Source organism: Pelmatolapia mariae, linkage group LG16_19, assembly GCF_036321145.2.
Source record: "Pelmatolapia mariae isolate MD_Pm_ZW linkage group LG16_19, Pm_UMD_F_2, whole genome shotgun sequence".
Lineage (NCBI taxonomy): Eukaryota > Metazoa > Chordata > Actinopteri > Cichliformes > Cichlidae > Pelmatolapia > Pelmatolapia mariae.
Window position 1 is genome coordinate 11,960,967 of NC_086241.1, and position 72,089 is coordinate 12,033,055.

At 39.0% G+C, this 72,089-nt stretch overlaps 4 protein-coding genes across 5 annotated transcripts; 1 reads left to right on the forward strand and 3 right to left on the reverse strand.

Moving 5' to 3' along the window:
* Nucleotides 1–13,253: 13,253 nt before the first annotated feature.
* Nucleotides 13,254–18,764, reverse strand: lg16_19h3orf38 (linkage group 16_19 C3orf38 homolog). The gene is made up of 4 exons (XM_063498284.1): nt 18,586–18,764; nt 18,187–18,362; nt 16,862–17,070; nt 13,254–16,674 (listed from the first exon to the last, which is right to left on the reverse strand). The coding sequence occupies exons 1-4, from the start codon at nt 18,710–18,712 to the stop codon at nt 16,311–16,313; spliced, it is 876 nt and encodes a 291-aa protein (XP_063354354.1). The 5' UTR covers nt 18,713–18,764; the 3' UTR covers nt 13,254–16,310.
* Nucleotides 18,765–19,274: 510 nt separating this feature from the next.
* Nucleotides 19,275–27,846, forward strand: zgc:152951 (uncharacterized protein LOC569013 homolog). Of its 2 annotated transcripts, XM_063499436.1 has the most exons (11): nt 19,275–19,429; nt 20,770–21,017; nt 21,141–21,258; nt 22,556–22,708; nt 22,830–23,024; nt 23,825–23,898; nt 24,210–24,407; nt 24,505–24,642; nt 24,729–24,818; nt 25,045–25,188; nt 25,340–27,846. In XM_063499436.1, exons 2-11 carry the CDS (start codon nt 20,778–20,780, stop codon nt 25,466–25,468), a joined length of 1,479 nt encoding a protein of 492 aa, XP_063355506.1. In that variant the 5' UTR covers nt 19,275–19,429; nt 20,770–20,777; the 3' UTR covers nt 25,469–27,846. The 2 variants fall into 2 exon arrangements, with proteins under 2 accessions (XP_063355506.1, XP_063355508.1); XM_063499438.1 differs by lacking the exons at nt 22,556–22,708; nt 22,830–23,024.
* Nucleotides 27,847–27,941: 95 nt separating this feature from the next.
* LOC134645676 (zinc finger protein 654-like) lies at nt 27,942–40,109 on the reverse strand. The gene is made up of 12 exons (XM_063499208.1): nt 39,971–40,109; nt 37,798–37,943; nt 37,198–37,279; nt 36,851–36,986; nt 35,741–35,943; nt 35,271–35,407; nt 34,260–34,401; nt 33,714–33,998; nt 32,230–33,582; nt 30,644–31,422; nt 29,412–30,484; nt 27,942–29,303 (listed from the first exon to the last, which is right to left on the reverse strand). Exons 1-12 carry the CDS (start codon nt 40,094–40,096, stop codon nt 29,299–29,301), a joined length of 4,467 nt encoding a protein of 1,488 aa, XP_063355278.1. The 5' UTR covers nt 40,097–40,109; the 3' UTR covers nt 27,942–29,298.
* A 3,720-nt stretch (nt 40,110–43,829) lies between these two features.
* On the reverse strand, nt 43,830–67,821 carry htr1fa (5-hydroxytryptamine (serotonin) receptor 1Fa). Its single transcript, XM_063499086.1, has 3 exons — nt 67,724–67,821; nt 45,445–45,567; nt 43,830–45,030 (listed from the first exon to the last, which is right to left on the reverse strand). Exon 3 carries the CDS (start codon nt 45,027–45,029, stop codon nt 43,830–43,832), a length of 1,200 nt encoding a protein of 399 aa, XP_063355156.1. The 5' UTR covers nt 45,030; nt 45,445–45,567; nt 67,724–67,821.
* Nucleotides 67,822–72,089: the final 4,268 nt, after the last annotated feature.

Here is a 72,089-nt window from a genome sequence, read left to right on the forward strand (position 1 = left end):
AGCAGGCACAGCTAGTCCACCGTCAAATATCACTGAATTATCTGCAATGTGCATGCCAGCAGAGCCAAGAAAAAACAGTTTCCCTCTCTGCTTGACAAGTTCCAGCATTTCTCATTGGAACTGGGATACTCATAAGAGAGCCATGAGAGAGCAATCAGCTGCAGGATCGAGACAAAAGGCAACATAAGGATAGAGATCATTTGCATTGGTATTGTTTTAATTCATGTCTGTTATTAGTTTTTTCACTAAGCACTAAGCAGTGTTTGCCATCATTGTTTGACTCTGTTAACTGTTGCAATTTTAACAAAACCATATGGGAAAGACCCAAAGTCTTTTCTTTTTCTTTGGGCTGTTCCCTTATAGGGTTCGTCACAACATCTTCCTCCATCTCACCCAATCTCTGGCATCTTCTTCTGTCACAACATTTTTCTGCATGTCCTCCTTCACTACATCCATGAATCATGGGAAAGAACTAAAGTAGATCTCTAAGGTGAAGCATGATGTGAACTTTCTAGAAGCATTATTATTATTAAAGATCGTGTGTCTGTGAATGACAGGCATCCTTTAAAGTACTGGGACCCACTGACCTGCTTTGAAATCCAGAAGTTTGCCTTATTGAACCTCATTCTGCTTTGCTTGATAAAAATGCCACTGCTGTGGTACATAAAATTGATTATTGCCACATAGCCCTCCACCTCTCTCATCCCCTTCAAAAGAAAGATGCAAAATGATAACAGATAGGCAGTTAATGAAGCATGAATGATTAAAGAGCCCCACAGGGAGAGGTTGTCAAACACTGCAGACAGTAAACCTTTTTTTTTTTGAGTCATCCTCTGTTCACTTTCACTTTCAGCTGGGGGGCATCAGATACACAGAAAATACTAATACAAAAACAGAAAAGCAGGGTGCCACAGGGTGAACTTCAAGGATAGCAATCAAATTTGCAAAACAAGATGAATTAAAAGAATAAGAGGCAACATAAAAAAAAACTTTTCTCACTAGCAAGTGCCAAGTAGGAGGTTTAGACCAACTAAGTCCTTATTTATAGTGGTATACTCAAAAGGCCTTGGCAAATGACCTTTAATATGAGTTCAGAATGGCATGAAAAACCAAACCATTATAAGCTTTTCAGCTTAATGCGAGCCATTAGACCCCCACAATAAACTCCCCCACATGCGCTTACACTATTAACCCTGCGGATCCTTAAACAGACACCTACAGTGACTCAGCTTTTCTAGTCTACTACTTCCCCTTTATTTCACGTTTCTCCATGAGACCCTCGAACTCTCCCTCCTTCCTTTGATCAGGAAACCTTAGTAAACAGGGGCAGGATTTACATCAGTGGAGGCAAGCTGCTTTCATCACTTTGCACTTTGCTGCCAAAGCTTTTTCTATCAGCAAAGCATTTGAGGCACCCAACAAGGAGGAGAATTACATCAGCTCTTAGGGTGCAGCTTTTCTGTCAGCTAGACTATGACTGTTTCTCAGCGCTAGTAAATAAGCCCTAACTGCTCCTTATTTGACCTCAGATTGATTTATAATAAATAAATCACATTGCTGTCCACATGAGAATTGAAACATTATAATGCACAAAAGCAGTCTGTTGTAGCTTAGTAGGTGTGTTTATGCCAAGAAATCAAAACATATGATCAATGAAACATAAATATAAATCAAACATGGAAACAATAAACAATAAAACTGGCTTTGTGATTTTTTTATTTATGTTTGCAGTCCCCAGTTATTAAACTAGGAGTTGTATTTCCCTTTTACACAGCATGTTATGTGGCCGTAATTTAAAGCCACTTTAATTTTCTTACCGTTCACTTAGGAAACTGTTTAACTATCAAGTTTTACAGGTCTGTTTTTTCTTTTTTGGAAAAAAAGCACTCCACAGGACCTCTGGAAGTGTCTTGTCTTATCAGACAACAAAGATACTAGTGCAAGTCTGCATTTTCACTTCCAACTTGTCACATAATGACACATGAACAGTACCCCTTCTTGTCATGTTGCAACATTATGGATACTCATTTAGCTTCATTTCTGATGCACAGGTAGAGTTCTAGAATGGCATGTTGCTGAATGAAAAAGTGAATTAAGAGTCAGGGTTTGATTTAGGCACCAGAATTGTTTGGTTTAAGGAAAAGATTTGGAATTAAACGAAATTACACGCTTTCATAGCATTTGGTACATATTAAGGAAAACTTAATATGCCCTTAAAATGTACCATATCTTAATATCTGCAACACTGCCTTCTCTATGTTCTTTGTTAGTATGAAGAACCGTGACGGGGATAACATCAGCAAAGAACATTTCGCTACGGTTTCATGTAGACAGTTTCAGACATTGAGAGATTTCGATTTGAGGTCTATCAGATGATCAGTCCTGTTAAAAAAAAATTATATTGAAGGAGTTTGCTCTGCATTCCAAGAAATGCTAAGTCATCCTAGCCACACTACAGGATGAGCTAAATGAAAGGTGATGCTCTACACCATCCCTGCTGGATGCCAGCTTGTTCCCACACTCACCCAGCTATCGACATAATGGAGAAGAAAATGCGATTCATGGGACAAGCCCTTTTCTATTGCTTCCTCTCCAGTTCTGGCACTGGCATGTCCATTGTAGGCACATTCAGCAGCAAACAGGGGTCAGCATGGGCACCCTGACCAGTAAGCTGCTTCACAGCTCAATACAAGCTATGATGCATTATGTGGTACTCTTTTTTTGTCAAGATTAAAGTTTTTAACAGTTTGTGCTACGGTAACTCTTCTGTGGCACCACATGGGCAACCTTTTCCGTTCACATGCACCATAAATCACTCTGTTTACTGATTATCCTGTGTTTGTTTCCTGCTTAAAATACACAACTTCAAGAACCTAATAAATTGCTGCAAAATTATCCAACCGTATGAAAGGTGTCTTTACTATAGTATAATCTTTTTTTCTATATATTTTACCTCTAAGGAGTTTTAAATCTCTGATCAGTGTATATGCACAGTATATGGGGAAATGCTGTAATTAAGTTTATTAATTATTTCCAAAAGAGGACCTTTTGTTTATTTATCTATTTTTGGTTATTTAACATATTGGATGTCTCTTAATATAAGTACTGTATGTGCACTACATCTGTTCTATATTTTTAGCAGAGCAGATGGTTGCAATTCTGCTAGGGCTAACTAGCGCGGAGCGATTATGTGTGATGATAACTTGCTTCTCAGTTGAAAACCTATCATTAGGGCTTTAATTAAAGCAGTAGCCAGGGTGGGTGACACGTCTGCCGCAGATTCCTTGTACCCATGGGGGGAGAGGGGCGTCTCACAGTCACTCGTTTTCTGTCAGAGCCACGTGGTGCACATGTGTGCCACATGAATCTCTTTTTCCTTTTGTGCGAGTAGCTTGATATACACAGACTCAGTAGCACACAGACACACATACACAGATGGCAGTGTCTAGGACTAGGGGGCAGCCAGTGTCGCCTTGTGTGGTCGAATGTCTAGACGTAGTGCATGCCCTGTGGCATTTATGAAGGGGATGGCTGCACAAGGACAGCAAAGATTCCTATGAATTAATGTAGCTTTTTACTGTTGTTTTCACACAAGTATCAGGAACTCACTGTAAATTTGTTTGTGCAATACTGTGTTGAAAACTCATATTGATAGAATGTGCATCCATATGGCAGACACTCAGCATCACAGCGCCCATCTGAAGGCCTTTCTTCACTTCCCTCTTGTTCCCCGGATAGACAGTTCTCAAATAAGGCCATTTAACGAAAGTAAATGGCAGACAAAATCATAAACATGTAATACTATCTGTACAAAGGACAAGTGAATAGTCTGAGCTTTGTGTAACTGGCCTAGTTTTGGGGAATGCAGATGGATTAATAAAACATAGCTGGGAATAGATGTCACACCCTAGACCTGATTGGAGAGTCAGAGGAGGACAGAGTTGCCTTTCAGGATTTTTAATATTTTTGGCTAAAGGGCTTTGAACCCTCAAAACATCAAATGTAGAAATAATTTACTGATCAGTAAACATCTTTATAATATGTACTTTTTTTTACCTGCTCAACACCAGACTGAAAGCAAAATTAAAGATATGAAGACCTGTCAAAGTGTCTATTGGTTGTAGGCTTCAGCTGGGACTGTATTCACTGCAGATGTTGTGAAGAATCCATCATAAAAATTTCTTCCAATTATGTCAGCAATATAAATTCCATGGGATTTAAATAAAACCATTTCACAATACAAGTAGCAGGAAGGACTTTATTTTCCAAGGTAAAAATAATAAATGTGTCACTGTCCAAACCCTGTGTCCCCAGTGAAAAGACAGTAAATTGTTTTAGAAATATCACATCATTTATTTCTGACCTTCTTTGTGCCTCTTTCCCTTTCTCTGCATCTGACTGTTAAGATGAGAGCCCTTTAAAAGCATGAGCCATTTGCCAGTATCCACGATAAAAGAATATGCAGTTAACTATAAAGCCATCAATACCACTATATAAAGTGTCAGCATTCTTGAGAGGCAGGGCATCGACTGGTGCTGGGATAAAGTGATTTGAAACCTCTGTAGTATTCAGTTTTTGTAGAAGTTACTACACAGATACTCTAAGAATACTAAGAAAAGGCATGTGAAGGAAAAGCTATGATTACGTTTTATAAAGTGAAAGAATGTGATCACTAAAGCTTCAATCACAGTAAGTGATAAACACAGGTTAACCTGATCCCTTATTGAAACAAAGTTTGACTGATGGATGCCATTTCCGAGCTCCGAGCTGTGTTTTGACTTGAATGGAGCGTTGTTATCCAAACACCTCAATCTGTTTGAATTAATGCTGTACTGCACAACAACCACCATGAGAAAATGAAGACGGATGAGTCAGCTATGAAAAACATTTCATGGTCAAAGGCCACAGAACACCCAACAAGGAGTTTCCACCTCCGCCAAGACGCAATCCATTCTGACAGGCGCAATACGAACATAATTCTATCTGCGTGGACTCTGTAGTGCCTTGTTACATTTAAAGGGTTTCAACCAGTAATACAAGACTGTAGAAAACAAAAAGGCAATGTCAAAGATGATGTCATGTGTTTGTGCAGTTGAGGTTTCTCTTTTAACCCAAGCCACTGTAAACTTTTCTGTATTTGTATCTTGTGGGAAGTAAACAAAATACATCTAAAATGTTTCAAATCTAATTGCATGTAGAGTAATTCAGTCAAGGTCATCTTCTCTGCTATTACTGCTGCAGCTTTTGAAATGAAATCTCAGATTCATCTTGTCCTCTATTAGTTACATTCTAGGAAAGGTCAAGGCAACATGTGTAAACTTGTTTTACTCTCATTCTTGTCATGCAGAATGAAGAGACGCACCTTTCTTCAAGATGCTGGGAAGTTACACGTTGCTAAGGACTGTGCATGGAAGTTACCTGCTACTTATTCGGATTCTGCCTCTTCACTTTCCTCGTTTGTCTGTTTTCCTCTCTGTCTTCCTTCCTGACTAATCCCCAACTGCAGTGTAGACAATTCATGTCTCCAGCTTGATGATATTATTCCCAGAAATGTTTGGTTTTCCAAATGGCCATGATATTACTGTGATTTTCTGCTATTAGCAAAGTGTTTCGTGTTTACAGTGCACTTTAATGCCTAAATGCATAAATATTGTTCACTTCTGTATTAATGTTACCGCCGTGGGCTATTATTGCAAACCACAGTGGCTTGGATAGCATCACTTAACAGAACCGTTACTGAGCAGCAAGCACAGCCACCACATATTTGAAAGACACACTGGCTTCCCTTTGTAAGCACATGGGCTGTATACTTGAAACTGTTCAACTATACAGGCTTTCCTCAAAGGTTTTCATGAACCTCATATTTTCTGTAGCAAAGGGGAGACTTTTAAAGTATTTCTTTATTGTATAGTCAAAGCCTCACATTTTTCCCTTGAAGCTCCACAAAGATAAAACTAAATAATTCATACACTACATTTATATCGAAGGTGTATAATCCTATGAAACAGTCGGTTTGCTCTCCAAACTGGCTATAATTGTTTTGTCAGCACAGCCAGGTTTGGACGGGAAATGCTTAGGTCTGCTCGTAGAGCTCCACCCTCCTAAGAGTTCCCCTTCTTAAAGAAAACAAACACTTCCCCGAGTGTCTGTACATCATTGTAAGTACCTCTCCATCACAACAATTGGGAAACACATCATGGTGTGCTTGAGTTATGGCTTAAAGTGTGAATACAGAAAAGACTGTATCCCGCAATGGATATTCATTGGAAAAAAACAATAATAAAATGGAGATTTTTTTGCTGACACATCTGCAGCGGGTTACTGTGCTGCCAACTGGCAGCTATGATGATGATGACATATTGACAGAGGCTCCACAGAGATACTCCCAGCTCTATCACTTTCTGGGCTTGGGGCAGGAGATTTCTTCTTTAGGGTTTCATCTGGGGAAATTTTCGATGGGTTTGATGACGCCTGCGGGTCTCTTGGATGAGAATGGATGAGGACACTTGGCTGTCAGTACATTGAGGAGACCTATCTGGCTCTGTCAAGGGTCCGCAAGGGAATGAGAATACTCCAGGGTTTCTGGTCTCAATAGGGTAATGTAACCATCCTCCCAAGCATTTCTCAGGGTGGAGTTTGTGGTATGTCTCACATACCGCATACCCAGAATGTTTATTTTTTCAGAGGAATTCATTCATTCTTTGTCGCAGATAGCTACTTCAGTGCAGTGGGTGCTAGCTTGAAATGTCTTTAACAAATCACACTTTTTTTCACTGGAGCTAGGTGCAAATAGATGTGCCAAGGGAGCCACTTTAGATGATTGGGAAGAACTTATAAGAGCCCTTTGTGAGAAAGCCATTGATTTCACTGTCTTTCTCTGCCTGTCTGTGTTGTTCAGGGCCTTCAGGCAGCTGTCTGGTATCCCACAACAAACACACCATGGGGGTTGAGCAAGCCACAGCTCAATCCACAGGGTGCTTTATCAATCAATATGACCTTCTAGAGCACTGATTCTTTTGCCTCACCCTTCAGCATCTTCAGCCCCATAGCATACTCTTTCCACTGGGTAGTGTAGATTTGTCAGCACCCACAGAGCTGATGCAATCTGTGCTCATTATCTTGGTGCCCTTTAGAAAGATAGCAGCCCGTTAACAATGATGTAAAGTACTCAGGCTTGTCTGCAGGATTCTGAAAAGTCAGTAGTACAGTATATTTGTCAGCCCACTGCCATGATATTGAGTTGTTGAGTCATTCCTTGGTGAACCATTACAGCCAGTCCTAGGAAATCTCAGGAAGCAGGTGAAACAAGAAATTTAATAAACCAATACAGCCATCTTGGGAATTTGAGTCCGGAATGTTTTCATTTTCTCCTACTGAGGACTGGTTCACTAATTGGGTTACGTGGGCTCAGCAAGGATGTTGTCAAGCTTCAGAGGTTTTTATTTGTGCCTGGACACCAAATCACAGCCCAGTGCAGCGACTCTAGTTGTGATGCCCCCACGAGGCCCTTTAAGGTACAGCTGTCTGATGAGTCAGCCCAGAAGCCCCACTTTCCCAGAAAATCCCAAGTTCTGGGGTGATAGGGTGACAGAAGGCAAAAGGCCACACAGCTTGGTATTATGAGAGAGGTTTATTGCTCCTTACAGATTAGTGGCTGCTGAGGAGTGGCATGGCATGTTAGTTTCCTTTTACAGGGGGAAAAAAAACAAGCTGAGTGCTGTAGATTAAATACAGTTTGAAGATAATGTACGCAGAAGGAAGCACCTGAATGGAGCCACAATGATTTTGATAACATTTCATCCAGGAAATAGCTGTGTTCTGTTTTGTTTTTTTAGAATGGGAGATTTTCTGTGGTTATTAGCAAAATTGTTGTTTTTTTTCCATAAAATGTATTTAGATCATATTTTTAAAAGGTGCTGTAAACCTAATTATGCAATAGTTATGTAATGGAACCTGATTGTGTATGGTCTTGAAAATCCAATGGTACATTTTCATAGCTGTTCTGATCCAAGTCTGTGCCACTTACAAGGCCACCATATGACTCCAGATGTTGGGTTTTACTAGCTGTGCTCCACCTGCTTGAATGGGGACTTCAGCATATAAACAGCAGCACAGTAACTTTCTTCATGTTCTCTACCTCATGGAGAAGTGAGGCGATGTATAAAACAAAGCTACTAATGACATAAAAATGACAAGGGTGATGCTTGCATCTGTCCATATGACCATTGTGCATATTTGTAGATGAAAGCAACAGCAGTAACCATATTTAGCTTTTACTAATGTGGGAACTGATCAACTGTGCTCTCAAGATCTCACCTGTGGGAGCTTCTAGTGTAGACAGCCAATATCTAGAAATTCAGATAACTGATATCTGGACAAAGAGATCATCTTTTTTTTAATACTACGTGCACTTCGTAATACCAGAAACCTTCAGCATCAACAATATTCCCTCATTTACAGGTTCTTCATGTGCCAATATCTGATCATCGGATTATGAAGATAACACACCATTCATTTTCTTCCACTTATCCAACTCAGGGTCATGACAGGGCTGGAGTATAGCTACCATGGGGTAAGTGGTGAGGTACACCCTGGACAGGTCACTGCACTTTTGCAGGGTGAACATAAAAACAAATAACCAATCAAATCTATGGCCAGTTTAGACGTGCATGTCCCAGGACTGTAGCTAGAAGCTGGAGTACCTGGACAGAGCAGGCAGACCTAGTAAACTGGTGGATTTGAACCCAGGACTTTTGTCCTGTAAGGCTACAATGCTAACCCAAACACCACTGTGCTCCCCAAGGATAGACGCTGGCATGCTTAAACCAACACGCGGTGCACATCTGATCTAAAAAAAACCTTTTTTCACTTTTAATTGTGGATGTTTGGAGTGCTCCATAATCACACTTCTCCTCCCACTCAACTACAGTCACAGTATGACGACCTTGCCCTTGTATTGCAGTATAATTGCAGCATTAGGTATGTGTGCAGAATGAAAACATGCAGGTCTTAAATACAAATTCACACTTAAAACATAAAGTTGTGTCCATCAGAATATGCTGACTGTCCATATTGACTGTCCATAACCATATATACAGAAATATGAAACAGTGTTGGCAGGCTTGCACTAGTTTGAATAGTTAGGGCAGGATAAACACTATGTGAGCTTTGAAATGAAGACCACAGAAGATGAAGAGATCAGATTGACAGGTTTATTGCAGCGCTGAGCAGTAAGGATGATGATGACTGTTAGTTCACTGTTTTCTCTAAACAAAGGGATAAAAACATATGGCACTACAGTTCTAAGTATATTACACAGAGTGCTGAAAACCCATTATCAGCCACATACACTTGCACAAATGTTTAATACATTTAAGCATGGAACATTAACACAGAGAACAAAAGAGCTCATATTTACACACAGTGAAGCAATCGACATTGAAGCATCAAGCTGCTGGTGATCAGGGAAAAAGAGGCCACACGTGAATCCCTTTCATATGCTGCTCATCAGCCATGCCTCCGGGGCTTTTCAAAGCAGCCATTTTGGCATGTCATCCCAGGGTAAACACAAGGGTAACTGATAAAATAAATTACGGTCTCATTCTATTTAGTGTGTCACAGTCATTCCGATGAGAAAGCATGTACGTTACCCATGCCCTCGCCCATCTAAATGGAACAAGGCCATAATTAATGTCATTAATTACACCTGTGTTTACGCTGCACTGACACGTCTGCTTTGAAAATGGCCTATTCCAGTCTCCTCCTCGTCCCTTCATTTGCAGGTGAAAGCTGACCCTTTCCTTGCCATGCTTCACAACAATACATGTAAGTGTGAATAAGTGCATAACTGTGTATGTGTGTGTGAGCCTGTCTGAAGGCAGCTACTGTAGTAGGGGCGTCCAGGGGAATTGAAATTAATGAGTGTAATCAGAAGCAAACAGCGAGCCAGGCAAGGGCAATTAATACAAGCAAAGCGAGCAGGGCTGCTGGTTTGCTCGGCCAGGCATGGCTGGAGCTGAAGAGATGGAGGATTAAGATGCAACCACAGACAAACTCCACAGCTTTCCCACACACAGCAGATGTCCACAGAGGGAAGGCGCTGGGAGCCTGGCATCAACACGCATCCGCCAACAGGCCACTTGGTCAGCCTGGCCCAATACAAGCTGACAACCTCCTGGCAGCATTTAGATAACACCATCTTCTCTGTTTAGTTTGAGAGCCAAGGGAAGGAACTCATGGGGGCCCCTGCACTGCATACGAAAGGGACTCATTGCAAAGCAGCACATTGGAGCCACTATGTGTGAAAGAGAGAGATAGAGGAACACAAAGAGATAAAGTGAGAGAGAAGTGGGGAGGGCATTGTGTGCAAGCTCAGCTCAAGTACATCAAGTACAATCTGAGGGACATTTTTGTTGCCCCCACACTGCCTCCATGTTTTTCCGATTGAAACATCCTTGAATGCATGCATTCTTTCAAGTATGCATATTTGCTTAAGTATAAATAAACACATCAGATCCAGATGCCTTCAGGAACAGGTCTGCTTGTTGTTTCCTCTAATTGACGCTAAACGAGAGTGTCACCGCCCAGGATCTTTTCACTGAGCCCTCGCTTTGTTGCCTTGAATGACGTTCGTTCCCCCAGCGGTCTCTCATTTCCACTGTTTACATGAGATAATGATGCATGTGTAAGGATACACTGCCAGGCCAAGTGAGGGGTTTGTTATGAACTGTGACGGCTGCCTCGTCAGGTCCAAAGCAATTTGTGTTAAAACGGAGCAGTGATGTCAGTTCAAACATACCGGGATGTAATAAAGTCAGATCCTGCAGCGTTGTTCTATAATGTACGCAGAGAGCAATTAATCGCTCATGCACATTCCCAAGAAAGGCTAAAAGGCCACGAGGTCAAACATGACTCTACAGATGGGACAATGTTGTTGAACTTGTTCCCCGTTTGTGTAATGTACTTAAAATGTAAATGTTTCCAGGGCATTACAATTACACTGTAGCAAGAAGTAAGTGGATAAAATGGGATTTAATGACATTCTCATTAGCTTCATTTATTTGGATTTGCATTAGCCACAGCAGTTAGTTTGCTTGAAAATGAGCGAGGTGTACCTGCTTTCCTCTATAGGTTTAACTTCCACACAGAACCAAGGCTGTCTGCTGTGGATTTCAGTGATGCTGCTGTTGTGTGGACAAGAAAACTAAACCTGACAGCCTTATTCTGCCTGAGTCTCTCTTAGGAGCGGCAGACCATATCGCTCAGCAATACTGCAGATGAGCTAATAGCATTCTTATAACAAAGGGAGCAAAACAATTAACATTGTTATACCTTTCGCAATTTTCTAAATGATGCTGTCAATATGCTCTGACCACGAAACCCAGTATGCAATTTCTATTCATTTGATCTTATTGGCTTCTTTGTATTTTATATCACCAGATATACAGCTGCAGGCTAACCATAGTCCACTCCCACTAATCACAGATTTTGATTTGAATGTGTCCAAATCCTATTATTCATATTGACCCAGCATCCATCAATTCCTGCTTTAAGACGTTCGATGATTCAGTGCAGTTATCAGTGGGAGAAAATGTGCTGAATAATCAGCATAAATTGCACAGCTGTGTGTCAGCCCCGCATAAAAAAAATGTAACCCTTCCACAGAACTGGATGAAATATGGCGTTGCAGAACGACAGAGTGAGACTTTAACACCAAACAATATTGACCTCATTTCCTCAGCCTCAAGTTATGTAGCTGTTTCTGTGCAGTTTTAGTGTGTGCAGGTTTATGAAACACTGCTGGGTTGGAGGGCAAGTCCAACAAGATGATAAAATAACTGTCAACCTTTGATTGAATTCTCCTCTAATGTGTTTTGTCAGCAGGAGAAATAACATTGGCCACTAGTTGATTTTTCTTTTTGCTTTCAATTCATAAATCCTGCTCTTTGTTGTCCAGAGAATGCAGACCACAGAGAATATTGTGTCAAAGCTGTCTCTTAACACCTTCACCGGTCCAGATAAATTACTGCCTATGAAAGCCAACAGTTTAACGCGTCTCTCTTTTAGAACCCCATTACTTTAATGGAGGACAATTCAAGCTTGAAATATTTACAGTTTTCCTCACGGATGCAGCCAGATAGAAATTGCCCGGTAACATAAGCTCAGCTTAGATTGCTCTTATAAATTGATTAGTTTCCTCCGTGATCTTAAAAGTCCTATTTTTTTTCCTCTGCTTTTTGTGACCTGTGGCTCAGTCTTGCCTTTTTTTTGTGGAGTTTGAGTGCCCCCTTCTGGCCTCATGTTGTCATGAGACTGCAAGTACATTGTACTCTCTTCCAGTAAAGTAAAATATCAAGATCATTTTTTATGCATGTATAAAATGCCTGGAACCAATTCAAGGATTTTTAAATGGTTTGAGAAGACACTGGGAGTTCCTGGGTTCAACTTTAAACATTACAGCTAAAGCCGTTTAGGAAGGGAGGGGAAAACACCTGGGCATCAATAAATCTGTAAATCTATCAGCCTATCAGCATTCAGCAATAAATAAAGTCACCCCTAATAACTAATGAGCTCTCTTCTAGGAGCACAACATATATCTCAACAGTTGTAAAAGAGAAAAAAAAATTAATTACAATTAAAGAAGCAGTTTCTATGGTTCACCACCAATAAGCTATTTCAAATAACTGTGGGTCTGAGTTTTAGCATGTTTCCTTATAAGAAACACACTTCCCTATTAGTGGAGGGTAAAGCGAAAAGTGTGGGGGGGAAAAACTCTCTGGAGTCAAAACTCTAACCAGACGCCACTGCAGCGGTATTTTTGAACCCGTGCGTCAGAGCTGCGCCCGTGGCCAAACCGCTTATTAAAACGCAGAGAAGCCAAGTGCCATAAAGACAGAAGGCGAGCAGCTTGTTATTATTCTTTCTGAGAGGTGAACAGGCTGAGATCAATGGCTGCAGTGGTTTCGCCTCACCACAACTATGGCCCTATAAAGCACAAAGACCCGTGTGGCTCCGACCCATACAGTCACAGATATTAAGTATTCCACGGGCCTTTGAAAGAGGCTGCCAAGAATAATTTCCCACATGTAACATTTCCCACCAAAGCCACAGAGTCATACTGGCATATTCTGTGCCCCCACTAGACCCCACATGCCCTCGCTAGAGTGACGCAGGAGAATCAATGGAAAAACAGATCCACTTCATTAATAAGGAGTCACGTTTGTTTTTATTTTTTTTTTTATATAGAGATGGTGTAATTGTCTGGCTGGAAAAAACAAAAAAAAACATCTAGAAGCAAGAAGCAAAAACTGGATGTTGCTCAGGTGTTGCTCAAATGTGACCCAGTTTGTACCATGAGTATTAACAAGCTTTGCCAAACTATTTTCAAAAGTCACACTAGAACAAACTGCAGGGAAAAATGCAAAGAAGCATTGATACAGGTCATATGTTTAGTATATAGCACATATACTTGATAATGCGATATCAGCGCAGGTGAGTCTGAACATGTAAAATGATCTTAGGCACATTGTGTGGAAAAGCGACCTGTTTTCTTCATCCCGTCCAGCAAAATTTCAAATCCTCAGCTGTCTGAAGCAGGTCTAGATGAATTCATATGTCATGTGCAATTTGGTCCAATAAAAAAGTCAAGCCCAATAGCACTGAGTTTTCTTTTTTTCCTGACCATAGGTAGTAAATGTATATTTTTATATGAAACGTCTGACCAACCAGTAAAATCCTTCCAGGGTGGTGTGGCAGCTTGTGTCCAATCAAACCTACTCAAAGAGTATGAAAGTGGCTAAATATATAGACATTAACTGCTGACACAACATCTCAGACATCAACCCTGTGGAGATTTGAGTTTTAAAAGTTAAGAGCGAACAGCAGAAATGGCAGGCTATGATAGCTGGAAGCTTACATGATTGCATTAATTTTCAACTCATCTTTTTACTCCTGATGCATTCATATAGTACTACTGCATGCCATCAACTTTTGTGTACTCTTTCAAATGCTTTATGTTTTGGTCGGGGTCTCTCTACATTCTCCTACTCTCTCCGAAACAGATGACTGTCCCTCCCTAAGACCTGTGCCAGAGGTCGCTTCCTTTTAAAAGGGTCTTCCTTTCTGCCACTTCCAAGTGCTTGCTCATAGATGATCATCTAATCATTGAGGTTATCTCTCTAATATTCAAGGACATCATCTGTTTGACTGTCACTGTAGTGGTTTAACCTGAGCTAAATTTGTCTTAGATTCATCATGCAAACGTTGTGCTGACTCACACAATTTCTAGACAAAAGGGAGTCCAGGGGAGAAAAACAGAAAAAGTGCAGTATGTTTTTATTTTGCCCACAGCTGCACTGTTTGGTCACAATTTAAAAAATGCCACAAAGCCAGTTTTTCTAAACAAGCGCTGGGAATAGTAGGATGACGAGTTTGGTACCAAAAAAACAGTCGTCCTGCAAGTGATTCAGCGGTATATGCATTACACTGAGAGGTGGCAGAGTTGAAGATTTTCATTGCGAGTGACCAGGATGGAAAAGATTAGAAATAAGTACATCAGAGGGAGAGCTCAGGTTAAGCGGATCAGAGAAGCGAGATTGAGAGGGTTTGGACATGTGCAGAGGAGAGAGAGTGGATATGCTGGACAAAGGACGTTGAATATGGGGCTATAGGGAGGATGAAAAACAGGATGACCACAGAGAAGATTAATGGATGTAGGGAAGCAGGACATGCAGAGGGTTGATGTGACAGACACTGAGGAGGGTAGGGACAGGGTGAGCTAGAAACAGATGAGGTACTCTGGTGGCCCCTAAAGGAAGCAGCAGAAAAAAGAAGTATAACTGTCTGTTCTGGGAGATCCTTAAAACAGCAAAATTAAAAAAACACCATTTAGACTTGTAATTCAGCTCATTAAGGAGAGTCAGTTTCACAGCAATGTTTTCCAATCGCCAACTTCCAGCCATTTAATTAAACAACTTAACACCTGGCACTGAACAGGAACAAATTAGCTGAAATTATAATATTTTTATATGCACATTTGCCTAAATATTAGACATGCTCAAATCAGAGCTTTTTCTGAACTATGTTACTCTGTTGGTATTTCTAACAGACTGTTTATCTGTAAACATTGTGGGATAGCTTCAATTCATCCCATGAAAGCAAACTGCTTGACTTTGTAGTGTCACATAAAGACAGATATTTATTTGTTAATAAAGGGCTACATTACATCTCAAAGGTTTGTTACTCATAAAACTTTTTTTTAAAAAACACATTCAAAATTAAATTTAATCCAACAGTAAATTATTGAGAAATGTTGTGAATGGCACTGATTAAAGGAACTGTGAACACCTTGAATAAAATGCCTACATATCACACAGGTGCCCATTTTCTACAACCATCTGTTGGGACATTATGTTGCCTAATGCAAGTTTATGTTAAATCCTTTGAGGTTATGTTGGCACAGATAAAACTGCTGTGTTAGTTTGCTGTGTTCTGTGAGGGAAGATGCATTTTAACAACTGTCTGCATGAAATGGCATTAATGTTTCCAAACAAGTATAATCTGAAGAGTTTCAGAAGATATTTGGTTGTTTTTGTTCAGACAATGAAACCTACAAAGGCTGATACCTATTCTCGCTTATTGTTGTTTGAACAAGTATAACTGCTTTCACTTGTGCCATCTCAGAAAAAAGCATATTAGCATTATAAACCTGCATTAGGCATCGCAATGTCCTGCTGCGACACTGAAATGCTGGCTGCTCTGTATGAACATACCCAATTAAAAATCATAGTCACTTACATCTCTTTTCATTTTTACAGCTGAAATAAAATTAAATGTGCTTTTTTTCCCCCTAAAAAAAGCACATTTCTAAGTGATCTTTTGAGCAACACTATTACTGTCACTATACCACAAATGTATACATTCAACATATTTTACATAAGGCACAGGCTTTCAAAGCACTACATGCTTTGCAAAAAGGTACAGTATATTTAAAGCAGCCCATCCATTTACCTTCTAGGATAATCTTTGAGAATTCTGCATTGCATGTTATGATGTAAATATTCAATTTAAATGCATCAGTTTGAGCCTACCTTTATATTATTGCATGACCGCCTATAAGTTAGAAGATAGGGTTGTGTCAGATGAGTTATTAGATGCAATATGAGGTCCCAAATGCCCAGAAAATAAGTGTTCATGCAAATAAGATGAGTGTAGAGTAGAACAAAAAGGCCAAACCACCTTCAAACCACTTTTGGATAAATAATGTGAAAGGAAATAAAACTAATAAATCTAAAACTAATATATCTTGACTGTCAGCTACAGAGAAGCTGCAGTTCACTGGAATTGTAGGTCAAAGCAGGTGCTGCCACATCTGTCCCACTAAGAGCATCCTGCCCTCTGATTTTCAGGTTGACAAACTTTATCTTCCAGCTGTTGTTGTCCAGAGGAGAGCGGATAAGGCCAAATATTTGTTCAAAGATTCCCAGACAGACTGCATCTCTGTGAATAGTCCCAGCAACAGCCACCAACACCAAGCCATGAGGAGAGGTCAAGGCTTTGAGGCCATGGGGATCCAAATTGGGACTGAAGAGGAGACGCTCATCCCTGGTCAGTGCCAAGAATCGAAGACTAACCAGATCAGCACCCAGAAACTCCTCCATCTGCTCACTGCCAGCTCTGAGAAAGACATAACTCTGTTATTAGTGTTTTGGGGTTGTTTTACCTTCCTCTCTATGCTTTATAAGAAGAAAATCAGAAGGAATAATCTACCTGGAACAGAGGACTACTCTGAATAAGATTATAAACCCACAACATCAGTATTATTTAAATTCTCATTTGCTTTCACTACTAATGAGGTTCTTACTTGGAGAGGAGACGTAACTTCACATCAGGCCAGAAATGTTGTGGTCCCCAGTCTTGGGGCTGTTGGCCAAGTGAAAGGTTTTGACTGTTCAACAGCTGGAAGAACCACTGACAGAACTGCTGGCCGAGGACCAGCGGATCAAAGCCCATCCCACAGTTCACATCTGAGGAATCAGAAGCCGCCTCTCCTTGAGGGTTTTCATCCACCACCTCCATAAAGAAATGAGAGGTTGTTGTCACAGATGATCTTCAGTCTCTACAAGTCAGAGCACTACACCCATATTAGCTAGAAGGTCACTTCTTTGACGGAATGGCAACAGGTTCTAAAATATAAAGTCTGACTAAGTCTTGATTTTAGAGCTGGTGTTGACCCTGAATTTTGGGAAGTACAAATTCTAGTTTTAATATACAGTGCTGTAAAAAAGTATTTGCCCTCTTCCTGATTTCTTATGTTTTTGCATATTTGTCACAGTTACATGCTTCAAATCATCAAACACATTTTAGTATTGGTCAAAGATAACCAGAGTAAATACAAAAATGCTGTCTTTAAATGATGTTTGCATTTATTATGAGTAAAAAGCTATCCAACCCTACCTGGCCCTAAGTAAAAAAAAAAAAAAAAAAAAAAAACATCTTTATGATCGTCAAGACAATGGAAAATAGTCTGTGGACTGATAAAACAAAATATTAACTTTTTTGGAAAGTTTGCATCCTGTTACATCTGGTGTAGAACTACTACACAGCATTTCATTAAAAAAAACAGCAGCAGTCAAACACTGTGGTGGTAGTGTGATCGTTTGGGACTGCTTTGGGATCTGGATGCCTTGCCCTGACTGATTGAACCATGAATTCTGCTCTCTACCAGAAAATCCAGAGAATGTCCAGCCATCAATTTGCACCCTGAAGCTCAAGAGCACTAGGGTTATGCACCAGTACAGGAATCCAAAACACAACAGGAACTCCACCTCTAAATAGCTCAAAAAAATAAAATGAAGTTTTTGGAATGGCCTATTCAATATCAAAACTGCTTGATTGCAGTTCTTGCTGCCAAGGGTGGCACAGTCTGTTGTTCGGTGATTACTTTTTCAAAGCAATATATAACCTGTTATAAAGGTGTGTGAGGACACTGTGTGTGAATAACCCTAATTATGTCTTTTCTTTCCATGCATACCAACATCAGTGCCATGTCTTCACTTCACTGGACTTCACTATTCAATAAACAATACTTTCCATCCTTTATAAAGTAGATGGGTCGCCTTTGGCTTATCCCCAAATAAAACATTTACTGGCGGCAGTGGCTTCTGTTTCTCTCGTGTGTCAAGTTACCTTTACAGAGGACCACAGCTCCAGGGTCCTCTTTATAAGCATGTGTTTCTCGCTGTTTGGGGGCATCGCCACGCCTTCTGTAGCCAGGTACTTGAATATCAGGTCACGCTGAACCTTTTTCCTCCTCAGGAGCTCTTCGGCATTTTTAGTGAAGGAGAGAATGGTTTCTTTAGCTTCTGCAGTGGAAAAATGATCAGAAAGAGTAAGATAAGCTAATCATTTATTTATCCAGCAGAGGTGAGAAAACACTGAAATTTTTCATGCAATTTATTTGTTATTTCTTGGTACGTATGCAACAAATCTCTTGATTAAGGACATTATGTAACTCACTGGACTCCAGTAAAGACTTCAGGTAAGCTGACTTCCTCTTTGCCATATGAAATTGAATAAAAGTCTTACCCGTAATGTTTTCCACGACTATCATCTTATTCGTGACCGTATCACTGAGTGACAGTAAGTCGCTTTTTGTCATTAGGCTCAGTATCTTCGTAAATCCAGCACGCTCTGTTTCTGATAGTCCTGACATTTTTGCGAAACGAAAACACTGGGGCGGTTTCGTCCATGCGAGTCCTGCAAGAAATCTCTCCGTACGGAAACAAGCAGTGGTGGGAACGGGATCCGTTCAAAACACTGGTTGCTATGTTACATTGATGCGTTCGCTATATCTCGGAGGGCAGACAACTTAAGGTATTGTCAACACCGTAATTGTCACCGTAATAGCTAGAAATTACGATAACAGAGGGAACACGAATGTAGCACAGAAGGGCTTTCGCTGAATTTAGGGGTGTAGAAAATATGGGAATCTTGATATTTACTAAAACAAACAAACAAAAAAAAACAAACATTTTTTTTTCCGTTACCTTTTGCTCTCACTAATAAGTAGGAGCTAGAGTACCATGTCTTCTGCTGTATCATTCAGGGGAAACTGGTGCTGTGTACTGACACATTTTAAGGTAATTATTACGTACAAAAATGGCAGTTTTCTCCATTTTTCTTTGAGTTATTAGAGGCTCATTAGAATAAATACCAAAATATCAATCGTTGAAATTTGAAGCGTACGGCGAGCCCCTGAAGGCATCATAAACCAAGCTAGCAGCTAGCCTGCGCAGGAGCGATGCTCGGACAGGAGAGCTGGTCAGCCTGTTTAGCTGGCGTCACACTATCATATTAATATGCTTTAACGAGGCTAAGAGGATCCGTTCTCCAGTTTAATATCGTACTGTGAAGCTAGGGAACCCGAAAGGTAACGTACTGTTATTTGCTAATGTACCCTGAGCTAGTTATCCATTCATTTAGCTTAGCTGGTATGCTGTTAGTGCAGTGCCGCTTATTTACATGTCACTTAAACATTTAGGCATTCTTGTTAGTTTTTTCAGTTAAACTGCTGGTCCACTTACAGTAATGTTTTAGGGTATGTAATATTATTTTCCCTTCTGTCGGGATTCACATTCAGCCACACGTTGGTATTTACTGTTTATCTTTGGTCATACTGAATTAAAACATCTTACAGTTTGATACTTTTCTTGAAATCAGTGTATGATTGTGGTAACGCGATTAGACCCGGAGGTTCCTGTCGAGAGCAAATCAGGGGATTTGACATGTGTACGTTCAATGACACAGAAACTTATTTTGGACATTGACCTGTTCCTGCTGGTTTTTATCTAGCACCTGGGTCGCATAGACAAATATTGATAGACTTCAAAGCTAAAGCTGTCAGAAGGAATGAGGAACTGTGTCATTGCAAAAAAAAAAATCATTTCGCAGGACACTGGCCGGCTTTCAACACAAGGAAACATTAAGAAATGAGCAGGAGGAAGAAACTGCCAGTGTCTAGTGGTGGTAGTATCATGCTCTGGGGCTGGGAATAATGAACGAGGTTGCCTTCAAATTCCTCAACTTAACCTCAAATCAACAGCTAGATAGTTGAAACTTGGATATAACTGGATGTCCCAACATCACCATGATCCCAAACAAACATTCAAACTAGTTTTGAAATGGATTGAGCATTAAACATTAGGCTTCTGGACTGACTTTCCTAAAGCCCTGACCTCAAACCTATTAAAAATGAGTGGACTACACTTAAAAGCCTGAGCTGTGTCAACAAACAAATTAAACTCCACCAGTTCTGCCAAGAATAGTGGTCTAATATTTAGGCACAGTTATGCCATAAGCATAATGGATATCAAAAGTGTCTTGTTGAGGTGCAACTTGCTAAGGGAAACTTAACTGAATATTAGTGGTGGTGTACCTATATATTTTAACTTGTATATATACTTTTCAATATATATACTTTTCTGTGTGATTAGAGACAATCCATACATTTTCTTCTTGTTATCTGGGGCCGGGTCACAGGGGTAGTACATATAAACAGTATACACTGGATATGTGTGCACATGTGCACAAAGCCTAAAACTAGATAATTTTATTTCAAGAAGTTTATTACATTTTGTACAAATTGAGGAAGCCAAAAGTGTGCTTCATGTTGGGTATGTTTTCTGCTTAGGGATGAACTGTTTTTCATCCCTAAGCACTGTTTGTCATTCTTCAAATTGTATAAATCTTTCTCTCTTGATTTTCCGTTAGTATTTCCGATGGGAGACTATGAGAACAGTGCTCCTGGGCGGATAACTGTGTATTCCATCCAGGGTTGCCCACACTGCACGCAGGCCAAGGCCACCCTTGGGCGCTTGGGAGTGCCTGTATGTGACATAGACCTCGGTAGTCATTCGGAGCTGAGAGCAAAGGTGAAGGAGCTGACAGGACGCAGCACAGTCCCTCAGATCTTCTTCAACAATGTTCATGTTGGGGGTAACGACGACCTGCAGAAACTGGTGAGGAAAAGGAAAACATTTCTGACGATACCACTTCCCTAATGACCAGTAAACTAAGAGGTCAAGCAATGTCCAAAAAGGGGGGAGAAAAACTAATTTGAACTGATACTGTCATTTTTGTAGTCACCTGAAGAGCTTCAGAGGCTGGTAAGTCTGGTGAAGGAAGAGCCCCTTCCAGCAGATGCACCACCTCTGCCACAACAGAGTCAGTCAGAGCATACAGCTTCGGAGAACGAAGGAGGTAAGGAATTAATTCTTAAGAGTTTTTGTCTGCTTAAGATCATTACTTTCCTTTCCTTTACAGTCAAAAATGCTCTTAAGGCACATTTTAATGCAGTTCTTAAATATATTTGTAAAATACCGTCTGATATTGTAGTATATTAACTGCCTATCTTTCAAGAAATAGACAAGCATCAAAGGTAAGCATGGGCTGAAGTCAGCGTGTCCGATGCATAGTCATTGTTGGCTGAAGGTGAGCCAAGAGCAAAGAGTGGTTATGAAATAGCATTGGCTGATGTAGTGAAAAGGGTATTTTTAGGCAACATTAGATGTGTGTGAGTGTGTCTTACATCCATGCTCCTCTACTCCTCCAAATGCCAACACGGACAGTTGATACAGGAAACCTGAAACTCTGGATAAGCCTAGTAGTGCTGGGCTGCCCCACAGCACCTCATATGTACAGTGTAAACAGTGTTTGTAGAGAAATATTGAAATTCAGTGTTAGCTTTTGTGAAGTTTAATTAAAATCAGCAGTACGTAGTGCTACACATACATCTCTGGCACCTAACGTTAATAAACTGAAGAGCAGAACAAGTCATCGGATCGTAGTCAGTGTAATGTAGGTGAGCTGCTTCTGATAGAGCAGTTTTATTTAGTTTTTGCACAGATGTATAGACTATTGGAGTACTTACAGTTTTGCCTTTTTAACAATGACACCCTTTACATTCACAGTCACAACCATATTATACAATATGTTCCTTATACCAGATTCTAACCATCCAAATGTTGCAGAAGAATGCCTAAAAGACTTGTGTTGCTGCCATGAGATTCACTGATTCCATATTTGCATTAATGAGCAGTTGAACTGGTGTACCTAATTAGGTGGCTGGTAAGTGTACAATATAATGGGGGAAAAAAGAATGAAATTGCCATTTGTGTGTGTAAATATTTCTTTGGAAACATGATTTGTCTCTGTGATGCCTGTCAGACTTTTTATAATAAACAGGACTGAAGTCTGATGCTTAAAACAAACTTAGTAATGCTTTATGTGCCATATATACACAGTTACAAATTTACTTAATTTCTCTTCAATAGTGTATATCCCAAAAATCTCATTTACAAAACAAAAGCAATGCTGCTGTGTTGCAGTGAAAGAAGCCAGAAGTTTACCCAGCTCAGGCAATACCCTTTCTCACCAGCGAGACATTTTTTCACAGATGCAGAACTACATCGTTTATCAAATTCTTTCATACATGTGTGAACATGATTATATTTCTGTGTGTTTATACATGTGTGACCTGGAAATTCCACGTGTGTAGAATTTATGTGTGAGAGAGATGAGTTGGCAGACCTAGTGGAAGACCTCAAACATGCCAGCATGATTGGCAGTCATAGGAGGGGGCTGACTTTATACAAAAAGAGCTTCTCAGGAAGTCAGCTGGTTGACTGGCTGCAAAAAGAGAAGGGCATGGGTAAGTAAGGCTGTCAGTGATATAGGTAAAATCTCATGCAATTTTCCAAGCACCCTTATTCTTACAACACATAGTCAAATTCAGTTCTGTCAGCACTTGATTGTGGCTATGTGTACACTAGCCAGGGCTGCAGCCTGTAATACTGGACAGGCATTGTTGAAGAAGAAGTACATGATCAGAGTTCATGGCTGTGAGCAGCAGGATGGCAATTTTGGCGAAGGAAAAGACACCATGGATGCACTGTACAGGCTACTGGAGGATGACCCTCATTCAGCTCTCAACGCAGGACAGACTGCAACCTGCAGTCCCATGCAGGGTAGGTCAGGACCAGATCAGGCTTTGAGTGTGCACGGATCGCATTTCAGGTTCACTCTGAGCAGTGTCTTTCAGCACTCTACTAACCCATGTCCTTTCTTTGCTGCTAACTTAGCATATGATCCTTCTGGGTTTGCTTGGGTTTGTGGCTTTAAGACCTGAAATATGGTGTATCCAATAAAAACATCATTCGCTCATTAGCTTGCAACGCCTGCGTGACTGAGTGCATTCTCTGTCTTGAAAATCTATGCAGTATTTAAAAAATACTTAAACTCACTGTCTTCATCAGTGAATTAAGATAACTTAGCAAATTTAGACTAAGTAAATAAACTAAATTTGATCATAATGCTTTATGATGATATTATGCATAAAGTGTATCAGGCTGCAAAGAACCTAGCTGGATTTCATTGTCAGCTGCTGGCTGTTTCAGAACAGTTTCCTGCTTTGCTGTGGGCTTGGGTCAAATTAATACTTGGTTTAATTTCCTGTCAGATATTCCTTTACTTCTGCAATGGTGGTGGTGAGTCATATTGGCTGGCTCTGTGTTGGTGTGTTTATACCTGAAAGCTGCACACTTGTAGAACCTGTAGAGTCACACCATGATACCAGCAGGATTTTACCCAGCTTCCTTTTTTTCTATAGCGCCTGATAAAAAGCACAATTTTTTTTCCCTGTATTTGTTTTCTTTTTGTTTTTTTTCTTTGTTTTGTTTTTTTCCAGCTTTTGTTTAATAATTTGAATTTTGGCTCTGAACTATGTTGATTTTTATTTCATGTTTTTCTCTTTTTGTCTTCCTGCCAGCCGCTGAGCTCTCTTTGCTTTTACGGGAGATGATTCTGAAATTGTTCTCGGAGCATCTCTCTGCCGATGGCAAGGTAATGTTGTCCCTGATGCTCACTGAGTGCATGTTGCTATTTTGTAAAAGCAACAGTGCATTTGGATCTGTGCCACACAGTGTGTACTGTTGCACTGGGCAAGCTGTGTGTTCATATGAAGTTTCACTTTGGCAAACAGAAAAAAACTTGTCTGCAAATATTTCTACTTTATTTTTCACTGCAGGTCTTTTTGTGACCTACATTCAAGGTTGTTCATTAAGATATTTTGACAGGATAATGCTTCTCTGTTACTTTATCCCTGTACAAATGGTTAAATTAAAAGCATGTACTTTGTGTCCATGCTCCCACAGTCTGTGGACTATAAAGGCATGTCAGCGAATCCTGCTTTTGAGCATTACTGTGAGCTAGCCATTCAGCTGCAGAGGGTGGAGTTGCTGTCACTTAGCCGGGAGGAGAAGCTGGCCTTCTTCATCAATATCTACAATGCCTTAGTCATCCATGGGTACCTACGCCTGGGGGCTCCCACCAACATGTGGCAAAGATACAGAGTAGGACTACACAGCTACAATGTCTCCCCCAGAATTCCTTTGTAATATCAATAAGACTTATGTGCTGAAATTAGGAATGTTTTGAACTGTTTTGTAGTTCTTCAATTATGTGAGCTACCTGATTGGAGGAGAGGTATTCACGCTGCAGGACATTGAGAATGGCATTCTTAGAGGGAACAGAAAAGGTGTTGCACAGCTTCGAAGACCCTTCTCCAAAACGGACCCACGACTTCAAGTATTCACACATTTTGATAGCTGAATTTATGTGGTGGCAGTTTTCTTTAGAGTTAACTAAAGGTCATGTCTCTTGTTGTCCACTAGGTGGCACTTCCAGATGCTGAGCCACTGATTCACTTTGCCTTGAACTGTGGTGCAAAGGGCTGTCCACCTATTAAAACATACACACCACAAGTAAGTAGATTTCACTTTAGCTTTTTTGATTCTGAGAAGACTTAGTTAAAGTAAATACACTTGGAAACTTCCTCTTCTGTCACAGTTTTTACAGTTGTGAAATTGTCCCATAGATTTCCTATCAGGCTTCCCAAGTCAGAGTCCCAAGTCTTGCCTCATAATGTCTCCCGTAATCGCAGCAGCCCGAATGGTCAGAAATTAATTCTCATGTGCTCGCCTCTCTCAGGACATCGACAGCCAGCTCCGCACAGCAGCCGAGGCCTTCCTGGAGAATGATGACGCCTGTGTGGTAGACTGTGTGAAAAAAGAAGTGCGCCTAAGTCAGATATTTAAGTGGTACAAAGCTGACTTTGGAGGCACGGATGAGAAGGTATTTTTAAGTTTAACAGCTGTATGTGTGCACATGTATGGATCCTGAATTTTTCTTGTGGTAGGAAAAATGGATGAATTGTTTTGTTTAGTTTTTTTAGGTTTTTTTTTTTTTTATTATTATTTTTTTTGCATCCCCTTCTATCTCATAGCTGCTGGGATGGGTGCTGGATCACATGGGTGACTCACCGAAGAAGACCAGCCTGCAGGGCGTCGTTTCTGCTGGAAAGACCAAAGTCAGTTTTCTCCCTTACGACTGGAGCTCCAACAGCACCCACTGAGCTCACACACAAATGCATTCACATCTACCTGTATGTACGTCTACATGTTTTACGTCCATCGTCTTCTGATTGAATCCGTACAAAATGGAAAAACACTGATTCTTAACCACGCGTATGTTTTATACAGAACATAATGTATGTCCCTGTGATATGAGGAGCACATTTGCACTGTATTTTATTGCTGTCAGTTCCAGTTTTCTGCTCTCATGTTAAGCTCCTACACCCCATCTTTTGATGCTGTGTAAATACTAGAGAATTTGGTAAGATCATCTCAGTATTTTCTACACATGAATGGTGTACTCCAGCAGCTTGATGGCATCAAATGCACACCAAACATATTTTATTATCTGTAACCATAGTTGTGGCTCTCCTTTCCATGTCAGCCACTCAGGAGTCATAGATGATCCCATTCCTCTCTGTCCAGTTCAACACTGGTTGATGTATTCATGTGGTGCGTATAATTATAGCAGATGGAAACGATAACTTGGCTTATCCAAACCTACTGCTTTTATAAGCCATAAGAAAACCTTTTGAACTTTAAAGAAAAACACTCATTCATGTGCAGCAGACTGCACCTTCTTCTCTCTGGTCCTTCATTTAAGCATTTCCAACCTACATATTTAAATGATTTGATTTTGCATTCTGCAGGGAAAGGAAGGATTAGCTGCTGCACCTTTTATCTTTTAAATGAAATCGAATATAGGTATTGATATTATATAGTCACAACTCAGCTTGTGGCTGTAGAATCTGAAATGCAAGGTGAAGATTTTGTAAATAATGATCCTTTTTGAGTTTGTTTGCGGTTAACAACCCCTGAGCTTTTTTTAAAGGGGACAAATGAAATCTGGTTGTGCTGCTCTTATCGTCCTAGTTGGTCAGCATAGGATGCACCCAGTGAGTAGTTGATTTACGTCAGCAAAGGAGCACCTCCTGTGTGCACTGTGTAGAACGCACAGACATATCCAGTGTTCGCTGCTTAGACTTTATTTAAATGTATGGATCAGTTTGTCTTCCTATCCACCATAGGTAAACTTATTCTTCCTCTATGCATGTTAGCCTATGTGGCTTTTCAACCCTCTTTTTAATCCAGGTATTCCACTGTAAATTGCAGAAGTGCTATTACTGTGTTTTGGGTTTTTTAGCACAGTTATTTGTTTTAAAAAGAAAATTATGAAACATTTATCAAAACCAAACCCGTTCGGGATGCACTCTGACACTTTGCATGTTTTTTGCCAACTTATGCTACTGAGACATATTTGTACTTTTTCACAAGGTCGCTGTTCTGTTTGTCTGTATGTGAATAATGTGCTGTTGATCCAGCTTTTTATTTCAGCATGTCTAAAGAAACTGGACAAAAAAGTCTTTAGAAGTGTACATTACCAAACAGTTGGTCATTAATTCAATAGGATATTAGTGTATTTAGTTTCCCCTTGAACAAGTTTACAAAAACTATTCTTATTTAGGAGTTGAGCTTTTCTTTAAACTTAGCCTTTCATGGGTTTTTTTTAAATTATTTTTAGTATGGTGCTTCATTGTACATTGCATAGCAGTGCAATAACGTTCCATTAAGTTTCTATGTGTCACATCGTCTTAATTAAGATTTTCTTATCTCAGGTCAAAGCAAAATCTGACACCAGGTTGTTTGATGTCATCAGTGCATCGTATGCTCCATGTTGTTTTCTAGTCTTAGCATTTCTGTATAGTTTGTATTTGTTTGCAAAATCATTTTCAGCATTTAATTCCTGCACACTGCTGTGTGTTTTTGTTAAGGCTACAAGCAGCACCAAAGCAAATGGTTAAATTAGCATGTCTCAGAGCTGGAACACATTTGCTGCATGAGTTAGAGAAATACCCTTCATTCTTGAATAGTAACTATAACAGGACTGCCTCTGCTGGCTAGCGTTTTTTTTGGGGGGGGGGTTCTTCTTCCCCCCCAGCCTGTATGCTTGGCTATAAGAACTGCTTGGACCTAAAGTGTCAGATATCAAAGTACACAAAGTAAAAAAACCACATTTGATAAAAGTCAGTCATACACTGATTACTGCATATAGACTTGAGGACACCAGTCTATTTAACAGACTGTAGGTTTTCTTTGAATGCAGCCTTCAGGAACAAAGTGCACCTTTGGCTTTACTATATTAGTGTTAAGAGTGGGAGACACTTTGTGGACTAAATTAAACAAGATTTTTATGTTTATGGATGTTCCCTGTTTTTTTCCCCCCCCCCCCCAAAAAAATAATAAAAACATACCTCATGTATCAGGAAGATGTGATGCAAAAACCTTTTTTAAACAATTCTAATATCACTGTTCCTCTTTCCTAGGATTGACAAAAAAAAAAAAATTACATCCCTAAATAAATATGCAATGTTGACCTATATGCATATACTGAGTTTGTGTTTTCCTTTACTATACTACCCCACGGCACGCAACCTAAGCTTTAAAGCAGATCACACTGGAGGGCAGAGGTTTAGTTTGTTTATTCAAACAAATTTCATCACTTTTTTCTTTAAGAAAAATAGATGGGGACTCAATACCTTTACAAATCCAATCTATTGACATTTGTACATATAAATATGCAGGTTTAAGTGCACCGTCTTATATAAACATTACATCAAAAAGGTATTAAACAGATCAACCACCTGAAAGGTTCATACATGATAAATGTGAAATACTCTACATAAAGAAATGCACAATCATTGTTTAAACCAACTTAAAAGAATAAAAACTTTAAAGCAAGCTGGTACTGTATTAGTTACATTGTGTTTATCATCCTACAGTGTGAACACTGATTCAGTCTTGGCACTAACAGAATTGTGAGTAATGCATACGCTGTACAGAAAGTTTGACAGAATGAAGGCAGATTTACATTGTTTCAAACGTTTTGGCCACAGCCCTAATACATAATTGTTGTATCGCAACTAGAGAAATTTAATAAAGGCAACCCCAGTCCTGCCCAACTGCTACCCACATGCTTTTCTTAGTTTAAAATGTGCATTTATGACGGGGGTTTGAAGGACTTATTTAGAAAATAGATTTTACAGTGTACAAAAGTTACGATGATGCAGCCATCTGATATCCACCTTTACAGTCATGTCTAGTAAGTTCTCGAGTGCTCTGCGATACAAACTAAGTGGTCCATGCCTCATTTGGAAGACCACAGAACATACATGTTGTTTACACACTGCAATTGACACTTCCAATGATGACCTGTGTGTAGAATTCATTCTCTTATCCAGTCTCTAAAGACTCGTGAACACCACAGCAGAGGGAATGGGTCCATTATTCAGATTCCCGTTACATGACAATTAGTGTATTTCCCAAATTTACACGGACTTGACAAAGTCAGCAGGTCAAATTAGTTAAAAAAAAAAAGACAAAAATAAAACAACATTAACAACAAATTAGATGGAGAGTAGTTAAGTTGAGCTATGTTTGGTTCCATGGGTCCGAGGCATTTTTCAGACTCGCTTTAACATTTGTTTACTAAAGTTTTTATAATCAATGTTTGTTTTTTTTAAAAGGGTGAATAAATATTGTGTGTAGTTTCAACCCAAATTTGTTTTTGTTTTAGGTACTTGACAAAGCAAAACTTAATGAGTGTTTGTAGGGAAAACAACATGTTCAAACTTATTTATAGGCCTCAATCATTGCTTCAAAAACAAATTTTTAAATCCAATTACATTTTCTGGTTTACATCTCCTTTGCCTTAAGCACTATGACTGATCATTAAGAAAGGATTTTAGTGTTTAGTTATCATGAAGGCCCCTCCTCAGCCAAGTAACAGAAATAGCCATTCCAATTGCAACTCCTCTTCACACTCCTGCAAATATTAACCTAAAAAACAGCAAGGGGAAAAAAAACAGTTACTGGTTGTTCAAGGTAATAAAAATACATAAATTAAAAAAAAAAAACGGGTCAGAAAACGGAGTTAAGCAAACTTACTTTCATCGTCTGAATCAAAGCCAAAGAGGGAAGAGCACGTGTTGAGGGCTTTGTGTTTCTGCAACTCCTCCAGACTGCTGTAAGAGGAAAGGCATTTATCACAGCGATGTCTGATCTTATGCTCGGGGGCCACATCCTCCACCTGCTGCTCCTTTTCTGGATCAGGGTCCTTCTTTTTCTTATGACTCCAATAAATAATTTTCTTGGGAGCATCATCAATGGACCTCCTTTTGCGCATTGAAAGCACAGATTCATCCAGGTAGGTGGACGGAGGTGGCCGGATGAAAGGGGCCTTGACAAAAGTTGCGTAGGAGGGATCTTCGGGCTTGAAGGTTTTGTGTTCAGGAATGTGTGGCTCTGCTATATTCTGTTGGACTCCCTCGGCCAAAGTAGAAATATCTTCAAGATCTCTGACGTTTAAAGGGTCTACCTCGACAATTGGTCTTTTTCGACATCTTTTGGTGGGAGTCGCTGAAGCAGCGTTAGTGTGAGATGTGGACATAAACCCCTCTGAAACGATTCTTTTCACATCTTCATATCCATTGGTGGCAGGTTTGGTATCATCTGTGTGTTGATCTGCAACAGTTTTCTCTAAATAGTTATCAGATTTAAGAAGATTATTGTTTTGCGCATTTATTCCACAAGTCTCACCATCGGTTTTGTTTATTAGTGTGAGATCCTCAACACGAGAGGCCTCACCATCAGGAATGGGACTCTCCTGCTGCCCCTTTCTACTCTGCAGCCATATCTCCTCGACCTTCACTCTCTGTTTCCATGGAGCTTCAGCGCTTTCCTTTATCAGTTTGCTGGGTCCCAATTCTAGCTCGTCTTTCTGCGGGACTGGAACATAGTGCCTCCATTCGTGGTCATATAGACCCTGATAACTTGAGAAAAGTTTCTCACAGCCAGTGAAAGGACACTGAGGTCGGAAGGGCTGGTGGGTATTTACGTGATCCTTTAATTCCTGCTGTGTCACAAAGCGCTGCTTACACTCTAGATGGTAGCAGAAGTGTGGAAGAGGACTACTGTGGCTCTTCATGTGGTCCTTATAATGCTGAAGAAACTGAATCTGCCTGTTGAGAGAAAAAACAGTGTGTAACGTGCTGAATCAACTTCCCAAATTCAAACCCTTTAACTGTACATGTATGGAGTCTTTTAGTGTTTTACAATCAGTTAAGAGACGGCCTTTTTTTTTTCCTTTTTTTTCCTGCAGTTATTTAAAGTTCTCTTACCTGAGGCAGAGGGTGCACTTGTGTTTGGCCCAAACAAAAGTCTTCTCTAGCACCTTGTCTTCAGTAATATGGCATTTGATAGCATGCTTTGTTAGTGTGTTGGTCATCCTCAAGAATACTCTATCACAGGAGTCAGACGGGCACAAGTGATATGTGATGTCTGCACCACAAGCATTTTCTCCTGCAGGAATCTCCTGCCCCTCTTCTTCAATCACAGTTGGATTACTTACAATTACCAGGCCTTCTTTAATGATTACCTGCTCATCCTTAAAGTCTATCTGTTTGAATATATTTGTGTTAGGTTTTTTGCATTTTTTGTGAAGCACAGACGTCTTCTTGATGAGGGTACGGAGGTTCCTGATGATTCGTTCTTCCCTCTTGAGATGTGACACTTTAGCTTTGCTTCCGGGTTTCTGTCCAAGAGTTTCGTCCTCAGAAATAGAAGTCTGTTTTTTATCCCAAGGCTTACACTTATTTCCTGCATTGTCTATTACTCCATTAGCAGCTTGAGCATTTTCAATGGATGGCTCCTTATTAGAAGATTTTTGTTTGCACATTGTATCAATGTGCTCAAGAATGTGCTTTTTGGCAAAAGGAAGCTGTTTGAAGCGTTTTCCGCAGAGAATGCATCTTAGTTTCCTACTTTTGAGGTGCGAGAGAGCATGTCTCATAACATTCAAGCCTTTGTAGTCTTTGCCACAGAATGTGCAGTAGTGGGACAAATGAGAATATTGTTGAGTACGGAGAGCTCTGTCCTTCCACGTTCTCTTAACTTTTACCTGAAAAAGAGAAAAGTCAAATCAGTGCTGGAAGCAGCAGAGCATCAATTCACATCATGTCACTGCATGCAAAACTGTACTTCTCCTGAAGTGTATGTGCGCAATCAAATGCAACCCAATGTGAAGAAAAGAGAACATACTTCAAATATGTCCCCGTAATAATTGACTTTTATAACAATCTTTCTTAAATTACAGTACTGTGCAAAAGTCTGTGGTCCCCAGTGATACTGGGGTACCTGTCAAAACTGATCCTAATATAAATGCAGAAAAGTCTGGTCATAGTTTGAGTCATCATACAATACCATGTGGAAAGTATCTGATTGGCAGTGGCTTCATTTTCAGCGTGACAATGATCCCAAACACACTGTCAGTGCAGAAAAGCATACCTGACTAGAAAAAACACTCAGTGGAACACTATCAATCATGGATTGCCTTCCCCAGAACCTGGACCTCAACATTACTGAATGAAGTGTAGATCATCTTGACAAAGAATAGAACAAAAGGCAGCCACCATCCAAAGAGGAGCTTTGAATGTCCTGGGAGAACCATTCCTGAAGACCGCTTAAAGAAATCACAAGAAAACTTGCCTAAGAGAGTTCAAGAATAGAGGTGTTCATACCAAATATTGACTTTAATTGACTTGTTAGAATTGTACAAATTTTGTTTCTGCCTGTATTTCCATGTGTGTGCATGTTTAAATAAATCACTGCATCCCTTTCCCCTTTCGCATCCCGGCAAAAAACAAAATAAGGGAGGCCTGAGACACTTGCACAGTACCGTAAATGTAAATATGGAGAAATAACTAACCTCAGTGTTTGTTGTTTCTGTTTCAACTGACGGATGGGGTTCCTCTTCATTGCTGCCATTAAGGTCCTCAGATGCTGTAGATTCTGGCGGTTGAGGATTCTCACTGTCAGGTGATTTGGATTTAAAGGAGTAACTGTGAAAGAGTTCTACTGGACAATCCAATAACTCCAATAGTGGACCATCAAGGTCCACAGGATCAGCTTCAGCAATATCAACAGCAGCTTGATTCTCAATGGGTGGACCTTCACAAAGTTTGGATTCCACTTGTGTTTGAGATTCCTCTTGGGATGGTTCACTTAAAGTGTTATGACAATCAAGGCCATTATGTTCTCCATTTTCTTTCTTAGGGCCCATCATCTTCTCGAGCTGATACGCTCTCTGTTCGCTTTTGATTTCAAAGGCCAAATCAGGATGTTCTCCATTCTCCTTGAAGTCTGTCATCTGCTCAAATTCATTGTCTTTCAGGTCTTTTAGGTCATTGTCTTTCATCTGCCTATCATTCTTAATTTCACAAACCAAATCATTATGTTCTCCATTTTCTCTGTTCAAGTGCCCAAGTTGGTTCTCTTTCTGGTCACTCATTTCAAGCTCACAGTTCAGTTGAGGCATATCCTGCTCTTTGTCTTCTGTGTCCATTTTTTTCTCAAATCCATACTCCTCCTTGTTAAGGTATATTTCATTATCGGGATACGAGAGTTCCAGTTTTGATAATGGCTTCCTTCCCCGTTTTCTCCCTCTAACTTTGACCTTTTTCTCTGTCACCGCCTGTACCAGCTCCAGTCTTGGAAGACCTTGCAACCATCTTTTCTTTTGACCTTTTCTTTTCAAAATTTTGCTCTTAACACATCTAGACAAGTATTCCCTATTGCGGTTAAGAGGGAGACTTACAGAAGAATTTTCCTTGTTAGTGTGATTGCGCCTTAGTGAGTACACAGAGTTATTACCTAAAGAGGTTGATTTGACATTGTATTTGATCTCTGGATCATCACCTATTTCAAACTCATCATCAGACCGAGGCCGTTTTCGCCGTCGTAGCCTTTTTCTCCATTTCCTCCTCTTCAGAGAATCATTATCCGACAGTGCAACACGTTTTCCGGCCTCTCCATCTACAGTTTGCTCTTCTGGAAGGTTCACAACTCCAGCTTCAGTGCAGTTGCAAGAGATGGAGTCTTGAGTGCATGACTCATTTACACAGTTACTTTTTAGTAGTTCTTCACTATATGCCTTCTCCTCTTCCATCTCGTCGAGAACAGCAGCCTTCACAACCTTATCATTCATTAACTCTAAACAATGTGTCCTAAGGGTCAGGAAGTTCCAAAATTCAGGGTCAAAACATAGGCGCTCCTTTAGCATCTGGGAAAAGAAAAAAAAAAAAAAAAAACCAATCATGCAAAACACAGTTGTAAACAAATCACAAAGTTATAATATCGAAATATAGCCCATATCAGATAAAGTTTAACATATATCGCATCACCCCCTCTAACCTGAAGAATATGAAAGCGAACACAGGTCCGGACAGGGTTGTTGTGGGGATGCGGCTCCTGATCAGGATGCATGTAAAGCAGGGAGACAGTTCGGTATGCCTCCAAGCTTCGTTCCTGGCAAAACACAAGAAGGGCACACGCTCGACAGATCTCCAGGTCATGGGGCAGCAGGAAGGCAATTGTCTTGCAAACGAGTGACCGGGTTACAGTGTCAGCCTGCATGTCACACAGCTGCAGGGCCCTGGCACAAAGCTCCACGCAAACTTGAATTCCATCACCACCCAGCTATTCAAAAGGAAATAAACACAGATGAATAAATCTGATAAAAACAGATATAAGAATCAAATCAAAAGGAAAAAATAATTCAATTGCCAACTGCATATGTCTGCAGTACTTACGTTTTTAACTGTTTAACCAAAGCATTTAACTAATATTTAACAGTATTAAAAACATAACTTTAAACTGTTTCTGTACACTTTAGACAGTGTACAGAAACTGTTACCATTTAACAGGGCGACAAAAGATGATGCTGTAATGACATCTCACCTCTGTAGTGACCAATTTTATGAAGGGGAAGATGGCTCTGACATTGGTAGCAGAGGAGGCCAGCTGCAAGCACTCAGCTAAGAAGCCTTGTCTGGAGGGATGGGCCCTAAGATACAGTCTGCTCCAGATAAACACCAGGTCCCTGCATAAAGGCATATACATCTAGTTCAGGTATGATTTTAATCAGGCAACAACTATGATATTAAGTCAACAAACAGAGAGATGCTAAAGCATTTAAAATAAATAAATAAATAAATAAAGTCATGCACTGTAATGGGGTTATCACTTCAACAACTCCCATTACTGCCATATTCAAAGATATGCCCGATACCCAACTCTGCACAATCTGGCTGAAGAAACTGACAGGAGAGAGACACACCATTGTAGTAAAATTGCCATTTCTTTCACTCTATAATTCAATAACCTCCTGCCCAAAAAGTAAAAATATGTTTAAAATACTTCTACTTTTTGCTGTGGCACACCAAAATGTATAATCAAATGCCTTACATTTACTAAAAGAAGTTCTGTCAAAGGAACTCTTAAGAACTCTAAGACTTCTATAACGGAGATGAGAGGGACAGTCAATAAAAAGTTTTTAATAAATGTAAAGCTTTAAGATGTTCCCCCTCACAAGCGCTCCAGAGCTTTTTAGTGCCAGATACAAGGAGACTGGTCAAAAATAAGGAAAGAATAAACAAAGCTAAATTCAGAAAGGGGGCTGGAAAAAAAGACCTGCACAAGAGACCTTAAGCATGCAGTCAAGACAACAGCACAAGCTTTACTTTCAGTACAAGTTTGATTGTCCTTGAGTGTAACAGAAACCTGAGACATGGTCCCATAGAACATATGTTAAAAGACCCAAAGATGGCAGTTTACGGATGGTACCCATCCAATCTGACAGATCATGGAAGGATCTGCAAAAAGGAATGGGATAAACTACTGAAATCTGGCCTGATAAGCCTATAGAGGGTCTGAATATTTTCTGAATCCTTTATATGAGGTCATACTTACCAGATGTAATACATGTCTCCATTGTGTAGCTGCTGTGTAAGAAAAGCTTTACACAGTGATAACAACAGCTCATCTTTTTCAACACTCTCTGTATTGCAGATTATCTCCACTGCATCACGGCCATCTATCTCTGCCATCTAAGGAAGAAGTTAAGAAAATACACATATACATTTATTTATTATAAAACATGTATTATAGTCAATGTATGGCATTCACCTAGCTTTTAATTTGCAAAATGGTCGCCTATTATATGTGATACAGTTACATCATATTTACTAATATACTATAGCCTTAACTATTTTCCTGTTTTGGGTTGATTTGAACACAGACTTTTTAAATACATAGTAGATCAACAAATACATAAGACTAAAGAATGCATTTTTCCCCCTTTCTTATTCATCCATGTCCATTTTTAGAGACGCCTATCACTAATTCTTTCAAGTTTACTTGTTCTGCTCTTCAAATCTCACCTCCTTGTAAAGGTTTTCATGCAGCGAGGCTTTGTAGAGGCAGGTCAAGTAGGCCTGATGGAAGTACAGATGCTTTCCAGCCTCACGATTTTCCAGGCAGCTTTTAGCAAGAGCCATTGCCTCCTGCATTCGTTCACAGGCCTGCAGATATCGCACTCGCAGCTCCAAGAACACTGGCAATTCTGAGCTCAAGTAGTCCTCAACTGCATAGAAGGTAATTGCATGTGTTAATGTAAATCTCATGGGATGGGTATTAATATGAACTACCTGCTCAAAATAAAGTCATTGCATATATTTATATATAGGCGATGACAGTGCAATGCATTATTAAAACGTGATGATAATGGTGTGTTGAGGAGGAAATGTGGTTGCGGTGGAGGGGTATCATGACAGAAGATGAGTGAAACATTTGGTAGTTTAGTAACAAAATTTGTTTCATAATGAAATTAGGCATTTCCACACAAACAATGTGAAGAGACTCAATGGATTGGGACTAAACTGGGATTTAATTGGGAGCCTAGATTGGGCCCATTAATTAAAAACAAAACAACAATACAAAGAAAAACCCTTCAGTTTCCTAGGAAGTATAATCATTGGACTCTGCAGCAATGGAAAAAGGTTAAAGTGGTCTGGTGACACCAGATTTACCCTATCCCAGAGTTATGGGTGTATCAGGGTAAGAAGGGGTGGAAATGGGGTTTCTTCAAGAGGCCAGGTCAAGTTTCATTGACATTACATGCCATTTTCTTATCGTATTCCAAGATGACAATACCAAGATTCATCCCACTTAATTTCTTAAAAAGTGATTGCATGAAAAATGACTCCATGCATGAAAAATGATTTTTATACATGGAGTGGTCATCGCAGAGCCAGAGAATAACCCTGATGTAATCTTTGGAAGATTTTATGCAGTGGTCCTTTACCATCAATACAAGATCTGGGCAAAAGACTTAATGCAACTCTGTAAATGTGGTGACATTGCCCAAGCTTTTTTGAAACTATATCACAACTTATATGTGCCTCATCAAATCTAAAGGCAATGCAATGACATATCAGAGTGTATGATATGGACAGGCACTGTATTATTTCCTATATGTCATATATGCCTACCGTCATTTGGTAGCAAATCATCCTCCTTCAGGATTCCCTGTAACACAGGATTTTCCCATGGGCCTCCTACTTTAATAATCTGCTTTACATGCTGAAGGTAGATGTTCCTGTGCCTCATGAGGCGAGTGTGGCAAATCTGCAGAGAAGATGTTCATTCAAAATCTTAATGTTATAGAAGGAAGCTGAGGTAGTCACTATTTTCAATCATAAAACATTGGTGCAAGAAGAAACTGGCAGCAGTTTTGAGACAAGTATTGTTACCTTTAGTTTAAAACTCAGCACCTGTAAAAACACCTGGCTTTTACAAAATTGTACTGTGAATTGACAGCAGGTCAGTTTTTAATCACCTGAAAAGAGTCAAGGATGTCTTTTAAAGGCTCTTCCACAAATTCTTCCTTGCTGAAAAACAGCATGAGTTCAAAGAAGCTCCTGCAAGACAATGACAGGGACATTAGAAAAATATCTCACACCAAGGTGACAACCACCAGAACATGAATGCCTTACAAGTGCTAGTTTTAAAGGAGAGGTGATCAACTCAAAATTGTGCTGCTCATTACCAAATCATTCAAGTTAAAAAAATATATGTCTCTTTTTCTATTTCAAAGACAGGCAGCAAATACAATTCTGCTATTCCTTTTGGACACTGAGCTCCAGCTCTTCCCAACAGATAAAAAAGGGTTCCATGAATTTATGGTTCACCTCTATTTAAGCTAAAGCCTTTAAATTTTATCTGAAAGCATCAACAAACACTGATTTACAGAAAATTTCAACACTGATTTTTCACAGTAACTGTCTCTCAGTTTTGTTTTAGAAATAACATTTTATGTCGTGTCTCTGCTAGGCAATTAAGAATTTTCGAACCAAATACGTGGGTTGAGCTATTCAAATAAATTTATTTACAATCAATACAGCACATTAAAACAGCTTCCAGTAAACAATGTACTTACAAGGCCAAACTGCTGAGAACATATTGGATGTGCTGACAGTCATCTGGAAAGGCAGTGGTGGCTTTGGTAAAATTGTAGAGTGCGGTCCGCAGCACCTTCAGTTGAGGGAGAGGAACTTGCCATTGCCCTGTGTACTCCTCAACAAGCTGTCCAGGAATGAAACAGAAATGTGAAAGACTTAAATGAATCCTATGCATGACAGCTAAAAGCTGTATTTTTTTCATCCCACATCTAACACAGTTTACAACAGAAAAGTTTACGCTGCCAAAAGTTAAAAACAAGTAATATATAGAAAACAGTGATTTAGGTATGAAATGGTGGAACTCGTTATCTGTCCACACTGCACATCAGAATACTAATATTTTAACAGTTTTAATACACTACGATCAAAACCAAGAAGAATTCTAACTGAAATTGTTTGGATAATAAAGACAGCTGGTGGATGTGCTGTGTGAATATGAACACAAATTGGATCTTAGAACCAAAGTATAAGAACGTAAATAAGACACACCGTAACACAGTCAAATAGAAATGTTCATTAGAATGCAATTTTCTATTTGACATCTCCATTAGACATTTATTGTATGGATGTCTAACACATTTGTTAGACAATCACACAATCTAAGGTTTGTGCCACAGCTCTCATAACTTAACAGTATTCATAATTATCAAAAAAAAAATGTTTCTGTAATGGTTAATCCACAAGTACGGCCAAACTCTTTAATTGAAATGATATTTTTAATGATAAAATATAACTACTGTTATCCTTGAATTTTCTAATTTAGCTTGTTGGTCCAGTGAACCACTAGTGTACCTGAATCAAACAGGTTCTCCTCCACACAGTGCTCGTTTACAAAGTACAAGCCCAAGCAGTATGCCTAACAGGTGGATTTTCCTGGTTCAGTGCAGCTAGCCAACAACAAAGAACCACTAAGTGGGAAATGGAGAGTGAAAACGAACAGTATATCCGTGTTTTGTTTTTTAACATAAAAGTCACTGCTACAGACATAAGCAACAGTGACCCTCATACACTGCTTTATAGTTTGTACAAAGTTATTAATTCTGTCTCTAGTTAGCTAACATATAGGCATATAGTGGTTCTACAGATGATCTAAAAACTGAAACTTTAAACACTTATTTCCTAAATCCGCTTTCAAAATAGTGTTAAATCTATGACCGTTTGTAGAGTAGGATTCCATGGTGTAAATTAGCCTTAATAGTGTAGTGTTTCATGTCCACTTTAAAACACAGTTTTAGATTACTCATTTCGCAGACACTATAAACTTGTATTCCTTATTTATTTTCTTTGTTTTAACTATGTGTATTAATTTCAGTTATACATCATACACCTTTGAGTATAGGTACCATGTGGTAGTTACAGTGTGCCATTTTATTGAGGGGTGTTTCTTTTATCCTAAATGTGAAGCATTTTCGCAACTGCGTGTTTGTAAGTGTAAGTGCTATAATAGTAAAGTTAATCAACTTTATTAAATTGTAAACTTTAAGTACAGCTACTGGTGGAACTTATGGATTAATTTACATAATTCAAGCTCCGTGCTCTAGGATAGTTAAAAGCCAATTCATCCGACTAGCTATTCAAACGTTTGCCTCCCAGGTAAACGCATTCCAAGTCTGTATATATAAAACAGAGTACTATTATTCTGGATAGTGAAACAATTCAGTTGCGATTTGGCAGTCAGCTATGGTATTTCTTCACATCGACGGCACCTTGCATTGTGAAAGGAAACCACGCTCCTGCTTTTCCCTAAAAAATAACTTACCATTTGTCAGTACGTACGTCTTTTTGCATTTTTATCAACTGATGTCAACTCTAGGCAGCAAGGGTAGAAACTGCTGCATTTCCCTCGTTCTTCAAACCTTGTTAAGCCCACAACGTTAATTAGCTTAGCTTTACTATCTAGCTATAAAGCTAACGTCAAACAAAAAAAACAAACACTAATACAAAAGTAAGACACCCAAAAGTCCAGTTCGTACCTGTAAACTCTGACTAACTAATTCTGCTCTGTCTCTGATGTGCTATGCCTCCGCCTTAAACACATAACTGCATTAAAAGAGCTGCTCTGGGGCTAGCATTAGCTCTCAAAGCTAGCATCGTTAACGATAAACAAACGCCGACTCCGTAAATCACAGGACATAAATTCACCCGACATACCTCACAAAACTCAGAGCAATACTCTTTGCTCTTCAGTGACGATTCGCCGCTGCAGTGTTTAGCACACAACGTGTCCAGAGCTAATTCAAGCCCGTCTGTTTCCAAATCACTTTCGTTGTCCGCCATACTGTCTGCTGTATCCAGCGCATACTCAAAGTTGCCAGGTTGGTAAGAAAGCGTCCTCCGATTCCTCACGACAGGATACTAACTACTTGGCAACCGCGCAATTATCCATATAAACGTATAAATTACGTTCCTTGTACGGCTGTTGCCAATAGGAAATCCGGTATGAAAGATGGTACCCACTATGACTTAAAATAGTATTAAATAGCTATTCACTTGTAATAGGGGACTTTGCGTAAATCAGTATTTCTTATATAATATATATTACATGTCAGACTCAACCAAATAAAAAGAGTAAAACATGGCTTAAATAATAACAATTACCCACATTTATGATAATAATCTTTTTTTTTAGAATTCCTAATCTAATCCTTAGCATGCTGCATAATCAGACAATAAATTTTTACAGCTTATTAAGTGAATCTTTAATCACAGAGAGGAATTAGTTTAGAAATTCATAATTAAAAGAGAAGTGAGAAATGTCATTAATTAAAATAATACCTGTTATTTCAATAGGAAGAATGCAGAATGGGACTTACTCCTACTGCACAGGTGTTATTCACATATAGGTAGATATTACTTCTTCTTCTTCTTGCGGCTGTTCCCTTTAGGGGTCGCCACAGGGCTTCATCTGCCTTCACTTCATCCTTTTCCGTACCACCTTTCTCTGTCCAGTATATCCAGTATCCCTCTTCTGCACATGTCCAAATCATTGCAGCCTTGCCTCTCAAACTTTGCCTCCAAACCACTTCACCTGAGCTGTCCCTCTGATATACTCATTTCAAATTCTGTCCATCCCCGTCAACCCCATTGAAAATCTTAACATATTTAGCTGTGCCACCTCCAGCTTGCCCTCCTGTCTTTTTGTCAGTGTAACAGTCTTCAAACTATACCTCACATGGTACAGCTGCTTGGGAAGCACAAGTCAGTGTACTCCTTGCTCCTGTCCCAAGCCCAGATGAATTATCCAGATGGAGATTGCATGAGAAAGGGCATCTGGCATAAAATATGCACAGTACCAAAATACTAGAAGTAAAGTAACTAAACTTAATTCAGCCTTTATGGTGTATACTCGTGCTTTTCGTACTACAACATGCCAAATTTACTTGAGTTCTGAAATTAAAAGAACTCTCAAAAAATATATTTTATGTAGTATAAGATAAATGGTCCCTACTTAACACCTTTTAACAACTTAGTGTTCCATAAAGCCCTATCAATGTTGCTCTCACACACACACAAGCAGGAAATGTTTCTTGTATTGCTGTTCAATAAAATACTGCTAATAACATTAACATCAGAAAAGCCCATAGATGGTCAGGCGCAGTATGTTCATATCCTCATTAGTGGACAAATTCACTAATCCAAAGCCCCTGAAAGTAGTTCTTTTTTTTGCTTAGGTATAGGTTGTGAAAGTAGAGTATATTATACCTTGTCTCTGCCTTATTCCTGCACTGGTATTCCCTATGTAATAAAGCACCTGTTATGCTGCAGCTATAGTTAGAAAATACGTAGTTGTCTTTTTGTGAAAAGCACTTCAAATGCCTTTGTCTGTATGGACATGGGGCACGTTATTGCAGCCTACAAGTCTACAAGCTTTATGTGGAAATTGTTGAAATAAATTGGGCAAACCTGTTGAGACAGGTTCTGTTCAGGGAAAATGCTATAGTGCTTGTAAGTGAATACAACTGGCAGGACTGACAATTGGAATGCCCTGATGTTCTACTGGGACACCCACTTGCAGTGTAACATAGTCCATCTGGCAGGAATTCTAGCTTTATCAGCTCTCTCAGTGAGACAGTGCAACTCCTCACTGACTGACACGCACACGCACGCACGCACACACACACACACACACACACACACACACACACACACACACACACACACACACACACACACACACACACACACACACTGGAACATAAATGCATGTAATTTTGAAGAAACAAGTGCAAAAAGATGCCATTTAAACATGTTCTTTCCTATGCTTAGGTAACATTTAAACATGGTCTTCATCATGACATGAACAGTGTTTATGATAGAAGTAAATACATTGTCCACAAACATTTGAGACAGAGAGAACTTGCACATCAATGCTTATTTCTAATTACTTTTATTTGTTTGACCGATGAGACTAAGTGAGCAGTATTTTCAGATTCATGAATCTTGTTGCTGTAGCAGTGAAAGACAGTACTAACCAACCAGAGTGTCTTTCTTCTTGCCACAAGGGGGCACCATCAAATCAAAATATGGAAAATATCCACTCTATTCACATTAAACAGTAAGCAGACTGATGTAATATAGCATAATAACATTAATTTACACATACAGCTTATCATTGGTATTCCTGCTACCATTTTCTCCATACATACAGGGAATATGGTGATACACTCTCCTTAAACAATTACTTAACTCGGAGAAGAACAGGAACAAAATTTCAGCTGTGGACCATTTATTATTGATTATTTAGGCAGTGAAAAACAAAGGAAGAAACAGCAGACTGGTCATACTGTCAGAGATCTATATAAGTTTATGGAATGCCTTATATTATCTCATTGGTATACAGTACACCCTCACACTTGACTCATCCACATCCATCAACATATCATGTGCCCTCTTGAAACCAATAAAGAAATAGTAGTTCTATTCCAAGTACTTGAGTGGGAGTAGTGTAATGAGGATTTCTCCACCAGTGACTCTCACCTTCAATTAATCTAATGCTAGCTATGGTGTGGGAGTGAAGCTAGATGGGGTGTTGGTTCCACTAGATAAATAATATATAAATACCATAGGAAATAATCAAATGATGTTAAAAAAAAAAATCAATAAAAGTGGCAGTGCTTTGTATAACCTGTAACAGTAGACCTTTTCAAAAGTCTTAGGGTCAAGTTTATGTTGGTACCCCAGTATTTTGTTGTTATTTATGGTATGACTTAGCCCTAGAGCTTAAAACATTTTCTTTATATTAATTACATTTTAAGCTGTTAATTGTAAACATTTAAAATATTATATGTTAAGTTCAGGCATTGAAATCTTACGAAAGTTAGACCATATCTTCCCATGTCTTTTTAGACTGTCAAATAAATGAAGCCAGTACCCGTACCATTAACTTACAAGAAGGTCAAACCATCTATCAATGGAGGTTTAATATTTTGGAATGTTTTGCAGGGCTAAATATATACTAGTTCTGCTAACAATCATTGCAACAGTCAGAAAAAAAGTCACCTTTCATAACATCACAGCCACAAAAAGCAACAACTTGGTATACTGTGGTATTTTACACATGTTCAATATTTAAGCCAGCAGCGTGGACTCGGCAGAAGGGAGGTCATTAGATGGAACAGACATAATGGTCAGCTATTTCAAGACCTATAAATGGGGCTGATCACTAATGCTCAGAACTCAAGCCTCAAAAAAGGTCAGTGATGGCACATTTTCTCAGTGTCCCTTTACATACTCCAATTAACATCAATGAGGTCTCAGGCTCTTCTATAAATAGCAGGACTTGATTTTCAATTGGGAACTCGCACCATCTCATTGCTGAGTCGGTGCCATTTAGGCTGCTGAAGTGGCTGATGAAGTTTCTTTTCCAGTATCAATCCTCTTGCTCTTTTAAATTATTCTTTTTCAGAGATAATAACTCAGTTATTCAGTCAGTATTTTTGACCTGAAGCCATTAATTTTGTTTCCTCTCATATATAGATGGTGTACAGGTTTGATCATGCATAAATAATCATCAGAGGTAATGACTGCACCTCACAAGTTTTTGGAAGGCTTTTTTGAAGTCTTCATTGAAGATGGTGTAGATCAGGGGGTTGATCAAAGAATTAAGGTAGCCCAACCATGTCAGGAAGTCAGCCATTTCCCCTGAAGTACTGCAAGAACCGCAGGTGTTGACAATCAATTCCTTGACAAAAAACGGCAACCAACAGACGACAAAGGCCCCTATTATCAACCCCAACGTGGATGCCGCTTTGCGCTCTCGTGAGCCCGAGATTCGAGGTCCTTGGTATAACTGACTACGACGTGATTCACTGCGTGACTCGTGCCGTCGTGACTTGCACTTAAAGGCCTTTACAGACACACGGACCCGTTCACGTGGAGTTTCCTCTGTTGAGGGTTCAGAGAAAGACTTTTCCGGTGGGCTTACAGGCTCAGGACTTCGAGGCCCACCATCGACATCACCATCTCCAGCAGGATAGGTAGAGGGGATCATGCTGCCATTGGTCATGCATGAGTGACGGCTAGCCCGGCTAGCCTCCCTCCGCATATATAGGGTCTGAGCGGCCAGGTAGATTTTATAGTAGAGGATGAGGATGAGCAGCAGTGGAATATAAAATGCTCCGAGTGTTGAATAAAGGGTGAAGGCCATGTGAGGATGGATGATGATGCACTCATTTTCATGGTCATCATTGCCACTGTAGTGTTGCCACAGTAGAGGAGGGAGTGAGATGAGGATGGACAGGAGCCACACCACTGCCACCATTGCACCAGCTCTGGCTCCTGTACGTTTGCGAGAGTACTCCACTGCGTCTGTGATAGCCCGGTAACGGTCAATGGCGATTGCAGCAAGATGCAGAATGGAGCATGTGCAACAGGTGACATCCACACTTAACCAGAAGGTACACACCACCTGACCCATGACCCAGCTCTTCTTCTGGATGTAGATGATACTGAAGGGCATGACCAGCACAGCCACCAGTAAGTCGGTCACTGCTAATGAGCAGATGAGGTAGTTCGCTGGGTGGTGCAACTTGCGAGTGACTGCAATAGCTGTTATCACCAGGCAGTTGAAAAATGTGGTGAGGATGGCCAGCACAGACAGAGTTATAGTAAGCAGGATTTCACTAGGGGGAAGTTCAGTGGTCTCCAGTGAGTCATTCCTGCTAACGTTGCTTGTGGCAAACACCCCTTCAGTGTAATTGGGGAAATCCATTCTGCAAGCAAAGAGAAAATGAAGAGAGTGAGACATCAAAGGGGCTTAGGGGAAATTGTATTTTACTAAATTCCTTTTCAAGAAAGGCTGCGCAAGTCTAAATTTATTTTTTGCCTGCATATATTAATTGTTATTAAGCGATAGGGCTACAATCTTTGACGGAGTTTAAAGACTTGCACTATTATTCCACCTCTTCTTTTTCTTTTGAACTATCAGTCAATTTTCTCGCTTTTTGGACTTCATAAATTAAAGATGTCAAAATGAATTAACTCAGTTTGCTTTTAATTAAAAATATGCTGTTAAAGTCTGCTAGGGTCTTGAAACATTACTCGGCTGAGAAAGCTTGGAGAAACAGCTGCCTTGCCCACAAAGTCTGGCCAAATCCTTCATTACATATATATTACTCCAGTCCTACCTGTCTATGCTGTAACGTGTTGCATCCAGGTGATTCACTGTGCAGCAGACAGTCTGCTCTGATCTGTCTTGCCTGGCAGACCTGCTATCACATCACTTCTGTCAGTCATCAATTCATCAACACCTGGGACACAAGGAGAGGGAGGTGGAAATGTGAAAAAGGTGAATATTGAGAGAGAGAGAGAGAGAGAGAGAGAGAAAAAGACCCCAAAAAAGTAGAGATACATTTCAAGACACTGCACTTTTTTGCACTTTTTAAAAGTACAGTAAATTACACTTTAACATAATCATGTACAAAATATCTGTAGGTTCTCAGTCATTCAGGATACAGTAGTTCTCAGTACCTAACAATCAATTCCTAAGCATTTCAACCCCCCATTTACATCTTAATAGCTCACATGATGGTGGACTGGAACAATAATGATGATGGGAATGACCCACATTTTTTTTCACACCTTGGCTCATGTGGCAATTCACACAATTAATACTAGGTCAGAAACTCTCAGGACCACCTCTAAGGGAACACCCCCGACTAGGGTTTAAATACCTGAGACTCTGGGCTATTTGTTTTAAAACTGAACAAGCCTCATGGATAATAAGCAAACCTTCACAAACCTAAAAAAACTAAGTTGCCTTCTTATCAAGCACTCATAATCATGTACAAACATGCAACAACGGTACCACCAATGATTACTACAGTAATTTGGTTCAGTTCATTGGTTGTTAATATGATTAATTTATGTTTCATGTTATGATTTGTTAGTGTATATGTTGTTATCAAGGCTTTTTAAAATTAATGTGATTAAAAAGTTTTATAAAACATAAAAAAGTGGCAGCAGCATAATCAGAGAGTTGTAACCAAGATCAGCAACTTCAGTCCAAATGGAGCCCTATTTGCAGGTATGTACCCAATGTGTAATGGTCTGCCATTAATTTAGCAACAGCCACTGTGATTAAATTAAAAAGCATAGATTTGGCTGTCATTGCAGCTCTCCTTCACCACTTGCTCAGTATCCTGAAGACGAGAGTGGAAACTGTTGCTATAGAAACACAAGAAGTACAGTACTTTCACTTAATGTGGTAATCAGCAGAGGCAGCCAAACTCTGACTGTCAGGTCTCTATTGAGACTGTTCGATTCCCAGGTGGTATGTCCGGGGCTCTGTGGGTGGGTGAGTGGGGTGGCAAGGCTATATAACAAGTAAATGAGATAAGAGATTTCAGTTCATAATACCTCAGTCTTACTGACTTAGCACAAAATATTTCCAAATGTGTCTTTACTATGTCCATAGTTAGCTCTTACTGGTGCCATACTGTAATGCAATCTAGGTGAAATCCCCATAAAGATATAATATGTAGGTGAAATTCACTAAGAACAGTGCAGAGGCAGGCTTGTGCGATGAGTATTCTTCAACTGCAGCATCCTCCAAGGTGTGGGCACTGGCCATCCCTTAGTCAGACTGTGCCACTGCTGCTTAGTGTAATTGTTTTACTGCATACGATAAGCACAGATTTCTATTGATAAAGCACACTGACACAAACCCCTTGTGAACTATAGTTATTTTCTGACAAATTGTGTACACCTCATTTTTGGTGGAACAGAGTTTCAGAAAACCAATTTTGCCACACTGACTGAAAGTAAATCCTGATTAACTATGGACAGATTTTGTCCAATGAAACTGTCACAACTGTGTAAGACACAGTCATGAAACTTTACAGGTGTGTAGCTGATATCAAAAATGATGGGTGGGCGATTTGACTCCTTAATATAGAGTAGCTAATACCCCCAGGCACTAGTAGGAACCTTAATTTATCCTCTGTCCTCTTGATACTTTTCCTATAAACTAGATTTGTCTAGTAAATCAGCATACAGTGATGAGAAAAAGAACGTTTTCGCAGGAATCTATGCAGTCAAGAGGTTATACCACCTTTAGTAACATTAACGTGAAGTAGTCTTTTAATCAATCATTGTGGAAGAATTTTGGCTCACTCCCCTTTGTTAATTAATTAATTAATCATTTGATTGTCAGCCTGGCTGCTACTTCTCTTCTTAATTCCTATGGAAGCATTAAGAGTGTACTTAATTTTTCACAGGACTGCGTAGGGTCTTGTGGAAACATTCTTATTCACATGTCTGTATATTTTTTTTAACGGTGGTCTGAAAACTCACTTGCATCGCAGCTGGTATAATCCCATTACAAGATGGTCTCTACTTCCTTCACACCTTTGATATCAGTCTTTAATGGCAATGAAATTGCCTTCCTCTGCTTAATGATGCAATTGTACACTCCTTCCCATTTACCCACGGATGAGTTTGCAAGAAACCCTAACAGTACTTAATATGCAGATTACTCTGTGCAGTTAGATAAATGATAATTACCGCTGCACTTCTGTCGCACTCTGTGTTACAGCACTGCCATATTTTCAGCTGTGCATCTGAAAATAGTTTATTTTTTTCAGTGTCTGTGCAAAAATGTATATTTAGACATACAGTATGGGCATCTCTGTGTGCATGCACAACGGTTGACGTATGCAAAAACAGTGTTAGCTAGTTATTATATGCAACAAAGAAAACATCTGCTTTTGCCTTGAAATGTTCTATAAGACAAGCTTTCAGTCCGAGGCCATCTGAAGATAAGCTCCAGTGAGCCAGCATGAATCTAGTCTGATCTGCTTTGTTAAAAAAAACATACCACTCCCTTTGCTTGAATTTGGCAAACTGTAGAAACAGCAAACTGCAGAAAGAACTTAATTTACTGTATCACAGCCACATTGTTTCAAAATTACATAGTAACTTTTTAATCCATTTTTTGCCCTGTTGCTGCATTATTTTCATTATTTACTTTCTGTCCATACATTATGAATAAGTTGCGATAAGATATAAGAGACCCAAACACTGCAAAGTTACTTTTAATGGTCTCTACATTTGATAATATTGGACGATTTACACAGCACCCAATTATTATATAAAACTGTGCTCCAAGATTATTGTACTCTTGCAGTCTACTACATTCAGGATGTAGATTGCTTTGTCACCTCGAGGCTGACAAAGCAGAAACGCGCTAAAATCGTTCTCCAACTTTCACAGATGATGTCATAGAGATCAGTATAATCCAATCTTAACCAGAGTCTTTCAGTAATACTTAAAGACATACAGTAAAAGCATTTACAAACCAAAACAGTCAGTGCAGTATACTATATGTATGCACACAAACATCAACTTTTAAGGATGGCAATCAGTGAAAAAGGTGTCATTCCTCTGACATTCAATCCTTCTCTTCTCACTCTCTCCCTGTTTTCTTCTTACAGGTTTATGGAAGCTGCATTTACCATGTGGATTACAATCTCTAAAACACAGTTTGGCCCAGGCTCGACATCAAGCTGCCAAGTGTTGTTGTGAAGGATGAGAGTTGTGAAAAACCAGATTGTGTGACTGACAGCTCTGGAAAGATGCTAAATAAATCACTATGAGGGCAGAGCAGTATCTGTCTGTTTATTTATTTTCTTGTGCTGTATCTGTTTAATTTTGGGGTTGAGGTAAATGACAGAGTTAGCCAGAAATAACGCTGCAAAGGAAACTGTCTAAGGAGATTAATTACTGCTTTTATTGCTGTTTGTTTATTTGTTTCTAAGTCAAATAAAAGTAAAATTAAAAGATTAATTCTAGCATTCTGGGACAGAAAAATACTTTCCACTACAACATTATAATGATAAAGTAACTTACTAAGGTGTGGGACGGGGCTATCCCGGCAGACTTTGGACAGCATTGCTGGGCACAGCCTGTATAGCTTGGGGCATTGAACTAAACAGGTCTTAATATGCTAGCCTTATTTTTAATCAAGTGACGAGACTATTTTATTTAGATAAAAGAATACCAGTAAAAAAAAGTGTAACATTCAGGATAATAATGACAAAGACTAAAGGACATTTTGTGCCAGCTACTAATGTGATCTAATTCATTGATTTTTTTTTTTTTTTTTTTGAGTACACTAAATTACTGTCATCTCCATTTTACAGCAGTGTTCTCACTCACTGACCTGTGTCCTCCATGTGTCTCGTGGGTTTCTGTACACAAGCGGATACACACCATGTCACCGGCAGCTCTCCCTACCTGCTTCATGGAGATAGATGTATTACCTGGCAAGATGCCCACTGAGGACTTAATTTGATGGAACTGGTTCAGCACTCACCAGAGGCAAATATAGCTGCTGTAGTGCATTTGTTCCTGTTGTTTTCATTTCATTTGGCAGGTAATGCAATATTGGTTATTGGGTGTTCACTGTTACAGATCACCTCCAGACATTTTTTTTTAAGAAACACAAACAAAATACACTGCTAGGTACAATAATTCGTGATATTACCATGTTAAAGTACCTCATATATCTACTCCTTCTCCTTCATTGGATAATTCATGAACATGTGACCTTGCAAATATAATTCACACACTCACGTCTAAGTGTATGTGTGAATCTATATGTGATATGTGAAATATATTATGTGATCAGTGTATAGCAGGTTCAACTTCTAAACTGTTGGCTTGGAAGTTAAAGTGTATATTATGGACTTCCCTTTATATATACATTTTGGAATAGCCCTGAAATACTTTGTTGAGCATCCATATCAAGTAAACATGACAGCTTGGGGTCCATGTGGGGCCACTCGGTCTGCACACAGAGGGTTAAATGTACTGCACATTTTGGCCCTACAATGGGGGGCACAGGCATGCTCCAAATTTCACAATTTGTTACCTACAGACTTTCCTTATAGGAACCCAAACAGGCAAAACTACTTGTAGACTAGTGTATAGGCCATATACACTCTCTGCCCTGAAGGGCAAGATTGCTACCTAATCATAGGAACCTTAACAAGTATTTACTCAATAATACAGGTTTATTATATCTGTAGCAATAAATGCCAACATTGTCTGCACTTAGTTAAAAATGAATGGGTCATTTCTACCTGTATCTGTCAGTTACAGTTTATTGTGAATGAAGGTAATCCATTTCAGAAGATTCAGTCCCTTTGAAGACAACATGGCTAGTAGCACGTTTGATTGGGGGTGAAGAAAGTGCACAACAAATGTTTAAAAATTTTCTAGTATCTTCCGCACACAAAGATACTGCAAAACAACTACTCAAACATCTGAGCGTGGGGGAGCGACACAAGGCTGCATGACAATTTCCTGTCAGCATCACTGAACATCCTGGCAACACATCCCTGTCTGCCCAACCCTCCTCCTTGGTGTCCTTATCCGAATCAGAACGCTATTGAAGGAAACATTTAGGTGAGTCTTTCACTGTTATTAGTTTATGAGGTAAAGTGAATACAGTGTAATATAACATACCTAAATTGAGCACTTCATTAATACAATGACAGGAAGTAAACAGGAGAGCAAGTGGGGGATAATACTTCTTTTCCTAGATTTAATGTCAGAAACTGAAGACTGACACTACTATTTACTTCAGAGAAATCTAAACTTAATGGAGGCTTTGTTAGGTACACCTGTTCAACTGCTCATTAATCAACTAATCACATGGCATCAACTTAACACATTTTGGTATGTAGATATGCTCAAGACGACCTGCAGAAGGTCAAATTGAGAATCAAAATGAGGAAGAATGGGGATTTAAATGACTTTGAACATGGCATGGTTGTTGGTGTTAGTGCCAGTAGGGCTGCTCTGAGCATTTCAGAAAGTGCTAATCCACTGGGATTTTTCCACACAAACCATCTCTACAGTTCGCAGAGAATGGTGCAAAAAAAGAGATAAAGTCCTGTGAGCTGCAGGCCAAAATGCCTTATTGACACCAGAGGTCAGAGAAGAATGGCCAGTCTGCTCCAAGATGACAGGAAGGCAACTGTAGCTCATATAAAAACTTATTAAAACCAAAATATACAGAACATACAACACATCCACCCTCGAAGCAGATTTAATTCAGCAGAAGACGACACTGGGTGGCACACATTACTATTGAGAACAAAAAGCCTGAGGCTAAAATTTACATAGATTCACTAAAACTTTACAATATAAGACAGAAAAAATGTTGTCTGTTCTAATGTGTCATTTGAAATTTGAATCTTAGAGTCAGAATTGAACACAAAAGCATGGATCCATCCTTCCTTGAATCAGTGGTTCATACCACTCCTTCATACCAACTGAGTATCAGTTAAATGCTACAGTCTACAGTTTTGTTGCTGACTGACGATATGCATGCCTTATTCTCCACATCATACCCATCTTCCAATGGCTGCTCTCAGCAGGAAAACTTATGCAATATCACAAAACTCAAATAAACTCAAAAAGTTTTTTTGTTCCACCATCAACAGATCAGAAATCCAAAAGAGCAACTTTGGGATGTGGTAGAACAGATTTGCATCGTGGATGTGGAGCCAATAAATCTGCAGCAACCGTGTGATGCTATGATGTCAATATGGACCAAAATCTGTGAGGAAAGTTTCCAGCACCTTGTTGAATATGTGCCACAAAGGATTAAGGCATTTCTGAAGACAAACAGGCATCCAGCACAGTGCTGGTGAGGTTCTAATGAAGTGGCCAGTGAGTGGATTTGCCTACAGCTACTGCCAGGAAACAAGAGTGCTTATCTCTCATCAATTTACAGCTGAAGAGCCAAATGTTATTTGAGCTGATGAGAGTATTGATTGAAAAAGTAAACATTACTGGTGAGTAGTTACAACAAAAAAGGAAAAAAGTTATTCTTATTTCACTTATCACGCTGTGGAGAAAAGCAAGATTAGAAAACTCTCAAAGAATATGCAAGCAGTTAAACTTTATTTTTTTTTCTGGTTTAATTGCATTTAGAGTGGAAAGTACAGCACTGCAATTGTGATTGTTAATGTGTTGCCAACTGATGACTGAAGTGTGATAACTTTCGTCCCACCAGCTCTGGATCCTAAACTTGATATGTGCTGATTATATTTACAAACTGCAGAAGACTTAGTACTACTTGGCTTCTTTGTACGTTTAAATATATATATATTATTATGATATTTTATGGCAGTACACAATTTTACAATTTATGTGACTTAAATTACTTTTTTTTAGTATTTAAGCCTTGAAAAAAAATATTTTAAATGAAAGGCCAGATAAATTTAAAGTTAGTCAGCATGGTTAATATGGCTGTTCGATATAACAATATATATCGGATGACGATATGAAAACCTCTATCGTTTCATATTACGCCACCGTTTGTTTTGTGGTGTCGCAAAATAAACTGTTTACGGCAATATTTTTCACCGTTTTGATGGTCACTGTAGAATTTCTTGAAGTTCTCTCTTTTTCTTATATTTAATATAACTACACTACGGACGGACAAGCGACTGTTTTTATGCGTTGTCGTTAGCAACAACGACGGTAAAACCATTGCGTGGCTCCGCCGTCCGCATGTTTATTTTCCACATAAACCTTTCACAATAGATTCTGTTGAGATTTTTCAAAATAAACTGAATCATGTGAAATAATATGCAGAGTGTTTACGCATGAGAAGCTAAAAAGAGCCGTCAGGTGCTAAAAAAACAAAAACAAAAATCCTTAGAACAGGATTTCCCCGCAGCACGCCGTGTAATAAATACTCACAAAGAAAATTGCGGCTGTTTCAACTTATGTAACACTCAACTCCAGGTACAAGACGCCCAGCTGAAAACATTTCACGCAAGTCGAGTTGCCCCAGATTCCCCGAATTACAGAAAATGTAAATTTTTTGTGAATATTATTATTATTATTATCGTTGTCGGGATGATAAATGTCTTATATCGGGATATGAGATTTTGGTCATATCGCACAGCCCTAATGGTTAAAGAGGTTAAACACATTTTGTTTGTATTTAGGCTTACAGGCACAGTTACTTACCTTAAATTTTGAGGTAGTCTACAATTTCACCACATCAGTTCCTGCCTATACCCTTGAGTAAAACACCATGTAAGGCTTTTATTTTGAATCCTGGTGGGGGTGAGCCTTTTCTAAGATGCACTGCACAGCTAATCAGGTGAGAAATTCAGTATAGTGCTTTTAAAGAGTGCTTATGAATTTGTGAACACTTTGCCACATCTGCATACTGAATCTATATCTATATTTAGATAATTAATAAGTAGCTGTAATACTGCATAATCAGCCAAATGAAATGAATCCAAGTGTAACTCATTCGTAGTTCCTCAAACCAGCAGGAGCTAATATCCTCTGCCGGTGTTCATTTATTTCTGCAAGAGTTACCTTCTAACACGACACAGTTTAAATGGACCGGGTGGGAGATTGGAAGCAAATGGCTAAAGTGATGGGAAGTCTTTGTGGAAAAAAAGTGTTCATGTTATTTAAAGATACGTTGTCCTTTTTTTAATAATGGCAGTCTTGACTTGTTTCATACTGACTTTTTACATTTTTTTTTTTAAGTTAAAGCCATTGACATTTTTTGGTCAAATGTACATTATTACAACAGCACAACTAAAAATATGGAAACCACATTTTTTACAACATGAGAATTGGTTTGAAAACTGACTAATCATTTTAATAAGATTATTTTTTTTCCTATGAATTAGCTCCTGATGTAATTAAAGAGATGATGAAAATCTATTACTAAAGTACCAGAAGTGGATAAATAAATAAATAAATGTAAAATTATTTGTACACTTTATGCATGACTATTATAGACACATTTCTTGAGAGATTGATGTGTGTATTAGTAATATACTGTCAGAAACACATGAAATTACTGAAACTTCCATCCTGCTGACTCAAACTGCATGTTCTTCACTGTTGAAAACAGACGAGTGATTCGAGACTGTAAGATGAAAAAAAGCTTTTAATTCTATTGCATGCAGCTTTAAAATCTGAATACAGTATCAAAAGGTTGACATAGCTGTAGGGGGTTCAAAAATTACTATGATTAATTATATAATTCTAAGGTGTTAAGCTTTCAAAACAAATTTTCAAGCAAGTCAGGAAGAAAAACTACAATATTTAATCACATATTCTTGCCGTCTCCAGAGTTTTGAGTGGTGAATTACTAGGGTTAATTTCTGAAGAGTACTAAGTAATTTGGGTGAATTACTAATTTTTAATTTGATTGCTTTTGGAGTTTTAAGTATTGCTCTTGCTGGAAATGGCACTTGCATTGGTATAAAAAACAGTGTTAAATTTGTAATATGGGAAATAAATTGTGGATATGTACTTATGTAAAATATACAATGAAATTTAAATGTATTGTATAATGGCTCTTCTATTTACATACATTAGTAAAAACCTCAACAAATGAATATTTATTGTGACCCCGCTTTGCCTTTAAAATCGCAATAGTTTCTCTCAATACTTGACAACACAGTTAACACAGTTCTTCTATGGATTTATCCTGCCTCAGTTTTTTTTAATTTAATGCCATACTGACTAGGTAATGTGGAGATCAGGGCCCTGCGGGAGTCACACCATCTGGTACAGGACTCCTCATTCTTCCTCTGCTTGTTCTCCGTGGCTCTGGCTGTATTTTGGTCATGCTGCAAAGTGAATCTGTGAAAATACTCCATATATAGCTCTGTGTAAATGTATTTGACCCTTTTCTTATCTCTCTCTTTCTTTCTGCAGTTTTTAAAAAATATTTTTACACATGACACACTTATGTTTCTGATCATCAAACAAGTTTCAATATTATACCAAGATAACACAGGCAAATACAAAATGCAGTTTCTAAATGTTGGTTTAATCAAATCTATCCAAACTTAAATCGCCCCATATGGAAAAAAAAGTTTGCCCCCTAAACCTAACAACTGGCCCACCTTGGCAGCAAAAAGTAAAATCCGGCGTTTGCAGTAGTTGGCAATGAGTGTTTTATATCTCTGTGGAGGAATTTTTGCCCACTCTCCTTTTGCAGAATTGTTTTAATTCAGCCATACTGCAGGGTTTTCAAACATGAATGGCCTGTTTAAGTTATGCCAAAGAATCTCAAAGGCATTTATGCCACTTTTGACTAGGCCACTCCAAAACCTCTATTTTGTTTTTTTGATTGATTCAGAGGTGGACTGGTGTATTCTGGATCATTGTCCTGCCGCATAACTGGGGGATTTTCTTTTTGGTATTTCAGAATTGCCCCATACCATCACACTACCTCCATGTTTGACCATTGGTATGATGCTGTTTTTATAAAATGATGTGTTAGTTTAATGTCAGATGTAATGGGACTCACAAAGTTTTGTCTCATGAGTCCATGGAATATTTTCACAAAAGTTTTGGGAATAATCAAGATGTTTTTTGGCAAGTGTGAGATGAGCCTTTCTGCTCTTTTTGGTTAACAGTGCCTTTCCCCTTTGAGCTCTCCTATGGATGCCATTTTTGCCAAGTCTCTTTTTTATTGGTGAAATAAACAGACCGTAACTTAGAGAAGTGAGTCCTTAATTTCTGTAGTTCTTTTGTGACCTTGATAAGTTGTTGATTTGTTCTTGGAGTAATCTTGGTAGTCTAGCCAATCCTGGGAAGGTTTATCACTGTTTCAAGTTTTCTCCACTTGTGGAAAATGGCTCTCACAGTTGTTTGCTGGTGTACCAAAGCCTTAGAACCCCTTTGTAACCCTTTTCAGACTGATAGCCAATAACCTTGTTTTCTCAGTTGTTTCTTTAGAGTGTTGATTGTTCCTATTTGAGATCTTTTAGCCTACTTCACTTTGTCAGACAACTTGTTTTTAAGTGATTTCGTATTCCACATGTCTAGCAGTAATCAGGCCTGGGTGTAGCTAGTGAAACTGAACCCAGATTTCCAAAAAATGTGTCTCATCACAGGTAATTCATGAATTAACAAGGGAAGAGAATTGCTTTTTTCCCTTAATACTGACAAAGTTCTATTGCTGGACTATCACTGTGTCTAAACTGCTTTAGTGTGAGAAGGCTTTCCTGCAGACTGGAGGGTGTCATATCAAATGTGGGAAAGTAATAAGAGTAAGTAACAATATTTCTAAGAGTGCAATAGATTCTTTTTGTTTATTTGTTTTGTTTTCAACTAAATGCTAAAATATTTAAAAGAATGTGATGAATCTCACGTCTACTCACAGCAGCAAGCAATTGGTTTATAGACACACATGCACTTCCTGCTGTATTTAATCAGTTCATGATGCGTAGGCAAACTTTGAAGTTACAGAAAACAAAGCTTGTTAGAATAAATTTTATATCCCTGTCTTTTATTACTTCTTTTATTGCTTATTAAAGTCTAGTTTGGATTTACCAGAGAGCACATCACTGGTAATTGTTTCTGGGCTTCTACATTCAAAGCTACACAGAAATAAGAAGTTTACACCAGTACTACAGTACACTGTGCTTCACGCCACACTCAGACGTAATATAAAAAACAATTCTGGATACAGCTTAAACTTTTGTGACACAAGATTAGATTACTTTTGCCTTTAACGATACAAAGATGAAGAATGCTCGTTTTAAATATGGGAGCTAAATGTAACAGCAATCAGAAGGTAAAGGGATCCTGTTTTATTTCTGTCAGATTTTTAATGATGGATGCGGATATTAAAAAAGATGAAGGATTCAAATACAGAGATTAGTCAGTCCCTTGTAAAGCCTAAAGCCTACCCTCCAGAGTGATCTAAATGCCCTTTGATTTTACTTTATTTTGATCTGTGATCACACCCACCTGTTATTCAAACAATTTTCTAAAAAAATCAACCAGTTAGAAGAACACTGGCTTGAAGGGAGGGTGGTCTTAAACACATAGCAGCTAAAATAGCTTCTTTAATACAGTGGGTGAACTGAGGGGGCCGCACAGAGGCCCAGAATGAGATAAATCAGGACTTCTTGAACAGCTATACTCTAGTAGACACCAGGAACAAACATAAGATGTTGGATACGTTTCTATTTTAAACTCATACTAACGCCAAAAGTCATCACAAGTTTTACATCTATAGCATTTTATCCAGTGCAATGCAAACTGAATTTAAAGATTTCTGTTCTCAGTGAAAATGACTCATTTGATAGTTGCTGTTAGTAAAAATAAAATGTCTGGGGTCAGGAAAAAAAGGAAGCTTTGATAAGGTCAGAAAGTCATTTTATTATATCAGTTTTCAGTATCATCAGTTTTGAATAACTGTGACCTGCAGTTCAACATTAATGGCTCAGTGTCACTGCTTCTTTTTGTTTCTAATTATCCCTGATCTTCCAATCAAAAATGAAAAAAGGACTACACTACTGTTCTGCACCTCAGATGTCACATGATTATGCCATATTGAAAATCAGCTTGTTTTTCCATCCATACATTTCCACAAATTTCCCTGCTCTGACCAGCCCTTTAGAGGCATTACAACCAAGCGAACACTTGCATCAGTAGACATGCATTCGGTACTTTCAGTTGATGTCCCAATTTAGGAGGTTTCAGAGTGTTGCAGTTTCTGAAGAGAGAAGAGTTAAGCCAACTTGTATACACCAGAACCTGAACATCTAGTTCAAACATTTTCTTTCAGGGTGACCTGGAGCCCTTTTCCAGTTATCATGGGGCAAGACGAAGGGTACATTGGGCAAGTCACAAATTTGTCATAGGGCTAACACAGAGACGCAGACAACCATTCATGCAGCCAAATAGAATAGCCAATTACCTAAAATACTTCTCTTTGAACTGTAGGAGGAAGTCAGAATACCCAGAGAGAACCCATGCAGAGCCATCTCATCTACCACACCTCTGTGGTAAAACCTTTTAATGTGTGTGTGGACTGAAACTTTTGATGGGAACATCACTACAGACAAATATGGTCATTTTAGATGCAGTTACAATTTTGTTACCTTATTTGGAGAAAGTGACTTAACAGACATTTATGTAAATTAAACTTTTTGAGATTGTCACATCGGTCACTGTGGGCTGCAGAATTTGCAGTAGAAAGTTGCAAAAACAGAAATATCATGTATTTAAAAAAAGTGTCTTGCCATTACAGTCCTATCAATACATTATGTTTAAGCTTTCATGTTATAACAAATGAATTGCCAAGATAAATTCTCTGACCAATTTTGACATCAGGATGCTCGAGTACATCGGTAAAGAGCAATCAAAATAAAAGCTTAGCAAATAGGATCACTAGATAGAGATAACAAATCTTGGTATGCATGTTTTGAGCCTGAGACGCACCGATAGCATACAAATCCATTGTGCTTTTTGATCCTTACTCTGAAGTATGCACATTTCACTAAGCAACAATACTCACAGTTACAGTGTAACTTACAAACACATAAACACACAAATAATAATGCAACATTATTTTACTTTCCTGCATCTACAACCCTCCCACACATACAAAGTTAACAGCTCTGAAAGTTGCTAGAACGGATCGATGAGGTCACTGCCAATTCTCACTGGAAGAGTAAAGGACAAAAGCTGCACAATCGGATCACAATCAAAATCATTTCAAACACCCTTGCATCAGTGATCTGTCCAGGGTGTACCCCCCTCGCCACATAACAACTGGAATATGCTCCAGAGGCTCTGTGACCACGTAAACTGAACGAACAGTTAAGGGATTGGATGGATGAATTTAGTTTTGAAACAATCTCACCAATATGACTCAGCTGGATACTAATTTAAGCCACATTGTTTTGGTAACGTCACAGAAAACACTCCTTTTTTTCTTTTTTCTTTTTTCTTTTTTAATAAATCAAAACTTCGTGATTTATTTAACAGGTTAGTCCTCAATGAAGAAATCCTGAACTGACACACAACTTGTGTTCCCAGTGGTGAAAATGAGCTGAAATTGAACTACAAGCAGAGGGAATTATTTGACCTTTTAAGTGCAGGATGTTTCAACCTGAACTGAAGAAAACCGCTAGGGAAAAGCCAATTAGAAATTTGTATTCAGACTGCTGGTGCCTGGATGAACAGCACTGAAAATCCCTTTAAGCTGCATAACTTGCAGTACATACCATTCAAGGCTCTACTAAAATGCTGTACCCCTTGACTCCTGTCTGGGTCCCCAATTCACAAAGCAATAACCTTTTAATGAAGATTGTTCAATTCTGCAGGACAGTGTGGTTAAAACCACTGAAAACCAGGACTAAATGTCTTTGCAATGTTTTTCTATGGAGGACAGATGCTGTTGGCTGTCTTAGACAGAAGCGTTTCCGGCCCGAGCACTTACAGTTATTGAATGCATCATAAAAGAAATCTAAAGATTGAATTTGATGCTATCAATAACATTGTTTCATCACCCCACTCTTCTCTACAATGCTTCTCTGTCCATGGCTATAATAAGTTCTTTACTCTGTTCTTGATAAGATTATGGTTATGAGGAGCAGTACTCATCGAGTGACATGTCAGCTTCATCTCTGACTGTTCAGAACTTATTTCAGCTTATCAGCTTTCAAACTCTGATGCCATTGATTAGCAAAATGAAGTCATCTTCTACTAATACTATCCTCTGTTAAAAGTTTTGTCAGTGCTGGCCCTGCTAGAGTAGCAGTAATTAAGCCCTCATTGTCAGGATTTACCTACCCCTATTTTACTTAAGTAGTAACCTTGCTTAGACCCTGCCGTGTCCTTGAACTATAGCTAGCTACAGACTGCTGCATTAGACAGGCCCAATATTTATGATGATATTCAGCCTGGCTTTTGGAAAAAAGGTACTTTTCCTCATGAGAGCTCTGTAGCTGCTCTTCTGAGAATTTAAATGATCTTTTAATATCCTCTTATCCGCGTGATTGTTCTGTGTTAATGCTACCTGACCTCAGTTCTGCATTTCACTCTTGATTATGAAGTTTGCAACTGGTTAGCGTGTCAGGCAAAGGTATATACTGGTTTATTTCTTATCTTAAAAATCTGGGGTTTGCTATGCATTTTTTAAACTTCGAGACCTCCTAATTATCTTATAATGTCTAGCGGAGCTCAGTTATTGTCTTTATGTTTGCTGTCCTTGAGACATGTTGTAGAGAGTTTTACTATTAGATACCACTTTGATTATATTTACCTTTTCCTTAAGGGGAAAACCTTATAAAGCTTAGAGTTCATAAAGGCTCAAGTTCTTTAATGCTGTCAATAAACAGGTGCCACACAATTTCTTAGAGCTCGCAACAGATAATACAGAGGTTTGCCAGAAAATTCTACGTCAATGATTGTGCAATTTCTTGGGACAATGTCGTTTGCTGCTACTAGGTCAAGCAGACAGTCTTACAGCACCTCTCTGTGTATGTCTCTTCACTGGTCCCTGTCGCATTCAAGAGCAAGTTTAAAATCCTCATCCTTATGTGCAAATACTGCATCAGCTCCTGTGTATGTGGTCACACAATTTGCCTAAGGACCCTGGGTAATCAAGCTTTTGAGGCTGTGGCATCTGAACAGTGGAATGCGCTGCCTGCATCTCCAAGGTTTACAGTTCATAAATACATAAAACCAGAGCTGGTACACAAACATTACCCAAATGCCTGTTTGAGCAGATATGTATTTAGGAAGGATGTTTAAGTTTTAGCTTTTGATTTACTTTCATCACTAGTTTTAGTCATTCTTTGAATTGCTTTTAATCTTGGGTTTGATTTTTTTTTAAAATTTCTCTACTGCTTTTTAATTTCAGTATTGTGTAATGGCTCTTATTGGATCTCTCTGACTTTTATCTGTCTTTCTACATTTTTTCATTATTGTGCAATTTTAACTATGTAAAAAATGACAGCTCATGGGACGTGAAATCATCACAATTATTTGAGCTTAGCTATAAGGAGTCATAAAAGTCCCTGTATTTTGGGTCCTTAAACATGTTTGCATTATATGCTTTTCAAAATAACATGCTTGTGTGTTGGTGTTGCATCTTCTCCCTCCCTGTGTGTGTCAGTGTGGCACAAACACAAGAGCGGAGTAGACACATGAAATGGAGGCCTTGAGAGACAGGTAAAGTAAAGATAACGCTGCTGAATCTGACTCTTTACATTTGAGTAAAAGCAAAAAAGGCTTTCAGTATTTGTTAAGCTGGTTATGACAGTTCTGTTTAGGTTCAACAGCTAACATCTAGGGATGTTCCTGGAGACTAATTTATTGGAGTTTAAACAAGAAAATAAATAGACTAGTCGACTAGTCTAAAAGACAGAAAAAACGACAGAAAACATTTAAAACTGAGCCCAGTCTAATCACTGGAGTTAAACAATGATTTCTTAGTTATATTCCGGTTTATTCTTACACAGACTATATGCAGCCACATAAAAGTACTACAGAAGCATGCCAGTTAGCAACTCGAATTTCTGGTGTCAAACAGCAACATTTTAATGTAGAGTTAATTAGTCGCACTCATCCCTACTATATCTAGGTGTTATCCAAAAAACCCGTGGCACTGTCGGTGCTTTGACGCTTCCCATGATTTCTTTTCTCACTTGACCCACTAGAACAACACCCTCACTGTGTACCGGAACTCCCGATTTCCAAAGAAAGATACTTGAAAAGTTTGGCCAAGCATTGTGTCTTTTCATCCTGTTAGTGAAGTGCTCGACATGGTTGTGTGTTGGTGCTATGCAGAGCTTAGCACGGCATTGTCTACATGCTGTAGCTGTGTACTGTCCATCCATCCATCCATCCGTCTGTCCATCCATCCATCCGCCTGTCCATCCATCCATCCGTCTGTCCATCCATCCATCCATCCATCCATCCATCCGTCTGTCCATCCATCCATCCATCCATCCATCCATCCATGTCTGGCTCACAAAGGCAGCAGTCTAAGCAGAGAACCCCAAACCTCCTTCTGCCAGGCCATGTCCTCCATCTCATCTCAGAGGACACTGACGCAAGCCTGCCAAGAATTATTAAATTCTCTCTTAGAACACCTCCCCCAGCTTCCCAAATGACCAAACTCCTTATCTTATTGATAAGGGACAGCTCATCCACTCTTAGGAGGAAACTCATTTCTGCCGCTCAAATCTGTGATCTAATTCTTTCCATCAGTACCTAGAGTTCATGGCCATAGATGAGGGTGGGACCATAGACTGACCATAAACTTTAACACTCAGCTCCTCTTCACCTCAACAGACTACTACAGCATCCACATCACTACAGACGGCACCAATCCATCTATCAATCTCCCACTTCACTCTCCCCTCACTACTGAGTAAGATCCTGATGTATTTAAACTCCTCCACTTGGGCAGAAACTTGTCCCTGACCCAGATCCAAAGTAATATTTTTTCCGAGTTTCTTCCTCTTCACTTTTAATTTTGCTGTCATTACCTTACCCGTACATGACAACTTTTCAACAGTACAGCATTCTACCTACATAAAGCATCAACGCTGTGGGCTTACATGCTGTATTTGAGTTGGAAGACTACATGCAAGAACATCTGCATTTACATAGACAAAGACCTTTGCAAACGTATACTAAGGTGTAAAGCCTGCGGGAGGCTTATAGATAGGGAATATTTTCACAGATAGCTGTCAGAGTCAAATTTAAGCAATTTTAGGCTTTGAAAGGCATCAGTAGTTATCCACAGGCCACTTTGCACTTTGTTTCTAATGGTGATCCACTTTTAATAAACCTATTAGAATAGATGAAAAGGGAACAGCAGAATGCAAATGCAGCGTGAATTTCTTTATTATATGGTACTTCCAACAAACAATCACCCCCACTTTAATAAAAACATGTCTACCACCATCACTGTTTCATAGTGTATCATCAAATGTGTTTAAGAAAATGAACCAAATAGTGCTGTTTGCTTGCCTTCACCTTTTTCATAGCATGTCCACATCATAAATCTGTTTTTTTTTAACATTATCAATAATATTATTGATAGGAATGTTATATAATTTATATAAATGATACAGAATAACAGCACCTTTTGGAAGGATATGTTAGTGACGCTTTGAGTTTTCAAAGGGAAGAACTGGCAGAAAAAGGGGGAACTGTGCTACACTATTCCCTTTGGGATGAATGCAAAGATTCTGCGAGACTTTCAGGTCTCCAAAAGACTTTTTGGGCTGTCTCTTTGATGCAGCCCCCAGAGGATATGCAGGCATAGAAAGAGACATAGAATAGAATTGAATACATGGATGGACATATGAGATCCTGTGCTCTTTACTGCATTTGCAGAAAACAAACCTAACCAAGTCATATTGTTACATAAGCTTTCAAGATGAGCATATAAGTATGATGAGTTGTTTATTCCTTGCAACACTCTGTGTAATGGACATTACAGCCTCTAGGTGCCGCTAATGGGTCTTTATGGGTTCCCCCCCCCCCATTCCATTAGGAGTCAATTTCATATAAGATGCCATAGGGGGAGACCATCTTTCAAGGTCCAGGGCAGAGTCCACTCAGTTAGATATGACCAGATGATGGACTCTTCAGGGCTAATAACAAACCCCTGTTTTTCTTTTCATTTTGTATTTTTTCTTTTAGAGTGTGCATTCATCACCTTTGCAAAGTCATTTAATGTTTAATCGCTTCAATTAATTTTTAAGAATAAAACAAGTAAATAGGTGGCTATTTTATTGTTTTTGCACACTTATCTATCTCTCCCTCACAGACAAAAATGAGAATGTGCAATATTGCTTTGTTTGTTCTCTGCTGTCGTGGTTTTGAGCATCGTCTTCAAAAATCCATGAAAAAAACAATAAGAGCCGTCAAGATTTTGGTTTCTTTTGGCGGCTAATGTTGGCATAAGAACCCTTAATTTGAATTTTCATCTGCCATGTACTGGTGACAATTAATTAAACATTGATTCGGGGAGGCCTTGGACTTTTTAAGGTAGCTGGAAAGCAGTAATGCACATCTTTTTAGGACAGGCAGTGCTACGAGACAGAGAATTCAACAAGATATATTTTCATTGTCTGGTAGCAATTGGTCAGATGTGTCTAGACAGGTTTTGATTGAGGCTCTTGATTCTGTGACATGTGTCAGTGAAAAGATGTACATCAGCTATGTGGCTGGGCTTTGTTAGGAGCCAGAGGGAAATGGAAAGAAGACAAGATAATGCTTGTCTCAGAAGTCTTTCTTTAAAACGATTTAAGCCATTACATTTATGAAAAATGTGCCAGCCCTCATCTGATTTACTTGGATCGGCTGAAAGAGAAATCTTAAAAGCTTCATTGCCCTAATAAAATTATGTTTTGAGGTAAAAGACTGGCCACAGGTAAAGGATAGCATGTGTATTTAAGAGTAAAGACAGCAAACAAATACCCCTTCAGGACAAACAATATAAGATGTTCTATTTTGCTGATATACTGTCTTTTGCACTGCTGATAGTATCAAATAATTCAAAGTGTAAACAGAAACAGCAGGTATTGTCTGCATACCAATCCCAAAACTACAGATATTACATACTTTTAAATATTTAAAGAGTCTTATTTTAGATGAAGAACTCTCAGCTAAGCACTGAAATCCACTGTGATGCAAACAAAACAAGTTTACCGGAGCATGACATAAACAGAAGGGGAACACAAGGTAAATATCATTTTTGTAGTGAGCAAACACATCCGCTACACCTTTTGGTTTAGTTCATCTACTCCGTGCTGTTTGCTAGTTTCCTTTGAGGGGCTGCAAAAAGTCAAACTGTAAAATATTCAGAGCACAATGCATCAACGCACAGGTTATTCAGTATTGCAATAGAGCTTTGCTCTTTACTGCTCATCCCTTATGGAGTAATTATAATAATAATCCTGCAGCCCAAGATTACAGCCTAAAGTTTACCAACATTGCCTCTCAGAACTTCTCAGATGCATATTTTTCAGCTACCTTTCAGCATAAGGGAAATATTAATGTTACATTCACATTTACATAAAGTTGCAGGGATGCTTTTATCATTTCTTACACAGATTACCGTGATGCACTCTGGGTGAATTAGCAGAATGTTTGACATGGGTGTCTGTTTTATTGTTGAACCTTTGTCATTTTGTGTTTTTTTTTTCTTTTTCTGTTGCTAAATGTTTATATATATATTCTGCTCATTTTCCATGTTTTGTTTGCTTTTAATGTTTCTCTTTTTATTGAAGTCTCTGTAAGTCTCTCCAACCCCACCCACCTCCCTCCCTGAAGGTCCCTAAACCCTCGTTAAGAAACACAGAAGTAGTGTAGTACCATTGCTATTCAAACTGTGACTATTAAAATGGGATCTCATAAATTTCCCATCTGTAAATTTACCTTTGACCAAAATCAAATGTGTCAGCTAAAGATGTATGAAGCTTTAATGATTTAATGAGGTAAATACGTGCCTGCAGAATCAAGCATGATCACAAGTAAGGATGAGGTAGGACAAACTGTCAATAAAAACTAGCCTCAGGCAAAATTGATCCTTTTGCTTTACTACTGCTCTTATTGATATTTTAAAAAAATCATACTCTGTCTTGCAGTATGTGTTGCAACATAAATTTTAGAATGGATTTTGCAATGACTTGGATTTTTTAAGTAATAGTACCTGGGTATCAGTTAAGCATAACATGGCTAAAGCATCACTCTGGTATGTGATACTGTATCTATGGGAATCAGTTAGCATGAGCTACACTAAATACTTGCTACTCCGGGGCCCTCAGACCATCACGAGCCGCGATGTGTCCTTGGTCTGACTCTGCTACTCATCACTGAGGTCCACTATTTTTCTTTCCAAGATAACTTCGCAGCTGTAATTAAGTTCCATAAGTAAATGTGTCACCTTGACCAGAAAAAGAGCCCAGTGTGGAGACCTTCTCAAATATTTTATGTCATTTAAATGAAAGAGTCCTTAATACTGTCCTCAAGCTTCTGAAGGATGGCGTGGCACTTTGCTGTGCGTGCACATGGACCACTCTAGTATCCTGGGAGTTACATCCATATGTAGATCTTATCTCAATATTAATGTCAGTGGAGCAAGATGTATGTCCTTTATAACGAGGCAGGAAGTCAGGCGTGGATGAACATTTACTGTGTCCAACTGACATGTAGCCAGGACTAGCACTGCGATTAGCATTGATATTTCCATATCCTGAAAACACAGACTTTCTCCATTAGCCAAGTCATTGTATAACCTTACCATAAACTAACCTTGCCATATTTTCCATAAAAAGACTCAGCCATGTGCACACATCAGGGAAGAAATACTCTTTTTTCAAATCTTGTTAGTAGATACATTTAACTTCTTAAGCCCCAACGCCCCCTGATACGGGGGCAAAAGGCAGGAGATCAGTTAGGCTTGGGGCTTGGGAGGTTAAGTTAATGATGCATTTTTCCAAATTGGCCCATTAGGATATTGACATTCACATCTGCAGATGTGCATGAACATGCATGCAGTCAGATATGTGACCATGCTTGGTTCACACAACTACATGAAAATGCAAAGCCTCTCACTCCTTTGATGCCATCACTGTTCCTCACTGTCTCTTTATCATACCAGCACATAATCCTACACATATGCTGTAATACGCACACAAACACATCCACACTCCCTTCACATACAAGGCTCTGCCTGTCTCTACCACACATCATCCTCCTCCTTGAGCACACTTGATGTAATGTTGTAGGTTTGATCTTCCATGGGTTGGTCCAGGAACACCAGTGAACCTGCTGCTGCTGCTGCTGCTGGTCAAAGAACTATTTCATTGCAGCAAAAAAGCCTTGTAGCTGAATTCCAGCAGGTATTTGGAAACCTGATTGCCTGCTATAAAATTTCCTTCTGATGTGAAGCACATTGTGAGCAGCCAGAGAATATGGCTGTATTATATATTCACAAACACACATGTAGCAACAAGAGAGCCTTTGCTTTCAGAAGAACATTTCAAGAGAAGATGATTTTTTTTCTCATCCTTTTTCACTCTTGATAAGCCATGAAGATCCAAACAATACTCAGTCAATGCAAAAACAGCCTGCACCAGGAGCAGGTACATTAATTTGTTGCTATCTCTTATATAATTAAAACCGCACGCTCATTATGAAGTCACTGTGTTAGATCTGAGAGGGGGGTAAACTGAATAAAAGAAAAGAAAACGAAGGAATGTAACTTTATCAAAAAATAGAAAGGTACAGGTGTAAAGATGGTGCATCGTTCCTAAGTCTTTTTGAACATCCAGTTCAGACTTTATCGAATTATATGCGTGGAAATAGTTGTGCTTTGCACAAAGGTGGAGGCAAAGTGGGAGCTCTGCTTTGATTTATACATGTACAAAGACAACGTTGCAATATCTGAGTGACATTTCAAAAAGCAATTAGGGTACCAAGACTATATTGATGCCACATTAATTAAGCTTAATATACACTTGGCACATAGAGATCTGTCTCTGTCTAGAAAGTACTTCCTAATTTCGGTCCATGAATTCAAAAGCTGAACACAGTCTGTCTCTCAATAAATGCACAACCTGCAGAAAATAAACTTACCCACTCTTCCGCTGCAGCGATTAAATGACAGAAGAAACCAGTCACTGAGAGAAGTGTATTACATTCCCCATTAATGTCCATTCACAGCTCAACGACGCTCACGCCGACACCCGTCCGTGTGCCGACGGAAGGGGACGCGCAAGCGAGAGCGCGCCTCTTGGCCAGCATAGACAGAGCTCTGAGAGATGCGTCAGTAAGGAGGAGGTGTGAAGACAAGATAAGAGTAATAACAGCCCTCCAGTAATGAAGGAAACGAGTATTATTGTGACATTTTGTATATAACTTTGCCAGACGCGCAAGAACATCGCCTAGCCTGCTACTGGTTCGCTTTGACCTTAGTGTAATGCAGCGTAATTGGGTATCTTATACGATGGAAACGGGGTAGTAGATACAAAACGAGGATATTTGCTGAAATGTGTTGGAGCCACACGCAAGTTGTGAACATGCATGCATCAGGTGGATTACAGAATGGTTTTAACTTCTGTAACTTGAGTTTTGCACCAACATTTGTGCTGAACATAAATAGTTAACATTAACATGGGGAATTTGTAGCAGCAGTACACAGTGTCTAGAATATGCATCATTGGTCACATTAGCAAGCAAACTCGCAGTATTGCAGAAACACACTTATTTTACAGAGAAAGTGTGAAATCTGTGCAGGTTTCATGAGGAGGCGATGAAAGCCTTCACTAAAGAATGCAAACAAGTATGAAGCCACTAGAAAAAAAATTAATGGAAAAAGTAGATGTAATTCTGGTTGTGTTGGTGGTTGAGATGTTGGTCATTACTAGGGAATTGGAAAACACTGATTATAAAATGAGCTGGCTTGTGATCTAGAGCTGGAGGTGTGTGTTATCAATCTCTCAACTCACCTCCCTCTGAGCACTGCAGCTCTCTGCTGTTTATTTAGCCGGGTGTTATGTAAATGTGTAGTCACTATGTTTCCTGTAAGAAACCATTGGTTGATGTTTAGTCTCTCATGATTGACTGGTGGATGTAGATTGGCTTTATAGCTGTTATGGCAGGGTGTGGAAATAAAATATGGCCACTTTGTGATGCGTTGCGTAGGCTGATCATGCACTGAGGACTTGCATTTGCTTCATTTGATTTAATAAGAAAACATAAGACTGGAAAATGAAAATAAATTGGTCTTAAAGCTGGAAATTTTCTGCATTGCAGTTTACTCGCCTTGGCCACAGTGATAAAGAATTATCATGGCTGCTGCCTACAACAACACTTGTGAGAAGCTGAAGCTCCTGTTAGTCACTGAGAATAAAGTATTGGTTGCCAAATGATACAAAACCTTTACTGAATCACATATAGACAGAGTGAAAAATTTGGTTCTTGTAAGTGTTGACTTTTGGACAAATGTTCCATTTCCTTAGAGATAAATCTGTGGACAGCCTTAAGCTCTACAATATCTACATCAGGTGATTCCATGCTCCCCAAAACAAACACTGGCCACATGTAACAAACCCCCTTTATCTATTTAAAAAAGCTCATTTGTGAAAGTGACATTTTATTTGATACGCTGGCTCTTGGGTTTCTCTAGTGGGGCGATCGTGGCTCAAGAGTTTGCACTTCGTCTTGTAATCGGAAGGTTGCCTGTTCGAGCTCCGGCAGTGTGTGTGTGTGTGTGTGTGTGTGTGTGTGTGTGTGTGTGTGTGTGTGTGTGTGTGTGTGTGTGTGTGTGTGTGTGTGTGTGTGTGTGTGTGTGACTGAATGTAGTGTAAAGCGCTTTGGGGTCCATAGGGGCTATGTAAAGCGCTATACAAATACAGGCCATTTAGTGTATGTATAACAAGTGGCCTTGTTCTGTGGGAAAGGAGAAATGCAATTAAGTAATTCTGGGAAACTGCAAGCCTATTAAAGTGGAAATGTCCCTTCTTTTAATAAACCCTCCAGAAAGTAAACCAATTTGATCAAAGTGTTGAACCTTTGGGGGAAGCCATCTATGTTGTTATGTTTAGGTACTGCAACCTGCAATGAATCTGCAATGAATTAAGGCAATTCAGAGGCCAAAAGAGGGTCCAACACTCATACTGGTAAGGTGTACCACTAAAATGCTAGTGAGTGTATATTATGCTGTTTTAATGCTAAAACAATTAATGGATCTATGAGAATGCCACCTTAAGTGGAGATAATTTTTTTTGGAATTTATTGGCCTGGGAGCTGCTGCCATTCCCCTCTGAGGCATTCTACAAACCGCAGCCTCATTTCATGCTCAAGACATCTGCCATTATCTTCTAGAAATGCTGTCAAACCTAAAATGAGGATCTCGTCCTAGGTAGTGAACTAAAAACAAAAACAAAACCTTAACTTAGCGATCCATTTCAAAGTGTTCAGCTTAGATGTTCAAAATGCAGGGTCAATTCCCTCATTTGTGCACTCAAATATTCTTAAAACAAGTGCGTACACAAAATTATCAATCGGCGAAACGTGTTTATGAGCCAAATCAGTTTCAGTTATTCAGTTAAATGTAGTGAATTAGAATGATTCTAAATCAAGAGCAACATGCACACTCTTTGCAATCAAAGGCTCAGGCTGCAATAATTAAGGTGTTGAATGTTGTGTCCCCTAAGGCAAGAACTGTCACCGAGGAAGGAAGCAGGTGGAGGACAAGAACCGCCTGATCTGTCAAACCAAGATCAGAGACTCAGTGCAATAATTGGACAAACCTCCATAACCTAGGTCTTACAAAGAAATGAGAGTGAAAGCGATGAAATCCAAGGATGAAAACTGAATAAATGTTATGGTTATTTAACATATTTGAAAGTTGATGCAAGCAGTAAGGGAACTAACGGTATTAAATGTTGTTTTCAGTCAAATCCCTTTCAGTCATTGTTTTAATATGCTTTATATACATTCATTTAAAATATATGTTTTACTATTTGGGGATTCGGTATTTGTCCATATTACACAATGTGAAAAATTTCACACAAGAAAATATTGAGTAATCCTGGATAGTAAACCACAGATTTGTGCGTACACATGGTTTGTAAAAAAAATAAAAAATAAAAAAACATATGGGCAACATTTTCTTTACCATTACATCTACATGCACATATGTGTCCATTTCATTAGGGTTTAATGATAAAAGCTGGTAATTCTGTGCTTTCATATGCAAGCAGAGTGCATGAACAATTTACATTTGGGCAGGCTGCTCTTAAGGGTAAACGCCAATAAACTGCTTTCTAATTAAATCAGTTTCTAGGGAAAAATGTAGGAGTCCAGTTTCAGGTACCTGCAAGCGGAGGCTCGGGTAGTCCATATTTTACATCTATTGCTGTTGTCTATCTATCAAAACCTAATCTTCCATCATCTTTTTTTATCTGCTTTAAATAACTAAAGCTTTATGTTTAAACCAGCTCAGGCTCCTATTTTTATTCCGCATTATAGAGAGACTTTATAAGGAGCTCTCAATAGAGAAATTACAATCACAGTTGTTGTTTTTAATTAGCAGTGACTTTTTTGCCATCTTATCAGTGTGAAGATTAAACTGAAAATTTAATGAACCCTCATCATGCTTTAGTCATGTGTGTTTGCTTATTGCTGTCTTGAACTGCAAAATCTGCCACTTTTAATGTTGTCTTCCTTGTTAACGATCATACACGGCAAGTTAAACAGAATAACATTTCTGAACAATTTTAAGTGGTGGATTATTCAATCATTTTATTCACTGAGTCATCACTGAATTTAATATACTATCTGCTGCATGGTCTAATCTTTTATCTTTCTTTTATAGAAAGCAGATATCCATTTTAAAAAAATAACACTGGCAATTATTACAAGCTTGCCACACTTTAAAAACACCACAACATCCCAGTGTGCTTGCTTGTCTACGCCTACTATTGTGCAACCTATTTTACTCATTCTTTTATGTCGTCATGAAGGTTATGTAACAAGGTCAACAGATTTGACACACAAACTCTGCAGGTATTCTGAAGGACTATAGAACTGGTATATTGTCTGCCATTTATTTAGTCACGATGGGATATCTAGAAAGCTCAGAATAAGCGGAGGTTACATCAGTATGGCCTTCTCACTGGGAAACTTATGTTTTATTCAGTGTTGTTTTTGTGGCCACGCAATGTGTTTGTATATTGTTGCACATATTTAAAGCAAGAAGGTAGGAAAAACTGAAAAACTGTCTCAAATGGCACATGTAGCCAAACTATTTAGTACAACAGCACATTTTTGGTAATTAGGTATCATAAAAAAAACAAGTTTTGCGGAAGATTTAAAAAAAAAAAAAAAATCCAAATGGCCACATTTACTGTATTCTTGTACTCCTGCAATCTTATCTGCTTACACTTATAGTAAAATTACTAAAATGGGGAAAAAAGTTTGCATTTAAAATTCAGCC

Bases quoted from the DNA above. Each gene is read 5' to 3' on its own strand.
- lg16_19h3orf38 (XM_063498284.1), bottom strand. From the start codon at position 18,712: ATGTCAGGACTATCAGAAACAGAGCGTGCTGGATTTACGAAGATACTG. The intron at 17,071-18,186 runs GTAACTTGACAC...TTCTTTATGGAG, and splicing joins AGCTGTGGTCCTCTGTAAAG to GTGGTGGATGAAAACCCTCA. The intron at 16,675-16,861 runs GTAAGAACCTCA...TGTCTTTCTCAG, and splicing joins AAGTTACGTCTCCTCTCCAA to AGCTGGCAGTGAGCAGATGG.
- zgc:152951 (XM_063499436.1), top strand. From the start codon at position 20,778: ATGGGAGACTATGAGAACAGTGCTCCTGGGCGGATAACTGTGTATTCC. The intron at 22,709-22,829 runs GTAAGTAAGGCT...TGTGTACACTAG, and splicing joins GCAAAAAGAGAAGGGCATGG to CCAGGGCTGCAGCCTGTAAT. The intron at 24,408-24,504 runs GTAGGACTACAC...ACTGTTTTGTAG, and splicing joins ACATGTGGCAAAGATACAGA to TTCTTCAATTATGTGAGCTA.
- LOC134645676 (XM_063499208.1), bottom strand. From the start codon at position 40,096: ATGGCGGACAACGAAAGTGATTTGGAAACAGACGGGCTTGAATTAGCT. The intron at 37,944-39,970 runs GTATGTCGGGTG...ATTCCTGGACAG, and splicing joins ATTGCTCTGAGTTTTGTGAG to CTTGTTGAGGAGTACACAGG. The intron at 30,485-30,643 runs GTAAGAGAACTT...TTCTCTCAACAG, and splicing joins AAGTGCACCCTCTGCCTCAG to GCAGATTCAGTTTCTTCAGC.
- htr1fa (XM_063499086.1), bottom strand. From the start codon at position 45,029: ATGGATTTCCCCAATTACACTGAAGGGGTGTTTGCCACAAGCAACGTT.